The sequence below is a fragment of the Gracilinanus agilis genome, chromosome 2 (genome assembly GCF_016433145.1).
Source record: "Gracilinanus agilis isolate LMUSP501 chromosome 2, AgileGrace, whole genome shotgun sequence".
In the NCBI taxonomy this organism is placed as follows: Eukaryota; Metazoa; Chordata; class Mammalia; order Didelphimorphia; family Didelphidae; genus Gracilinanus; species Gracilinanus agilis.
Window position 1 is genome coordinate 253,633,271 of NC_058131.1, and position 72,089 is coordinate 253,705,359.

General features: G+C 37.3%; 1 protein-coding gene across 1 annotated transcript; it reads left to right on the forward strand.

Moving 5' to 3' along the window:
• Nucleotides 1–2,635: 2,635 nt before the first annotated feature.
• Nucleotides 2,636–31,426, forward strand: RAE1 (ribonucleic acid export 1). The gene is made up of 12 exons (XM_044663837.1): nt 2,636–2,745; nt 13,198–13,294; nt 14,045–14,149; nt 16,519–16,611; nt 19,180–19,266; nt 23,650–23,736; nt 23,837–23,908; nt 24,719–24,826; nt 26,956–27,062; nt 27,183–27,258; nt 30,403–30,597; nt 30,965–31,426. Exons 2-12 carry the CDS (start codon nt 13,205–13,207, stop codon nt 31,049–31,051), a joined length of 1,107 nt encoding a protein of 368 aa, XP_044519772.1. The 5' UTR covers nt 2,636–2,745; nt 13,198–13,204; the 3' UTR covers nt 31,052–31,426.
• The last annotated feature ends 40,663 nt before the right edge of the window (nt 31,427–72,089 follow it).

A 72,089-nucleotide genomic window follows, 5' to 3' on the forward strand; every position in this document is an offset into this window, starting at 1 on the left:
TCTATGGTTCCATATAGGTGAGTACTTATGAGGGCATCCCAATGTTTCAGGGACATAAGGTAAGATTGCTAAGACTATATGCTCTAAACCAAGGAAGATTCCTGGAGGAGATCGATCAGCAAGGCTCCATAGGCCATATCTTATATAAAAAAAATTCCATTCATTTCCACAAACATTTATTAAATCACTACTATATACTTGGGAATGTATAAAGTGCTGGGGATATAAAGGCAAAAACAGCAGTCTGTTATAAAGAGGAAAAATTTTCAAGGAAAAATATGAACACAGAAAATTAAATACAAAATAATTTCTTGGGGGAGAACATTAGCATTTGAAAATACATTTCTTCTAAGAGCCAGAACTTGAGTTGAGACCAAGAAAGAAGCTAGGTGTTCTATGAGGAAAGAATAGAACACCTAGCTTCTTTCTTGGACTCCAAGGAAAGAGAGGGAGATGGAAGTTTTGGACAGTATGGAGGGAATGTAGAATGAGTAAATAGCAATAACTCTGGAAAAGCTGACTAGAGTCAGATTTGTGAATAAATTCCAAATATAGAAGGATTGGTTTGTGTTTTATTCCAAGGGTATAGGACAGGGGTCGGCAATGTATGGCTCTTTCTGCAGGAGCCAGAAAGTCAAATTTTTTTTCAGGCGCTGTTACAGGAGCGTGCACTGTTACAGGAGCACGCACTGTGAACACTGTATGGCTCTCACAAAATTACATTTTATAAAATGTGGCGTTTATGGCTCTCACGGCCAAAAAAGTTGCCAAACTCTGGTATAGGATATAGGTATAGGGATCTTTAAGTCTATTGGCTCCTGGACAAATTTCAGAGTCCATGAATGTGGATGAGAAAAGAAGTGAATATTTATTTTCACTAACCTCTAACTGAAATGTATCATTTCCTTAAATTAATTAAAAACATTTCTTCTGAGAAGAGGTTCATAGGTTTTACTAGATTGCTACAGGGGCCCACTGAATATCCTCCTTCCCCCCAAAAAAAGGTGGGAGGGTATACTGGAGTGCTTTTGGTTTTCAGAATGAAATTTCCTGAGCAGTGGAGTACCTTAAGAATTAAGTCTTGAGGACAGCTAAGTGGCTCAGGGAATTAAAAGCCAGGTCTAGAGATGGGATGTCCTGGATTTAAATCTGTCCTCAAATGTTTCCTACCTTGTTATCTTTTCTGGCAAATCATTTAACTCCCATTGCCTAGCCCTTATCGCTGCTCTGCTTTGGAATCAACTCACAGTTTTGATTCTAAAATGGCAGATAAGGTTAAAAAAAAAAAGAATTAAATCTTAACAGTATTTTTTTTTTTTTTTACTTTTTACCTCAGGCACCTGTGATTTTATTGGTGTAAGGGAACTCACATTGGGGAAACTCTTTTTATTAGTGAGAATAAGTGCTGGCTTGGAGGCTTGGTCTAAGAGCAGGGACTCAACTTATGGTCCCATGAACTTGATTTTTAAAGAATATTTTTGATAGCTGTATTTCAATATACGTAATTGATTTCCTCCTTAATCTTATGTACCTTATTGTATGCATTTGAAAACACTATTTTGGGACAAGGTCCATAGCCTTTCTCAGACTCTCCAAAAAAGTACATGAAGTGGCTTGCAAGTAACTCAAAAAGGCTTATGACAAAGAATGTTATCCACTTGCAGAGAAAGAACTGTTATAGATGCAGATCAAAACAAACTATTTTCCACATTAATTTATTTATTGTTTTATTTGGGGGTTTTGGTTTAAAATAAGTATTCTCTACAACAATGACCAATATGGAAGTAGGTTTTGCATGAAAACACATTTATAACCCAGATCAATTTGCTTACCATCTCCGAGAGGTGGGAATTCGGAAAGGGAGGGAAATAATAATAGAACTTATAATTTCGGAAAATGTATGTCGAAAATTATTACATGTAATTTGGAAAATAAAATAACTTTGAATAAAGGGGGGAGAGGAAGGCTCCTGTGATCCGATTATTAAAATTTCAATTTGAGCATCCATACCTAGGAAATCAGCAAATATTACAATTCAGGGATTGGTTTGTTATTCCATTTGTTAGTCCAGGCATTAAACAATAATAGAGAAAATGTTGCTGTTACAAATTAAACTTTAAAAGTGTGTCACTCACGCCTCCCTTCCCCCACCTCGGCCTTCCTGAGAATCGGTCATTAAAGATTTCTCAGATGACTGTGTGGGATGGAGTGATCCAAGATCCAAAAAAGGTTAAGAATCTGCTTTCTGTGAGCGTTCTTCAAGGGCACCAAGATTCGGTGTCAGTGGCAGTTCTTGCACTCCTCACTCTGAGACCAACTCCCTATCCGCCACGAAGCGCTGCAGCAAGACATCTGACAAAAATTCCTTTGAAAGGGAATGTTGATTTCTATAAATTGTCTTTACTTGAGACTTTCCTCCTTACGTTTTTCCCCTTTTGACAACTATCAATCCACAGGTCCTACAACTTCCGTTCAGCGTCGGCAGGAATCCTGCGCATGTGCGAAATCAGCCTATCTCCTTTTCTCTAACTTTTCCCCTTTTTCCGGGAATGAGGCACTCGGCTTCCGGAGCGCATGCGCGGTTAACGGCTCTGGAGTCGGGAGGATTCCTGTATTTTCGGAGGCCTGAGAATCCTAGGACGTAGTACTCATTTCGACTTCCTATCTCTGGTTTCCTTCGCGTCAGGCGCGGGGGCGAGGTTCTCCCCGTTCTTCCTGCTGCCCGGGCACGGCCCCGGCTCTCAGGTAGGCCGCACGCGGTGCCCTCAGAGGAGACTTCCCGCAGCCCGGCCCTTGGCGTGGGTAAAACGGCCCTTGGCCCAGGGTCTCGCGGCCTAGGAGCGCCCCCTCCCCCTTCCCTTCCCACGCCGCTCCAGGCTTAGTCCCTGCTCCCCCGACCCCGCATTGTGCAGAGACCCTCTCCTCGACTCCCAACTTCCCTATTCCTCCTCTGTGCCAGGCCTCTTCTCCCGCCCCTCCCCTTTTCTCGGGAAGCTCCCTGGACTTCCTTGCTCATGCCACAGCTGTGCTTCGCCCACCGCATCTCCGCAAGTGTGTCCATTCCCGTTTTGCATAGGGAAATTGAGGCCCCAAAGAAGTGAAGAGACTGGCCCGCGGACATTACTGAAAAGAGTATGAACCTTGGGCTCGACCGGGCCCTCTTGACTCCAGGTCTTTCCCTTGAGCTTGGAAGAAACATTTATTATAGCCAACATGTACATAGCATCCACTGTGTGTCTGGCACTGTGCTAAACGCTTTATGGTCATTTGCTCATTTGATCCTCACAACAATCCTGGGAGGTGGTGCTATTATTATCCCCATTTTGCAGATGAGGGAATTGAGGTAAATAGCAGGTAGGTGGTTTGCCCAGGGTCACACAGCTAGTAAGTGTCTGAGGTTGGATTGGACTCGGATCCTCCTGACATGAGTCTAGTGCTCTTTCTCTTATGCCCCCATGCACACAGTTTGGGAGAATGGTTCATTCTGTTGATCCCCATAAACAGCCTTCCAAGTAATATTAAGACATTGGGGGTAGGGGGGAAATGATAAAACCATAATCAAAAGAAGTAATTGGAGTGAGAGGTCATAATTTTCCCCTAATCTCACAGTTCACAGATGGGAGAAACTGGGACCAAAGAAATTGTCACTTGTCTTAAGGAACTTACAAAGTTAGAAGCAGAATTACAATTCAAACTTGGGATCTACTGACCAAATTTGGCTCTATGCACTATACCAAAGCTTCTAGTTCTTAGGAAGGCTCTACTCTACAGGGCCTTTTGCTAGAAATTGGAGAACAGTACCAAGATAGAAAATTACAACCACCATCACTTGCATTTCTCTTGACCCTACGGTTTGAAAAGAGCATCTTTTTACAGATGAGACTAAGGCTCAGATAACTCCACCAGGGTTAATGTTTAGACTAGGGATCTGAAATTAGACCTGATACCATAATCAGAGAATATTCGTTGCCCTGCACAGGTCTGAAGCACCTAGTATTGCTATCAGCTTCCTTTGCACTCTGGGACTCCCATCTGAATTTAGATTCTCATCACCTCTACCTCCACACTGCCCATTCTCGTCTTTCCTTCATATCTGCTAAAGGAATCTTTTTTATATGTAGGTGTGACCATAAATAGCTGACATTTGCCTAGCACCTTAAGATTTACAAAGTTGTACTTTATGTTTCATATGATCCTCACAATAATCCTGTGAGATAAATACTGCAATATTATTAACTCACTTTTTACTGAGGAAAAACAGATATTAGAGAGGTAACTTGCCCATCAAGTGTCAGGGTCTGAACTTGAGCATGTCTCTTCTTGATTTCAACTCTAGCACACTGTCATATTGTCCTCCTGTTCCATATCACTTACAGTACTTCCTAGCCCTCTTAAAAGTTTTCAGTGGCACATTTTTGCCATTCAGATAAGACAAAAACTCATCTTAGTATTTAAATCACTTGTGCAGGCTCCTACCTACCTATGTTGTAAGTCTGCTTTCCCATTACTTTCCTCTATATCTTACCATTCATATAGCCCTTTAATGTTTGCAAAGTGCTCTGCCTGCCATATCTTTTGATCCTTAGCCATATTGCACCACTAGGCGTTTCTGATCTTCTCTTAACCACTCCCATGTTTGTGTGAGCCATCCCTCACTTTCCTCATCTCTGCCTGTTGAAATTCTTAAAGCAACTAGTGTGCCATCTTTATGAAGCTTTGTCAGATGTCCTTTTCCTCTACCCCAGCTAAAAGTAATCTCTCCCACATTGTCCTATAGAGTTATCTACATCTCTTCTTTGCCCTATTACTCTCTCCTTCAGACACACTTCTTGTATGACCTTAGACAAGTTACTTGCTTCTGTTTCCTTCAGTTTCCTCATCTGTAAACAGGGATAATAAGAACATCTACCTTCCAGAGTTGTTGTGAGGACCAAATGAGATTTCAAAGTACATAGCACAGTGCTAGGCACATGCAAGCTCTATATAAGTGTTAGCTATTATTCTTTATAATATTAATTTTAGTCTTCTTGTCCCTTATACTCTAGCAGAGCATGGGCAGGGACCATTTTTTTCTTCTCCTTTTCATATCCCCTACACCTAGGGTATTGATCTTTAACACCACAGGTACTTAAATAGCATTACTTGAATTAAAGGGAGAGAAGTTTGAGAAGAATGAACATTTTCACTTGGTATGAATGTTGTAGACATTAGGGATAGTTTTCTTAGATAAGGTGGAACTTGAGTTGGGCTTTGAAGGAAAGGCAAAGGCTTTTAAGAGCTAGAGCTGAGTCAGAATAGAAAGGTAGAGGAGGAATAAAAGTGATATAGCTATCAGGGGTGGTGTAAACAAACATGGAGACAGAGGGCAGGGCAAGAAGAAGAGATAGAGAATAGTCTGGTTAAGAATTGTTGGACATGTAAAAGGGAGATGGTTTTTTTTGTTTTGTTTTTAAACCTTTCTATCTTAGTAACAGTTCTTAAGACTGAAGGGCAAGGGGTAAGCAGGTGGGGTTAAGTGACTTGCCCAGAGTTACACAGCTAGGAAGTGTCTGAGGCCATTTTTGAACCAGATTCTCTCAACTCCAGGCCTGGCATGGCATCCACTCACTGCCACTTAGCTTGTCCCAATGGGGAGCTTCTCTTTTAGAAAGCTGACTATTAGAGCCAAATTATGAGACTTACCCATCTATATTATTCAACAGAGTAGCTATACCAGTGATTCCTAAAGTGGGCACTACTGCCCCCGGTGGGTGCTGCAGCGATCCAGGGCAGTGAGGTGATGGCCACACTTTTTATGTATTACATTCTATTCTGAGTTCAATAAATAGTTTCATAATTTCCAGGGGGCGCTGGAAAGGGGGCGATAGGCCAAAAAAGTTTAGGAACCACTGATCTATACCATTAACATATTAGATCTTTCAGAGTATCTGAGAGGAAATAATAAAATTCTGTGTAATGGAAAATGTACTGATATGAATTGAGGCCCCAGATCTTCAACCTATTCACTCTAAGACCTTCGACAAGTCGTTTTCCTTTTCAAAGCATCAATTTCCTTCTCTTTAAAATTTGTACTAGATAATTTCGTAGGTCACTATAGCTTTGACATTCCAGTAACTACAGCTTATGTTTTTATAGCACTTGGTAAAATGTTTCTTCATAACAACCCAGTGAAATAAATAGGATAGTAATTATCTTGCTCATGTAGATGTGAAATCTGAGTAATAAAATAAAAGTGGATTACCTATGGTTATAGGACCAGTGTTTGATTTGGAAATGGATCTTAAATCTTCTGACTAAATCCATTGCACTTTTCATTATGTAATACTACTTATGGAAAAATTGGCAAATCTTGATTAGTTCCTCTTGTGGATCCAGCCCTGTAATAGGTGTTTATGAGAGGAAGACAGAAATTGGGATAATGTATGATTCCTTCCCTGAAAGAGCTTACAGTCTGTTAGGAGAGATAAAAATGACACATGTGAAACAACTACTTAGTATAAAATTTAAATTGTGTGATACAATCTATAAATTCTATTTCTGGGCCCAGGTGGGGAATTTTTTCATCTTAGTTTTAAAGAAAGAGAATAGATTTTTAAGCATCTTAGACCCCAAAAGATCATTACATTTAGCCTACTTTTGTTATTTTTAAAAAAATTTATTATAATCTTAGCATTCAGCATATACAAAAAGATTATAAAAATGAACCTCAAATAAAACCAGAAATTCCAAGCTATTTTTATTTTTACTTTCAAAGGAGAGAAAAAACTATATAAACTTTAGCAAAGTATTAATAATTTCTATTGTCTCTTATAAGTTTTCATCTGTGTATCTGTAAGGTTTTGTTATTTTCATGAGGTTGTAGTTATTAATATATATGTTGCTATAATTCTGATATCTTCACTTTGAGTTACTTAGTTTCAGTATTTCTTTGTATTCTTTTTTCTTACAGTATTCTTTTGCATTGCTATATATACCACAATTTATTTGATTATTTCCCAGTTGTTGTACATAATTTTGTTTGCACTGTATGTTTGTTTGCTTTTTGCTATTATTACAAACAATGTGGCCTCCTAGATAAAGAGCTGACCTCAGAAGACTTCAGGTCAAGTCTGTTCTTGATACATAATAGCTGTGCGATTCTGCACTTAATCTCTCAGTGGGCTTCCTATCCTTCTGCCTTCCTAGCAAGAGTTTCTTCACCTGAGAGTTCTCTTTGCCATTGAAATCACATGTCTAGTGCCTATCAATTGATAAAAGAAGAAGCATTTATGAATCCACTACTGTATACCAGGCACTTCTAGGCTCTAAAGATACAAATATAATGAATAAAATTCCACTAACAAATAGCTTATAGTCTAACAAGAAGCAACTGGATAGATAAAGAGATAGGCTAAATAAATATAAAGACAATACATACAAATATAAAATGCTTTAAATACATGTAGTTTGAGGAGCTGGGGACACTAGCATTTTGGGAGGTCCAGAGAAGCTTCTTTTAGAAGATTTTTTGTTTAATCCTTACCTTTTATCTATTTATTTCTGTGATTATGTTTTCTTTTCTGGATGTTTTCTGAAATTATCTGATCCAAATTGTCTCCCTCCCCCCTCCCAGAGCTGCAAGCAATTTGATCTGGGTTTTACTTTTTTTTATCATGCAAAATATATTTCTATATTGTTCCTTTTTGTAAGAGAATACTCATATAAAACCAAAATCCCAAAATAAAAACCCAAATAAACCAAAGTGAAAAATCATATTCTTTGATGTGCATTCTGATTCCAACTTTCTTTCTCTGGAGGTAGATAGCAGTCTTTGTCTTAAGTCCCTTGGAATTGTTGTGGTTCATTGTATTGCTAAAAGGAGTTAATTCTTTCACAGTTGATCGTCATACAGTATTGCTATTATACGTACAATGTTCTCCTTGTTCTGCTTATTTTACTCTGCATTGGTTTATGTAGGACTTTTCAGCTCTTTCTGAAATCATCCTGTTTATCATTTCTTACAGCACATATTCCATCACCATCATATATACAATTTGTTCAGCCATTACCTAATTGATGAACATCCTCTCAATTTCCAGTTCTTTGCCACTACAAAAAGGCTGCCATAAATATTTTTGAATAAAAGAATTATTCCTTTTTTAAAAAATCTCTTTGGGATACTCTCCATTTTAGAATCAATACTAAGCATTGGTTCCAGAGCCTAAGGGCTAGGCAAGTGGGATTAAGTGATGTGCCTAGGGCAGTGATGGGCAAACTATTCCCCTCAGCCAGATCTTAAGCAATTCCCTAATCACTATGCCCCCACATCCAGATGTAGTGATTAGGGAATTGCTTAAGGCAGTGATGGGCAAACTATGGCCTGGATCTGGCCTGCTGGGAATAGTTTGCCCATCATTGGCTTAGGGTCACACAGAAGTGTCTGGCGCCAGATTTGAACCCAGGATCTCCCTTGTCCAGGCCTGGCTTTCTATCCAATGAACCATCTAGTTGTCCCTAGAAGGTAGTTCTTAAGCTCAATCTTGATGGAAGAGAGGATTCTACATGGCAGAGATAAGAACATATATTCTAGATATGTCTGGCTAGTAAAAAGGTCTAAAGACAGGACTATTTCTGTGAGGAACAGAAAGAAGGGCAATTTGGTTGGATCCAAGAGTGGGAGGGAGCAGAATGTACAAAGAGTCCAGATAAATAAGTTGGAGCCAGATTATGAAGGCATTCTGAAGCAAATGGAGTTTATTTTTGATTCTGGTCATTTGGAAGACATTGGAGTTCATCAAATTGGGAAGTATCATGGTTCATACCTGTGCATAAAGAAATTCACTTTGGTAATAAAATGGAGCATGGAATACTGACGGGAAAAGCTTAAGACAGGAAGACCCGTTTGGAAGCTGTTAATGGTAATCCCGGGAGAAGTGAAAATGGCCTGAACTAGAATGATAATTATGTGAATAAAGACAGATGGTTAGATTCAAGAAATATATGGAGTGTGAACTGGAATGACCTCCAGGAATTGATGCAGAGTGAAAGGAGCAGAACCAGGAGAACATTGTACACAGAGATTGATATACTGTGGTACAATCGAACATAACGGACTTCTCTACTAGCAGCAATGCAAGGATCCAGAGCAAGGCTGAGGGACTTATGAGAAAGAAAACTAGCCACATTCTGAGGAAGAACTGTGGGAGGAGAAATACAGAAGAAAAACAACTGCTTGAACACATGGGTTGATGGGGTTATTATTGGGGATGTAGCTACTAAATGATAACTCTAGTCCAACTATCAATAATATGGAATTAGGTCTTGATCAATGATACATGTAAAACCTGGTGGAATTATGCGTTGGCTAAGGGGGGTTAAGAGGGCTTGGAGGAGAGGAAAGAACATGAAATATGTAAGTAGGGGAAAATATTCAAAATAAAAACTTAAAAAAAAAGAAAGAAAAAAGAAATATGTGGAGGTAGAAACAGTAGGATTTGGCAACTAATTTGATATGTGCAGTAAGGGGAAAGTGAGAAATTGGAAGATAATGTCACAATTAGGAATCTGAAGTCTAGAAGAATGGTGATTCCTTCAATAGAAATAAGTTTGAGAGAAGGATGGGTTTGCAGGGAAAGATAGTGAGTTCTGTTTTGGACAAGTTGAATTTGACATATCTGAGGCATCTAATTTAAAATGTTCAGTAGGTAGTTACTAATGCAAGATTGATGCTATCCCTATCCAATGAATATTTTTGAACAAATAAATGCCTTTTAATGTATATAAAATAAAGTCCTAATAAAGGGAATATTGCATCTTCCTCTTTTACAAAGCAAACTGAGACATGCTACCACTAGTGAATGCTGCAGAGTTGTGACCTAGGTTTTCTTGTGTCTTTGAATGTCTTCTTATCTTATGACATTATTTTCCCACTTTCTATTCTGTTTATTTTTTTAATTACATATAGAAAAGATTTTTTAACAATTGCTTTTTGACCTTTTGCAATCTAAGTTCTCTCCCTTCCTTCCTCCTCAATATTCCCCAGATGGTGAACAATCTGATATGGGTTATTTCAGTGTTGTCATTAATTTACGGCCCTTTGGAAGTGGTTCCAAATTGCTCTCCAGAAGGGTTTTATTAGTTTACAGCTCCATTTTATATTAGTGTTCCAATTTTCCCACATCCCTTCCAACATTTATCTTTTTCCTTTTTTGTCATATTATCCAATAGTGGGTTTAAATTGGTATCTCAGAATTGTTTTATATGTTTATATATATATATGTGTCTTATATTTATATATATATGTCTTATTTATATTTACATATATATATACACATATATATATATATGNTTGCAATCTAAGTTCTCTCCCTTCCTTCCTCCTCAATATTCCCCAGATGGTGAACAATCTGATATGGGTTATTTCAGTGTTGTCATTAATTTACGGCCCTTTGGAAGTGGTTCCAAATTGCTCTCCAGAAGGGTTTTATTAGTTTACAGCTCCATTTTATATTAGTGTTCCAATTTTCCCACATCCCTTCCAACATTTATCTTTTTCCTTTTTTGTCATATTATCCAATAGTGGGTTTAAATTGGTATCTCAGAATTGTTTTATATGTTTATATATATATATGTGTCTTATATTTATATATATATGTCTTATTTATATTTACATATATATATACACATATATATATATGCATCTCTCCAACCCAGTAGTGATTTGAAGCATTTTTCATGACTAGAGATGCTTTTGTTTCTTTATTTGAGAACTACCCATTCATATTCTTTGACCATTTATCAATTGGGAAATGACTTGTATTCTTATAATTTGCCTCAGTTCTCTATATATTTGAGAAAAGAGGCCTTTGTCAGAAATACTTGCTGTGAAATTTTTTCCTGTTATTTGTTTCCCTCTTGGTAGCATTGGTTTTGTTTGTACAAACCCCTTTTAATTTAATGTAATCAAAATTATCCATTTTATTTCTCATAATATTGTCTTCTTTTATCACAAATTCTTCCCTTATCCATCAACCTGACAGGTAAACTATTCTGTATTCTCCTAAATTGTTTATGGTATCATCCTTTGTTTCAAGAGACCTAGGTTTTCTGATTCCTTGTGTATTATCCTCTTTGTGGAACTCAACTCTGATCATTTAAATTTTCCCTCATAAGGCTAAGGGACCATGGAGGATATTCAGAACATATCCTTTACCCTTTGAAGGCAAAAGGTTGTTTATTGTTAACCATCAAAAATTTTTGCTTGTGGACATTTCTAATCTATTTATCCTTTAGGAAGATATGAAACCAAGAAACTCATTCTTTCTTTAATCTCTTACATATATTTAATCCTTTTTGAAAACATTCTCTTATTTGATTGCAGTAATTAGCATGTTATTCAGTTGTTGTTCTTACAGAGACTGCAGTAGAGGACACCCAGTAGTGATAGATTTGGGAAGGGAATTGAGTAGTATTTTAAGAGAATAACCAGATTTATCCTCATAAAATTTCTGTTGGAAATACAGTATCAAACAATGTAGGTTCTTCTCCCCACTCTCACTGGAAAAAAATCATTGTTAATCCAAAATCTTGGTAGACAAACAAAGCATTTTTTTAAAAGTTTATCTTTAAAGTCTGAAATGGTACCTGGATTAGTGGTTTACTTTATTCTTCCATTCACTACCAGAAGATGATAAACATGCATTGATTACAGGCAGGTGCAGACATTTCTTATAATTACTTTTTTTCAGTTAGCGAAAATCTGTCATTTCTTACCCACCTCCCACCACTGTTTAAAAAAAAAAGGAAACAAAATTCTTATAGCATAGTCAAATAAAACAAATTCCTATCTTGACCATGACAAAAAAAAAATATATATATATATATGCCACAATTGCATTCACAATCCATAGCATCTGGGGGCAGCTGGGTAGCTCAGTGGATTGAGAGCCAGGCCTAGAGATGGGAGGTCTTAGGTTCAAATCTGGCCTCAGACACTTCCCAGCTGTGTGACCCTGGGCAAGTCACTTGACCCCCATTGCCTACCCTTATCACTCTTCTGCCTTGGAGCCAATACACAGTATTGACTCCAAGATGGAAGGTAAGGGTTTTAAAAAAAAAGAAGAAGAAGAAGAAGAATCCATGGCATCTCTGTCAGGAGGTGGGTAGCATGGTTCATCATGGGTTCTCTAATTATAGTTAGTCAATGTGTCGATCAGAATTCTTAAAATTTGTTTGTCTTTCAGTTTGTCTTCACAGAGTTATTATATAAATTGTTCTGGTTCTGCTCATGACACTCTGCTTTAGATCAAAATGTATCTGTCTACTTTTCTTTGAAACCATTAGCTTCATCATTTCTTATAGCACAGTAGTATTCCATTATATTCATATACTATTCCCGAATTGATTGACACCTTTTTAGTTTACAATTTTTTGCTGCCACATAAAGAGATATAAAAATTTTTGTATATATGGAACTTTTTCTTTTATTTCTTTGAGCTACACTTCAGTGGGATATGGCAAGGTCAAAAAATATGCATAGTTTAATGACTTTTTTGAGCATAGTTCCAAATTATACAATGGTTGGATTTATTCATAGCTCTACCAACAGTGCATTGCCCATTTTCCAGCATGTCCAGCAACATTTTGTCATTTTTCTTTTTTTTGTCAGTTTTGCCAATCTTATGAGAGTGGAGTAGAACTCCAAGAGCTGCTTTAATTTACATTTCTCTCATTATTAGAAATTTGGACATTTTTCTATGTCAAATTCATAGATTGGATTTCTTCCTTCGGATACTGCTTATTTATATGTTTTGATGATTTATCAACTAGAATTTGAATAAAACTTTCCTCTTTGTGTTTTTTTTACTGTTAATTGTTATTTTAAATTATATATTTAAAAACCTTAAAACAAATAAATTTGTTAAATTGAACAATCTTTTAGACTATTGTTATGAACAAATTCTACTCTCTGAGATAGACTATTCTCTTTGTTAAATGTAAGTGCCAGTCATGCCCAGGGATGGGATGACAAGAAAGGGTTCCTACTGTTCCCCAGAAGGAGTGTTATAGGACAGGTGCAAATGACTATAATACAGAACAGAGCATGATAAAACAATATAAAATGCTATGTGATTTCACTACTTCCATTTGCCTCTCAGAGTTATCTGTTACTAAAAAAAAGCCTGTCATTAATACTCCTCCCTCCCCCTTTTTTTTAAGGACCAAAATGAGCCTGTTTGGGACAACCTCGGGTTTTGGAACTGGTGGGACAAGCATGTTTGGTAGCACAGCAACAGATAATCACAATCCTATGAAGGTAATGAACATAACCTTTTTCTTTAACCAGCATTCATATTGAAGAAAATAGATATTTGGGTGACAGAGACTGCACAATAATTTTACTATCATATACAATGTATTTGCTGGTACTTAAACAAAGGAACATTGTTATATCCCTTATAGCAGAAATGAAATTAGCACTTGTGCAGTATTTCAGCCAGAGGATCTCTAAAGTTTAGGGACACAAGGTAAATACTCAGTTAAACTGACAAAATTAATTAACACTTACTAAAGCACTTTCTGTGTGTAGGTAGGAATAGCTAGGTGGTACAGTGAATAGAGGACATGGCCCAGAGTTAAAAGACAAATTTTCCTGAGTTGCAGTCTAGCCTCAGACAGTTACTGATTGTGAATCTGGGCAAATCACTTCACCCCATTTGCCTCAGTTCTATAAAATGAGCTGGAGAAGGAAATAACAAACCACTGTAGTATCTTTGCCAAGAAAATCCCAAGTGAGGTCATGAAGAGTTGGACTTAACTGAAACAACTGAATAATAGAACAAGTTGCTTGGGTTACAAAAAGAAAATGGTTCCTAACCTCAGGGAGCTTATTTCATATTCGATTAAACATGTACATGCAAGTTTATGCAAAAAAATATACAAAATAAATACAAGAGAATTTTGGAAGGGAGAGAGATACTATCAGCTTGGAGACCAAGAAAGGCCTCATATAGCAATTGGTGCTTAAGGTTAACTTTAACATAATATTCACAAATTGTCTTTACAGGATATTGAAGTTACATCCTCTCCTGATGACAGTATTGGATGTCTTTCTTTTAGCCCACCTACATTGCCAGGGAACTTTCTTATTGCAGGATCCTGGGCCAATGATGTAAGTGTTACTTGGATACAAGTTATTTAAATGACTTCTTTTTACCTGGATCATTATAATTGACTGTTGTGTTTTGATTTGGGCATGTTAGCTATGGTATTTTGCTATAGCTAATAAAATAATACTTGATGAGAAAAGAAAGAAATCTTTATGCAAAATCTTTGACTAATTTTAAATCTATAAACCTGTCATATAGTAAGATATTACCTGTTTTGGTTTTGCTTATTAGCAGAATAAAGTATAATGGTGCAACCTTATAGATAGATCCTTTAAACCATTTGATATTGTATGTATATACTATATGGCTGTGTATTCCTAAATCAGGTCTCTGGTCATTGATCATTCCATTGTTTGAGCCTGAAATTATCATATAACTGAACAGAGACCTAGATAGCCAATTTTGTACTCTTTGAAGTGGATAGTTTCCATCCATCTGTTGTAAGATTTTTTCAATTCCAAATATACCACTGACATGATGAGTACATTTGTTGTACTTAATCAGGGTACAAAAAATTCTGAGAGGAAGTGTAAAATTTGTCACTGTGGCCAGATTCTCCTTATCCCCTTGGATAAATGATACACTGCTTCATTTTCCAGAAATTAAAGTATCTCAAAGGGTATAGTAGAAGGAAACAAAACATTTGTGCACTTAATATCAGAAAAATACTAAATTTGTCTTCTCTATAAACCATATGTACTTATTATTATATAAGCCTTTCTCCTCTTCTATCTTAACATTTGTATCTTTAAGTTTGTTCTGTCAATCTAGGTATATAACTAAATTATAAACTGTTAATACTTAAATGCTTCAGTGGATCCATGATCTTCTTTGAGGTAGATCCTTGATGTTTTATAGAGTACAAATTGCAACCTACTCATGCCTTCTGATTATATGCGATTCTTTTCCTTGTCCTCCCATAAATCTCCCACCAAAGACCTAGCCTATTGCCTAGAGCACCTTAACTTAGAACTTTTAACATTCTGTGGGAACCAGCCATTATTCTTGGTTTTTGAACATCCTACCTCATTTTTTCAGTAAATATTTCCTGAATGAGATCTTACATACCAGTGCCTGTGTCAGTCATTGATAATATGTAAGCCAACTTACCCATAACCATTGCCTTTTGACCTTTAGCTTACTTACAACTAATTTTAATTCCTTAGAGATTCTGATGTTTGATGACTTGCAGCTGTATTAGCATCACTAAAAAACTATCCACTTGGAATAATAATAATAATAAGCAGTGTTCAATCTCCCAAATTTAATCCATCCTTCTCTCTTACACGATTCTAGACAATCTGTAATTCCTGTCCCAGATATGTGCACTAATAGATTAACTCATTGGTTTGCCCATCCAACTAAATGTCATAGTCTGGACAGTAGACATTCTTTATCATTTTGGCTTTTCCTATGTGGATTGTTAGGCCTGTCTCTCTTGAGTGATAATGGATCTCATTGAGGAGACTATAGTATTCTGGAACTTGATGCAGTCAACACTGTCATCTACAAATAGCATCTGGAAGACCATACCATCTATGGAAAATCCCCCTTCTATTTGGATTCTGTATAGAACATCCTCTGTGACTTTTTGGTGAGCAAGCATGCATATGACTGTATTCTGCCTTGTTTGCTATTGATAATCAAAGAATCATTGAACAGAGATAACTCTCTAATGCCCCTAAAAGTCTTATATGCATTAGGGACACCTTGCTAGTTGGAGAGGCTTTGGGAGCTGTTTTGTTTTAAGTGGTCAAATTTTTTTTTTTTTGTAATCAACAATAAAAACCAAAGCAGGATATTGTATCCTCTCCATCTTCTAGTCAGTTGTGTGACTATGAAGATGTAGTCTACTGTAGAAAATAATTTAGGAAAGCATGTCTGTTCCCTTATATTTTTATCAAAATATCATCAATATATTTGCAGGCCATTTTTTAAAGTTATCGAAGTGTTTTGTTTGTTTTATATCACCTTTTCCAAACATAACCCTCCTTTCTTCTCCACCCAGAGAAACATCCCCTATAAAAAGGATAAAAAAAGAAATTTTAGAAAACAATTGAGTAAAATCAATGTCAACTTAATATAGATGGGTATGCAATGTTCTATATCCATAGTCCCTCTCTTCTGCAAAGAGGGGAAGAAAGTACATTTTGTCACCTCTTCTTTGGGATTAAACTTAAATGTTCAGATCATTTCCATAATGAAAAAGATGAGAAAATAGACATAAGGTCCATAGTTGTTGATGATCATTTTTGTAAAAAGGGTAATGGTCCCCTCTTTTGGTAGAAATAATACTGTCCTATTCATTGTCAAACATAATTTAATATAATACGAGTTGCTCTGGCAATATTAATTATTCTTATTAATACAGGTTCGATGTTGGGAAGTTCAAGATAATGGACAGACTATTCCAAAAGCTCAGCAGATGCACACAGGGCCTGTACTTGATGTCTGTTGGAGTGATGTATGTTTCTATCAATTTCTTTTTTTTTCTTACAATTGAAGTATATTGTTATTCATAACCATTAATGACTTGAAATAGGTAAACATTGAATGATTTCCTCCTCTCCTCATTATATACACATCCAAGGAATTCTTAGTTTCTCAGTATGTTTGGTGTTTTATTGTGCCACTTGAACTTTTCTGAGGTTTGATAGTTCGTTATTGATACTTCCTTGCTCTAGGATGCAAAGCACCTTTCCTAAATAATATATATCTCATAAAGTGAAAGATGTACTTTATGTAAAAAAAATTCCAGATAGCATACAAGCTTTTCTACCTAAAGATATGAGTAAATTTTTTTCTTTTAAAATTTACACTGCTCAGAACACATTTTTCTCCTAAAATAACAATTGTTAAAAATGCCATTATTTTATTCATTTATTTTTGATGAAATCCTATTTTCAATTTCTGGGTCAATTCAGTGTCAATTGAATTTTTTTTAAGTGAGCCCAGTTTCTCAGGAAAAATAATCATAACTTAGTAAACCATGCCTTCATGCTTTTATTTGTTTTATGTAAGAATGAAAATTCTGCTTTTATACTTTAAAATATAAATATAATTCATATGGGACAAAATTTAGATAATCTGGGTAACAATCCAAAATAGAGCATTAAGAAATAATGACTTTTTGTGAGTTACTGTTCCTCACCTACTCTACTCATAGTCATAAGGTTATTGTAAGAACAAGTACTAGAAATGAACACTAAAAATAAAGAGATTTATTAAAACGTCATTTATTGGTTATATATGTAAACAATTCACTTTATTCCTGCAACCATTTTCTAAGCACATTAAATATGAACATGTTTTTTATTTAAATATTGAAAGAAATAATAAGAAAATTAAGGCATGGTTTCTGCCTTGTGGAGCTTCATAATGTAGCAGGGATGCACAATGTTGTATAATGACTATTGTGCAGAGTAGAACTTTTTGGGGTGGGACTTCTAATTTTATTCAGGGAATTCCTGGTGAGAAAAATCCCTTCAGTAATGCACATTAGCAATGTTACAGTTTTAGAGAATTGTATGGGACACTGAGAGGTAAAGTGACTTGCCCAGAACCACAAAGTCATTATGTGAAGGAAGAATCACAGTGTATAGTTGGAAAATCTTGAACCCCTGAAACTACATAGGGCCTTGGATAGCATCCCCTAAGAGATAATAGAAATCATAAGATTATAGATGTAGAACTGGAAGAGACCTCCAAATACCAGCTAGTCTGACCTTCTCATTTTACCAGTGAAATTGAAAAGGACCTTTGTTCTCCAGAGGAAGAAATATGAAGCATGGCTTTGTTATGTTGCTATGATGAATTCATTCTTGTGGCATAGACCAACCCTATGGAATGTTGTCTCTTTTTGTGATAATTTTTAGTGATAATTGGTATGAAGATTGGGACTAGTTATTCTGCAGTGATGATAAAAAAAAATAGTTACAGAAAAAGCATTAAAGACAATGAGCATCCTTCTCCCTGGGATGAAATCTATATTGCTTATGTCTTCATACTGCTATGTTCTTTACTCCTTTTCTCTTCCTCATAACAGGTGACCTACCTTTCCTACCACCTTTCCAAATAGGTCCCACTCATTTTCTTGCTGAACCTTATGACTTTGATCCCCCAAAGTACAGAAGCCCTCCTTTACCTTAAAAATGGTAGACCTAAAGGAATGGCTTTGAAGGACAGACCACCTCATTCTCAGAGGTGTTGACAACAAAATTAAGAATGGCTGCATTTTGAGCTAAGCAACCAGAAATAATGAATGCTCAGAGAACATTTTGAAAGATTACATTTTTTCCTGTGATATCTCTGTGGACATATAAAGAATTAACCTTGTAACTTTATAAACATGGAAGGGAACATATTGTTAAGTGTTACAGATGGAGTATTAGAGATACAGGACAAAAAAGGGGGAGATATGGTGGTAAATTTCTGTTGGAATCATTGACAAAAGTCCCTTTACTAAGTTATGGCTCTTCATGTATTTTTGACCCAGTTTATACACAAAATTTCACACAATTTATCTATAGTTCTGAAAATGATTTGCTGAACTAACATTTGGTGTTTACATGTACTTTACAGTTCAGGTAGGACTTTATTCCATTTTAATGAGATTTTTGTACATGTCCTGGGAACTTTAAAACTAGGGTTATAGAAGGCAAAAAGAAAATAAGTAGTAATAATTCAATTGAATGAAGTATGATGTGATGGAGTCTAATTTTGGATTCAGAAGACCTGGGTTTGAATTCTCACCCTGCTCCCTTATTATTTGTGTGACCTTGAACAAGACTTTAATTTCTAGGTAGGTTTCAATTTCCTCATCTTTAAGATAAGAGGGTTAAATGATCTCTAAGGACCTTTCCAGTTCTAAGCTGTTGTTCCTATGATTCTACAGTCATGTAATTTTTAGTACTTCAATTCTGAAGTATTTAATCAATTTGGCTTTTTTTTTTTAAGCAAAATTAATTGTTAACTTAGTTGAGTTGGTTTTGTTATAATAAGAATGATAGCTTCCTTGCCTTTTCCTTTTTAGGATGGGAGTAAAGTATTTACAGCATCCTGTGATAAAACTGCTAAAATGTGGGACCTCAACAGTAACCAAGCTATACAGATTGCACAGGTAATAGAAACTTAGTCTCTGCTTAGAGTAAAAGGGAGGGAAATATCCATAAGTAGTTTTAGTTCTTTGTAATAAAAGCTCTCTTAAGCTGATGGATTGAAACTTTTTTTGGAGTGCAGCATTAGTGGAATGGGACAAGACATGGCCCACGCAGGAATTTGTTTTGTTTAACTGTGTTTGTATAGGGTTTTGTTTTTCTTGCTTTGGGAGGGAATAGAAAGAGGTCAGGAAAGAATGCACACCTGAAAATAAAGTTGAGTTTTTAAAAATGTAAGGCTCTGTTAAGTGGTACATCATCATAATACTTTGTAGTTTTCATTTTCATTGGAATGCTATTTGGCTTATACTGTTTAGCTTTGTGCTTTTAAATATAATATACACCTGTTACAGTACTCAAGATCAGAATGTTCCTTGCTGTATTTACCATAAGTTGCTATACTTCAGGTCTTGTCCTCTGTGTGATGATATATATGTAATAACAGAATATTAACTGTAGATAAATTGGCTTTATAAGGACATTTTAATTGTATATAAGGTATTGCTTTTTAAATTTAATTTAATTTAAAAAATTTTTCCCCATGGTTATATGATTTTTGTTGTCTCCCTCCCTTGTTCCTTCCCTCTAGCAATTCCACTGGGTTATACATATATTATCACTTAAAACCTATTTCTATATTATTCTTTTTTGTAATAGAGTAATCTTTTAAAGTAAGGTGTTGCTTTTAAACTGCTCTATAATCAAAGTACTATCTATAATTTAGAGGAAGTATTTTTGTCTCATATCCTTATTATCTTAGAAAATATATGAAATTATTGTCAGGCTGTCTTTTTTTTTTCCTCTAAAAACACTACTAAGCTAGCTAGCTCCCAGTATACAGTACAGTTTAGAAACACTTGAATATAGCCATAATTTTATTGGCATTGCTTCTTCTCCCTGTATAGACAGTAAGTCTTATCTATCTATACTTCAGGAAATAGAGTAGAACTCTGAATGGTGGATTTAAGAGTATATAGATTCAAATCCTGATTCTGCTTATTATAGCTGTGTAATTTCGGGCAAGTCATTTTTCTTTTCTGAGCCCTAAGACTTATCTGTAAAACAAGAGGGTTAGATTAGATTGACTTTTAAGGTCTTAGCTAGATCTGAATCTACAATCTTATAATCTCTGATCCTTGTTATCTTATGTAATCCTCATCCATGTTCTTTTATAAATCCTCTGTAGAGGAGCTTACCAATATAATAGAGGCTTTCCTATGGTTCCTTTAATTTCTTATGATTAACTATTGACCTTCACACTCACTACATAGCCTATCTACCTCCCTTTCAGGTCATGTATGTCTTTTGTACGTAGATATACATATAAATATATATATACACATACATATCATCAGGGACAATTCTGTAAATGTTTAATTTGATGTTCACAGCCAGTCAACAAGCATTTATTAATTCTTTCCTTTTGTTAAACACTGTACTTAACCCTAATAATACCAAGAAAAAGTGAAAACTACCCCAACTTTCAAGACCTTTACAGTCTAATGGAAGAAACAACATTTACTTAAATGGATTTATACAAGATAATAGAGACTAAATTCAAGATAACTTTATAGAGGGGAAGGTACTTGGAGCTGTGGAGGACTAGGAAAGACCTCTTGGCAAAGATGACATTTGAGCTGAGTCTTGAAGGAAATAGAGGATTTTGAGATGGAGATGAGAGGAGCAAGCATTTTAGGAATGGGGGACAGCCATGAGAGGTGGAGCCTTGTAAAGAGAAGAGCAAATAGTCTAGTGTCACTGGACTGTAAAGTACTTAGGGAGGAATAATGGGTAAGCTAGATAGAGGCCTCATTGTAAAGAGCCTTAAATACCAAACAGTTTATAAGTATGATTATATTTACATGCCAGGTAAATGCCAAATATTTAACTCTAGAGCTAATAGGAGAGCTACTGGAATTTTTTGAGTAAGTAATGGCATGATCAGGCCTGTACTTTAGGAAAATCGTTTTTGCAACTGTATGAAAAATGGATTGGAAAGGGAAGAGATTTGGTACAGAGAAAACAATTGAGGCTATTCATAACATTTTTAATTGTTGTTTTTTGTCACACTTCACATTTTTTCCATACTGTATTATGAGGGGAAATGATTTTTTGCCCCAAATGATCAAGTTTTCTTTCCTCTTAACACAATTCAATTCATAACTACAATTTTGGAAACACCAGTCCAGAGGCCTAGCCTTTTCCTACTTGTATAAACTGCCTACAGAAAGTCTTAGAAAAGGAGACTGTAAACTTCATAGGAATAGAAACTATTCAGTTTTTTTGCCTTGATATCTCTGACACCTAGCACATTCCCTTCCCCTTAAAAATGGTTTGTTAACTTGAACAAAATTGAGGAACACCCATGCACTTTTTAGAATTATTGGCAGCAAGTTTTAACCTCCTTGTTCCAGCAGCTCAGCTGAAAATGACACAAGCAAAGGCACTGAATCAAAAGATGCCTGAATGAGAATATAGAGGTTCCAGTTTGGCTGGACCACACAGCTCATAAAGGAGAACAGTATGATATGTCCAAAAAAAATAGATTGGATCCAATTGTGGAGGACCTTGATTCAGGATCTTGAGTTTATTTTTCATTTTGCAGGCTGAAGCTAGTGACTATTTTTGGGCATCAGAATAATGAAATAATAGTGGAGTATTAGGAAGATTCCTTGCGTATCTATCTTAAAGATTCATTAGATAGAGGATAGACTTAAGGCTATAGTTTGAGCTTAAAAGAGATGAGGGCCTATCCTAGGGACATTTCAATTGATCGTGTAAAGAAGAGCACATTTGAGAGAACTGTCAATAGGACTGAATTTTTGAATGTTAAGAATAGAATGACTAAATCAGTAAATTTAATGAATGCAGTATTAAGCATTTACTATGTGTAGAGCACTGTGCTAAGTGCTGGGGATACAAAGAGAAAACCCATTGTTAAGAATGTTATATGGAAGATTTCGGTTGTAAGTCAAATGGAAAAGTCCCATGGTCTGTAGGGTGTATGCCCTCTTCATTATGCCATTATGCCATTCTACTAATGAAATGATGTGCTTTTCTGATGCCAACAGTGCCAAGGACTTTGATGATATGAACTTTCTTTTCTAGCTCTTCAATATATGTAGATTTACTTCCTTTAAGAGTTGTTACTAGGGTGGCAGCTGGGTAGCTCAGTGGGTTGAGAGTCAGGCCTAGAGACAGGAGGTCCTAGGTTCAAATCTGGCCTCAGTCACTTCCCGGCTGTGTGACCCTGGGCAAGTCACTTGACCCCCGTTGCCTACCCTTACCACTCTTCTGCCTTGGAGCCAATACACAGTATTGACTCCAGGACGGAAGGTAAGGGTTTAAAAAAAAAAAAAGAGTTGTTTCTAGGCTGCATTCCATAAAGGTTGCTTCTCAGGATAAATGGTTTCAAACACTTAGAGTAATAGTGTTGCTATTCCAAAAACTCTTGGGCTTAGGGTATGAAGAGAGAAGGTGATGGTAGTGGTTTGCCTTGATGCCTCCAAGGGTCCCCTTCAGGGTACCCTCCTACTTCATTCAACTAGTCTAGAATCCTTGCCTTGTGAGTGGTAGTTGGTTAATAGTTGGTGGGGATAGCTGACCCTTTTTTCAATATGAGTCTACTCCCCAGATAATAGCTATGAGGACTGGCCTGGATAGGATGACAAGAATCAAAAATTACTCATAGATTGTGAATCAGAGTGATTAGGAAAGCACTGATGCCATCATACAGAATTTGAAAGTGGGTATGAAGGAAGATTGATGATGAGTTTAGGTTTCTGTTGAAATATTCAAATGAAGATGCCTAGCAGGTAGTCAAAGTGTGATATTACAGCTCTGGGGTAAGTCAGATGTAGGTATATAGTTTTAGGAGATTAGGACGAAAACCATCAGAATGGACGGAGATCACTAAGGAAAAGAATGATGAGATGAGAAAAGATACAATGATAGAACCTTGAGATCCAGAATGACAGAACAATTGTGGCAGCATAGTGAAGTATAAAGTACATTAGTTTTGAATGAGAGGCTTGAGTTTAGATCTTAATTCTAGCCTTTACTACTACTTTCTCTAGGCCTAAGCTTCCCTGTCTGTAGAAAGAGGGCATTGGACTAGCTGATCCTTTTCCCAGCTTTAAATGCTTTTTAATATTTTCATGAAAATTATCATGGCAGGTGGGTGATGTAGAGAAAGGGGGTTGCTAAAAACTGAATGTATGAGCCTTCATTGTTCTTTATGTTAACCTGAATATTCAATTGAAAAAGTTTTTCACTCAATCTTAAAAATATGTAGCACTCATTACCAGCTTTATTTTTCTAATCACTGTTTTGTTTTTTATGAAAAGCATGATGCTCCTGTGAAAACTGTGCATTGGATCAAAGCACCAAACTATAGCTGTGTGATGACGGGAAGCTGGGATAAAACACTAAAGGTATAGCACACTGGGAAGATATTGTCCATGTAGCCTAATAGATACAGCAAGATTTATATCAGTTCTGATTAACCAAAGTCTTATTGTTTACTTTATTTAGTTTTGGGACACTCGGTCACCAAGTCCTATGATGACATTGCAGTTACCTGAAAGATGTTACTGTGCTGATGTGGTGAGCCATTTCATGCTAAACTTCTAATTTATCTAAACAATATGCAAGCCATAACATTTAATAATAAATTTGAAGGATATATCATGATGAATAGAGCCTCTGTGAATGATCATAAAGGCATAAGGATTTCTCCCAAATGATTTACCCTTCAGATTATATTAATGATATGGAATAGTTAAATTCTCACTGAAAATAATCATAATGTCCAGATTGTAATTTTAGGACTGAATAGCATTGTTTCTAATATTTGGCTATAGAAAGCACATTCCTTCACTTTATAAGAAATAAATGGCCACTTGACCCCCATTGCCCACCCTTACCAATCTTCCACCTATGAGACAATACACCAAAGTACAAGGGTTTAAAAAAAAAAGAAGAAATAAATGGATATGAAAGTATAGATTTAAAATATGGTTTTAAAAGATTTATTGGTAGCCATTAGAAAAATGAAGCCACATGCCATGCTGAGAGTCATTTTAAAAGACCCGCGTCCTGTTACCTCCCTTCCCCATCCTCCTCTATTCCAACTCACCAAAGAGGAAGTTCCAATCCAACCACTCACTATTTATCCTTCTACCTACATTATTATGTTTCCTGTCCACGTGATTATGCAAGAGAGGAAGCCAGTTGGCTCTTGGGAAATGTAGTTTGAAAGAGCCCTAAATGTCCACAGGAAGTTTAGATCAGGGAACTCAAAATTAGTTCAAGGACCCCCAAATTTCCAGTACCACAGTTTGAAAGGCTAAGAGAGTATATTCAGATCCTTATGTTGACTATACATTTTCATCTTTTCCTTGTCTCTGGCTTTAGGTCTACCCCATGGCAGCTGTAGCTACTGCTGAGAGAGGATTGATAGTTTATCAGTTAGAGAATCAGCCTTCTGAATTCAGAAGAATAGAATCTCCTCTTAAGCATCAGGTAAATAACAGCACATCAAATCAACGAATACTTACCAACAGTCTCTTATGTGAAAATACTTGTAAGTAATGTACTAGAGAAAGTCTGCTGCTAAAGAGGGGCTGGGAAGTGTTATCTAAACTGGTATTAAATTAGGTAATGATATAATTAAATATTTTATATTCAAGCTTGAGCATATTGTAGTTACATAAACCTGTATTAGAAATAAAAACGTAATTTTTTAGGTAACTAAAAACCTGTTGCTTGAGTTAGGGAACAATATTGAAAAAACCTGAGTGATTAAATATAATGATTTAGATCCTCATGTAGTCATTTGTTCTTTTTTTTTCCCTCCAAATTTTATAATTCATATTCGTAGAAAAGAGTGCCTTATGGCATGGATACAGCCCTGGATTCTCAAACACTATACTAGAAGATCATAAGATCTGATAGATTCTACCATTCCATCCCTGGTGGTGGAACTATATGCCTTTTGTATGAGGACTTACTTGTAGATGCAAGTGATGATGACATGAGATGCTTACATATAGACAATCTCCTTTACGGTTGAAGTCTCTTAGTGGAAAGAATACCTGGGCAGGTGAAATCCTGGATCCTTAAAATATTGAAGAAATATTTGTTTCCCAACAAGTTTGTCTTTTTGGATCATAGTTTCTTCTTAAGTAGTTTATAGTACACTGGGATACTGTCAGAAAATGAAAGAAAAATTGAAATGGCCTATATAATTGGATTTATGAAATGACATAGGTTGATATAAAAGTTTACCTCTGAGATTCACTTTCCTCATCCTTAAAATGAGGAAACTAGACTGAATGATCTCTGACAACTTTTCTAGCTTTAAGACCTAAAATATCAATTAAAAGGTATGAATGACTACTTTAGTATATATGCAATAGTTTAGAAATGTACAGTTATCTCTTTGGAGTAAGAAGACCCCAGTTTGAGTCCTGGTTCTGCCACTTATTGTTTGGGTGTCTGGTGAGTAAGTCATTTTATTTTTCTGAGTCTCATTTAACTCATCTGTCATGTAAGGATACTGATACTTGTAGCACTTCTCACATCATTATGAAAAAAGCATTATTAAAATAAAGTTTAAATGAATCACATTGTTTTACATATTTTTGTAAATCTTTTTAATATATGGCTTACTAGAAGACAGCTGGGATTCTCTTACCTTCTTTTACATTCATTTTGTTGCATTATGTTTTTTTGAAGTGTGAAGAAAATCTGGCTTCACATAGATATGTAATTGTAAAGAGGTGGAATATTTTAATAAGCAAAAACAATCTCAGTAATACTGTGAAAATAATTTTGACCTCTTGGACCCTCTGAAAAGATCTCTAGGATCCCATAGGATCTATGGATTACACTTTAGGAATCACTCTTCTAATCCAATCCTCTCATTTTGTAGTTGAGGAAAATGAGGCTATACTGTTGGTATAGCTATGAATTAGTAGAACTATTTTTGAAAACCATTTGAAATTATTTGATGGCAGTGAATGAAACATCAATACTATTTGATACATAGATCTCACTGCTAGGCATATATCCTAAAGAAAACCAGTGATAAAAAGGCTCTATGTATATAAAAAATATACCCAGCACTTTTGTAGTAGTAGCAGTGAACTGGAAATAAAGTAGTTGCCCTTCTACAGGAGAGTGTATGTGAATGGACTAGATTATCATTGTCCTTAGAACAGCTGAGTATAAAGGAAATGGGGAAGACTTAAAATGATCTGAAACAAAGTAAAAGGGAGCTGAACCAGAACAATATACACAATGATTACACCAATGTAAATGGAAAGAAAGAAAAACAAAACCAAATTTGAAAGTAGAGTGGCAAAAGTTGGCCCCAAAGAAGAGATATAAGTCTCCTTTCTTTGCATAGGTTATGAGACTATGAATACACTATGAAAACATTGATTATTTAGTTGTTGTTTTTTAATTTTTAGAAGAGATGGCCTTTTAGGGGAGTAGCAATATTGAAAAATGTAAATTATGTACAAACAAAATATATCAATAAAAATTTTTAAATATATATTCCAGAGAAATTACAGATTTAATTGGTTCCATGTTATGATAAAAAATGAAGTTAAATAATGAACTTTTTTGATTCATTGCATCTTTAGCATCGCTGTGTTGCCATTTTTAAAGACAAACAGAATAAGCCTACTGGTTTTGCTCTGGGAAGTATTGAAGGAAGAGTTGCTATTCATTATATTAATCCACCAAATCCGTAAGTGCAGTTGCATTGATTTTGCTACTTTTTTCTTTGAGTTTTTTCCCTTTAATATAATTTTATTTTTTAAATATTTTTTCATGGTTACATGAATGTTAAAATAATATTCTCTTTCAGTGCCAAAGATAACTTCACCTTTAAGTGTCATCGTTCTAATGGAACTAATACTTCAGCTCCTCAAGATATCTATGCTGTAAGTATTTAGAGAAAATGACTAGTTTTTAAAGTGTAATAGTTCCCCCAACAGTTTCTCTTCCTACAGTCTTAGAGGAGTGGAGGTGAGACAAAGGCCTCCTCTCTCTCTGCATTGCCTACTGCTAAAGAGAGTGCAGTTCTTTTGCCTTCACTTGGAGAGGTGTTTTTTTTTTTTTTTGATGGGGATGGGGATGGGCAGGGAGGTCGTGAAACATCAAGGGAAGAGGCAGGAAAGGAGAGAGAGACAGAGAGTTAGAGCACATTACTATACAGAAAAGTTAACAGATGTTAAAAGTTAAAATGAGAACTGACTCAATACTATCCTCAATTTCAGGCATCCCCTGAGGTTCTTGGAACATATCCCTACACACAAGCTTTTTTAAAAAATCATTTATTTGAAAAACACGACAACTGCTCAATTTCTTCTGTATTTAAAATGAACATTTTTTTCCAGTTTTCTTTGTATTAATTAAAGTTATAGAGTTAAACAGTAATTCTTTTCCTTCCCATTTCTGCATGTCTAAATTAGAGTCAGTAAAACTGTGAGTAAATTAAGTTTAAATAATTCCTGCCTACTTTCTGGATATTAGCAACAATTTACTTTTATCCTTAGAATAAAGAAGTTATTGTTTTTTGCACTTAAGTAGTAGTTTTCAACTTAAATGTATAGATAAAATTGTCTTCTGTTACCTTTAGCCCTTCGTCCATACTAATGCTAGATGATTCATTGGCTGGGTCCCCTTTAAATTTATGTCATCTAATTTCACCTAGGTCCTTACTACCAAAGACAATCTTTTTAATCTTCCTTATATCCCACTCCCAGTAGCCATACATACCTTCTCTCATTAAGTCTTCCATACCACTCCATCTTCCTCTTAGCAGAGAATTTCATCTCAGACCTTATGGAGAAAATAAAGCTCATTTACCTTGAGCTTTCTCTTCTTCCCTACTCCACATATAAAAAACCCTTGACATCCCCATTCTCTTTTCCTTTACTTCTGAGAAAGAGATAGTCCTTCTTGCCAAAGCCAACCCCTCTCCTTCTGTGATCTCATCTTTTGTTTCTTCTGACAGATTGACTCTGCCATCATTACCCTCTATTCTCTGCTTATCTACTTGCTCTTTCCCTACAACTCACAAACATGCTTGTCTTCCCTATTGTTAAAAAACTTTCACTTCAAGTTCTTTCACAACCAAGGAAAGAAGATTTAAAAGTTAAAAGTATCCTCCTTTTTTTCCCTTTTATTTACTTCCTCACCTTTTACAGTGTGACTTCTGACCTCAACATTCACCTGAAACTCCTCTCTCCAAAGATTCCAAAGATCTCTCTCCCTTTTTTTTTTAACCCCTATTTTCTGTTTTAGAATTGATACAAGTATTGGTTCTAAGGCAGTAAGGGCTAGGTAATTGGGGTTAAGTGACTTGCCCAGAGTCATTCAGCCAGGAACTATCTGAGGCTATCTTTGAATAGTGATCTCTTAATTGACAGATCTGATGGTCTCTTCTCCATTTTTGTCCTCCTTGATATCCCTGTAGTATTTGACACTGTCTCTTCCTGAATCCTCTCAGGTTTTTGTAATAATGTTCTCCCAAGATTCTCCTCCTATCTGACTACTCCTTAGCCTCTTTTGTTGGTTCATCATCTATATCTTATCCTCTCCTCTCTGCCTTGCAGTGTCTTCTCTCCCTCTCTAGGTGACCTGGGTTTAATTATTCTTTCTATTCAAATTGCTCTTAGATTTTAGCTCCATTCTCTAATCACCAGTTGACTATTGGATATGTAGAATTAGATGTCTTTTTGACATCTCAGACTTAACATTATCCAAAGTAGAACTCATCCTTATCATCCTACTTTTTTCTTAACTTATTTCTCCTGATATTTATTTATTTTCTTTCTTTTTTTAAAATTTTTATTCCCAATGCCTAGCACAAGCCCAGGCACTCAAACCTTTTTTGATCAATTGAAGATACCACCATCACTCCATTTGACCACTTGACACTTTGGGTTCACTCTCTGTTAAGTCTTATTGATCCTACTTCACAATATCTCTTGCCTCTCTATCCTTCTTTTCATTCCTATGGCCACCATCCTATGTCAGGCATCACTTCTTAGCTAGACTAATACAATAATCTCCTTACTCCCTTTTCTTATTGATTCACTCCATCACTTGTTGCACTGATATTTCTAAAGCACTATTCTCACCAATGCTGGTCACCTGCTCAAGAAGCATAATTTCCCTGTTACCTTCATGATACAATACTAACTACAGTTAGTCATTTAAAAGTCCTTCAGACATGTATAATTTATATGAAATCGCCTGTCTCTTCTCAAAGAGGAAGGGAGGGAAGGAAACTTGGAACTCAAAAGTTTTTTAAAAGAATGTTAAAAATTGTTTTTACATTTAATTGAGAAAAAATAAAAATAATTTTTTAAAAACCCTTCAGAGTCTGGCTCTAGCCTACTTTTTCAGTTTTATCATACATGACTCCCCTTCATATCCTCTTCCATCTCTACTGGCCTAGGTGCTATTTCTTAGGCACAGCATTCTTTCTTCCATGAAGCTTTGTTCAGATATCTCCTATTCCTGCAGCACATTCCCTCCTTTCTTAAACTAGTCCTGGTTTTCTACCAAAGCTCAAATCAAGCATCTCTGTTAGGAGACCTTTTCTGATCTCTTTATCTGTTAGAGCTTCCCTCCATCCCCAAAATTAAATATGCATATTTTTATTTACTTGGGTACTCCAATAGAATGCAAGTTTCTTGACGGCAGGTATAATCTTATTTTATCTTTCATTCCCTGGGTGGCTAACACTAGAAAAATAATGGTCTTTTAATTGGTACTATTTTTTTTAACCCTTCTGCCTTGGAATTCCAAGGCTAGGCAGTGGGGATTACGTGACTTGCCCAGAGTCATACAGCTAGGAAATGTCTGAGGCCATATTTGAACCTAGGACCTCTCATCTCTAGGCCTAGCTCTCAATCTACTGAGCCATCTAGCTCCCCTGTAGTAGGTACTTTTAAATATTCGGTTTTTTTCTCCTTTTCTTTATAGTTTAAGCATGAGAGTGTGTGCCACATATATTGAAAATGCTCACTATTACTCTGCCTTCTCTTCCTAATGATATGTACAATTCTTTTCAGGTGAATGGGATAGCATTTCATCCTGTTCATGGAACTCTTGCAACTGTAGGATCTGATGGTAGATTCAGTTTTTGGGACAAAGATGCAAGGACAAAACTAAAAACTTCAGAACAATTAGATCAGCCAATTTCAGCTTGTTGTTTCAATCACAATGGAAACATATTTGCATATGCTTCCAGCTACGACTGGTCAAAGGTAAGGGTTTGTAGTCACACTTTATCTAAGGAGGTTTTCAGTACATACATTTTTTAAAACTTAGTTTGTAGATGTTTGCATAAATTTCATGAAAACCAGTTAACTTTCACCTTATTCTATAACACCAAGAAAATTTATGATGGAATTTGAAATGTTTTGAAGATTTTCTAACTCTGAAGCAAGTAGCTCAGACCTTTGTCTTCAATTCAATATATCATACCTCTAACTAGAAAAGAAAACGGCAATAAGCTGTTCATGTAGGTGAACATTTATTCTTACTAAACTGAATGTTCACTTGTTTGTTTAAAGATCAAGTTCTTAAAGTGTAACTTTTTTCTAATATAACTGATTTTTCTTCCATTTTTAGGGACATGAATTTTATAATCCCCAAAAGAAAAATTACATTTTTCTGCGTAATGCAGCAGAAGAGTTAAAGCCCAGAAATAAGAAGTAACAAGTATAGAATTCAGATGTTGACCTGGATTGTTCTTCCTTGCCCCAGTCTGGTTTTGATCACTAAAATATGGTGGATTCTCCAACATCTACACAATGCATTGTTCAGATCCACTGGAGAAAATCATTTGAATCATGCTACCTGCAAGAATGCCAGATGTTCACAAAATGACCTGCCTGTTTCTTCTCCACTATAATACTGCCTGACAAACTGCTCTAAATTTGAGAGGATTGAAAGTACTGTACAGCTTAGATTTGTATGGGCATTTGCATAGTTATTTTACAGTCTTCAAGGTATGAGTAACAGGAGATTGAAACACAATCTATAAATACAATATCATATTTTGTAATAAACTATTTTGAAAATTGCCTAAAAGTTGTTTTTTCCTTAAACCTCCCAAGTATTTATCCTCTATAATGTACTATTGGGCTTTGTTTAATTTGCCATTTTGGGAATATCCTATTTGGAAAATCAAAACTCTTTGTCATAGTGGAGAAGAATCCTGTGGTGTAATTGTTCATAAAATGGAGAAGAGATCAAGATCCTGTGGACTGCTGATGAGCAGTTTGAGTTTAGTTATTTTGCTTCCTTTTTTTTCTCTTGCCACAATTTTAATAATAAGTCCTAGACAGGAAATGTCCTTTGTGCCAAACTATGTTTAGTCTTGTGGGTAAACCTTCCAAAGACTACAGTGGATAATGTAACTTATAGCCTTCAAGTTATAGCCCAGGTCCCTTGCCTATGAAGTGCTCTTAACTCTCTACTGTTAATATCTATACAGTTTTTTAATTGTACTTTCATTTCATGTTGTTACAAACCCCAGTAAGTATTATAAATGGAACAAACTTAAAATTTAAATCTAAGTATTGTACATCTAATGTACTTTAAATCCTTGAAATTCCTCATCATTTGGGGCTAGTATATGACCTAAAGGCCTGTTCATTATAAACGCCTGTTACCTATATGTTGTAAGATGTTTTTGCCTATGCATAGCTAAACATTTTAAGTAAAATTCTTATGATTCACTAAAGCAATTTAGTTTGAAAATTGTTTTCCAAAAATAAAACACTGAGAGGGGGAGACAATTTAGGTCATGTAATTTAGGAAAACTTATGTGGAAATTTGTTATTATATGTAATTGGCAAAAAATAAAATGAAATCCTTCCCCCCCCCCAAAAAAAAGAAAGCACTAGTAGATAAAGGGGGAAAGGAGGAATGAAAAATTATTTCATTATGAATCATCCCTGTGCTTGGGAATTCTAAACTTTAAAAATAATATCTTAAGCCATTCTATAGAAATACTTAGTATTCATCTCAGTCATTATTAAGTGCCACTTGATGTAAGTAAATTGTCATCAGCTTTCATTCACCTGTACTATTACTTTAAAAAAATTTTTTTTCAAGTCAGCTATAGAATTCATGATTGAAAAATAACCACAAAGTAAGTTTGCCAAATCATGGTCTAGATTGCTCTTTAGAGTATTTCCCCCCACCCCCCAAGATTAGACTTCAACAGTATTGTGTTAGCATTTCTATAATTTGCACACTTGAAACATTTGCTACTAGATGTGGAATTAAGTTTCTAGGTAAAACAGATTCTTTGTTGTCCCAAATAAGGAGACATCAAGACAGAATTTCCATTTTCTTTTCTTTTTTTATATCATGACTCTGAAGAAGGCAAATCAGATAGTTTAGTTGCTGTTTACTTTTACCTGTGTGTTCCTTATCTGCCCAGCTTGGTTGATTACAAGTCCTTTGAGGGCAGCTTTAAGCATCTTTCTAGGGGAAAAATTCACCTCTATATGGAATTAAATTTACAAGGTACATTCCCACAATGCCATAAGATGTTTGGTGATGAAAGTATTCTTATTTCAGGCAAGCAAACAGTCATCAAGAAAGATATTCAGTGATTACATGTATTCACACTATAAGTGCCAGATTTGGAACTTGAACTAATGTTGAGACAAAGCTAGTGCTTTTTACTTTCTTTCAGCAAATATTTGTAGAAACGAAAGGGTTAAAAGCAATCTGTTTTAAATACATAAGCTTGACTGTGGGTGTGATATTTAGTTATTTGAGTACTAAAAAGAATTGAACTTTTGGTCCTTCTAGGACAGATATTCTGTCCAGTGATGCAGAGTGGAGTCGTTTCTGTATGTCCTCCCAGGGTTTAGTCCAGGGAATCTTCTCAACGTGCAAGAGGCCTTCCTCGAGTTCTCTCAACATAATGATACAAGCGAAGCACATTGTTGATAATGTACGTGGATTATTCCTCACCACATAACCAGCCCAGGCTTTCTCTGCATATGCATTTCTTTAACATCATTTACCCTCCTGTACTTATTCCTTATTAGGTTCTCTTCAGCTTGGATTCTGCAGACAGAAGTGTACTACGAAAGCCAATATACCATCACTAGAAGAAAATAGGTATTAAAAAGATAGGCCTGGAGCTACAAAGTAGTCCAGTAGTTAAAGGCGCCAGACCTAGTAACAGGAAATCCCAAGGCCAAACCTCATCTCAGACACTTGTAGCTGTATGACCCTGGGCAATTATCCCCAGTTGCCTAACCCTTATTGCTCTTTTGCCCTACAACTGATACCGAGTACCAATTCTAAGACAGTAGGAAAGAGTTTTTTAAAAGCTAGCCCTTTGCTTCAGAGAGAAGTTTGGGATTATTAAGATAATTTTGCAATTTACTAAAGGCAATCCAACCTATTTATATCTTCCTGTTATATATGTATATAAAAATACAAGATACGTGTGCTGACAACACACTACAATTCAATAAACAAGGATTTTCTATGTGCTACACACAGTGTTACTATAAATTTGTGTTGTACAGTCTCAAAGAGGTCTTTACTCCTGCAAGGCGGTCCTTTTACACCTCCTAATTGATTCACTAACAACTAATCAATGTTTATTAAACTTCTAATCACTAGAGATACAAAAAAGAGGCTAAAACAGTCCTTTGCTCTCAAGGAGCTTACAATCTAATAGGAGAGACAACATATAAAGACATCTGTACAAAGCAAACTATATATATAGGATAATAGGAATTAATTAACCCTGGGAGGCTTGAAAATTAAAAGGGTCTGGAGAAATCTTCCTGTAGAAGGGAGATTTTAGTTGAGATTTAAGGGAAGCCAGGGAGATCCTGTGTGAAGGGAACCCCCTACCCCAGAAATCACATACTGGGATCGTACCTGCGTCTCTTAATTGCCAAATGTAATGAGTTTTTCTCATTCCTTATCATTCTCAATCTCTCTGCAGCCTTTGACACTGTTGATCGTCAGGCTCTTCTCTGGTAATCGCTAGGTTTTTATGACACTGCTCTCCTGGGGTTCTCCCCGTCTGCTAAATGCTCCTCAGACTTCTTTTCTGGATCCTCATCCATGCTCACCAACTGTATTTGTCCTCCAAGGCTCTAATGTATTTCATTTGATGATCTCTTCTGCTCCTATTGATTATTATCTCTATGCAAATGATTCTCAGATCTATATGTCCAGTCCTTACCTCTCTCCTGACCTCTAGTATCATGTAGCCAACCGCCTATTGGACATCTAGAACTGAATATACAATAGATATCTTAAACTCAACATGTCTAAACTAAATCATTATCTCCTTCCACTAACCTCTCCCCTAACTTTCCTCACTCTCAATACCGAAACTATTATAAGTCTTGTCAGTTGTATATCACAAGATGTATATATATCAGGAACTGCATTGTGTGAAGATGGCTAAGATCATGAAGCTTCTTCACCCTAATACCCTCTATAAACTTAACTCCACAGAATAAATGTTTAAAATGGCAAAAACAGACAGGATTCAGGAGTGGTGATAAATAGCTAGGGATCACTAGGCAGAAAGGTTTTGGACTTCCTTGATCTCAGCCCTACCACCACAGTCCCTGGGGCAGGAACAGAGCAAATAGTGAAATCCACAAGAGAGCCCTTGGGGACAGGATTGGCAACTTCACTGAGCCCTGGTTCTTGCATCCTGGAGGATACCACTGGAATTTGCAGGCTGAGGGCATTGGGAGCAATTGGCCTCAGCTCCAGAGGCCCCCACTTGCCCACAGCTGGGGATTGAAGGAGTGGATCCCACAGAGTCCACAGGTTTCAGGCCCTGAGGGTAGGAACACAAACCTTACTGGTAACAAAGGAATTCTGGAGGTACCAGGAATACAGCCTAGACTGAAGCAGTAAGAGAAGTAGTGAGGAAGGAAGGAGCATCTGTAAGTATATGGTTGCTAAGGGACTGGGACTTCCATCAGCTGGTCACTTCTAGGAGAGTGAAGTCCCTGCCTGCTGCCACAGGGGGAGGTGGACTGGCTGCTTATAGTTGTGGTGATAAAACTGCCTGTTGTAAGGATGGAATTTGTGCAAGGGGAGGGAATAGAAGGAGCCAAAGAAGGAGTGACTGATGGTTGGTGACAGTTGGTGACAGTTGAGACCAGAGAGGATTCTGGGTAATTCTCAGGAGGAGGAAGAAGGGGAAGGAACTTCTGGCAAAGGACTGAGAGAGGGAGGAGGAGAATATCTCGGCTTGAATCCAGTCCTGAGGGCTTCCTGAGGATCTTTCTTTGGACATTGAAACCCTGATTCCCTGGTCAAAAGTATCCCATAGCTTCTCACCCATCAAGACTTCAAATAACAAGTTAGTTAAGTTTTGGAACTCCATTTTGGGAACGATCTCTTAGGCTCCTTCTCCCATTACCCAACCTTGCTAAGAGACCTTTTCCCGTCTAACTTGCAATTATAGAGAAGACTAGAAATAGAAACAGAAGGAGAAGGGGCGGGAGATGCTTAGGAGTGGGAACACCAAAGGTTCCCTCCCAAGTGATAGACCTCCATAGAAATAGAGAAGAGGGCACCCCAAAATCCCTCTGCCCTTCACCCCTTTCCCCAATCCCTATATTGATATTAATAAAAGACATTTATTAGTCAGATAGCATTCTAGAGTGCCTGAGAGAGGAGGGGGAGGGGAATCATAGCTTGGTCTGGCTGCCTCCATCTTGAAGCCAGACCACCAGTTGTGAAGTTGACTGACCTCAGGGGAGGCTTGCGTGAACCCCGCCCTCATTCAGAATCAGATTGGGGTACCCAATACCTCATCTTATAGAGAAGTCTTGTCCCCAACTTCTGTGGGGTGGCACAACCATCCAGGTCACCTAGTTTCAGGGTGACACCCCCTCAAAGTCTCTGTAGTGTATAATTGGCAAGGAGGGGAGAGCTAGAAGAGAGCCTCATTTCATAGACTTTCTCTGTCTCTCCTCCATCCCTAACATTGGTACCTGGCTCTCTTTATTCTTATACTGTGGGCTCTGGATGGAGCACCTGAGGTCAATCATAGACTGGCATTTGAGTGGGTGACTGGGAGTATATCTGACCCTGGACTATAAAAATTGGAAAAACTAAATAGGACCCAGGAAAAAACCAACAAAAAATCCTAACACCTGAGATAACATATCCTAACACACTAGGAACTGGGACTCCAGCAAAAAGCTGATAATTAAGTCTAATGGCCTGGCTACTATATATATATATATATTTTTAATGAGTAAGGAAAGGAGAAAGAACCCAACTATTGATAACTATTATTAGTTATTATATATTATATATATTATATTATATAATAATAGATAACTATTATTAGAATATTATTATTATTCTCTGGCAACAGAGAAGACCTTAGTTCAAACTCAGAGGATAGTTGTTGGAAGCAATTAAGAGAAACAGAGTCTCTAATAGATATCTTTATATCTATTAGATCCATACTTTTTCTTATTGGAAAGCATTATAATCTAGTTTTTTAGGAAAGATTTAAGTTCTTAGTAAGCCAGAAGTTAGGGAGTTAACGGTTTCTCTCTAAAAGGCAGAGAAATTAAGCTGCGAGGCCATGAGTTCTCTCCTAGACAAGTCAAGGTCAAAATCAGGCAAGCTAGACAGTTAAACATTTTGCCAGGTGCATTCCTCCCAATAAAGTTAAAGACCCATTCATTAAGGATATCTTTAAAATATAGTAACTTTTCCCAGAAATAACTTTCAGATAATGATGAGGCTCATTCTCAGCCTTGAATCTTGTTTCATTCTGAGCTTAATCTTTTCTTTTTTTTTTTTTAATAATATTTTATTTTTTAGAAAAATTTTCCATGGTTACATGATTCATATTTTTACTTTCCCCTTCACCTCCCCTTTTACCCCCCCTCCCCTCATAGACAACACACATTTCTACTGGTTTTAACATGTGTCATCAATCAAGACTTATTTCCATATTATTGATAGTTGCTTTGGTGTGGTCATTTTGAGTCTACATCCCCAATCATGTCCGCCTCAACCCATGTGTTCAAGCAGTTGTTTTTCTTCTGTGTTTCCACTCCTGTAGTTCTTCCTCTGGATGTGGGTAGTGTTTTTTACCATAAATCCCTCAGAATTGTTCTGGGTCAGAAGTCCATTGCATTCAATTTTACCACAGTGTGTCTGTGTCTGTGTACAATGTTCTTCTGGCTCTGCTCCTTTCACTCTGCATCAATTCCTGGAGGTCTTTCCAGTTCACATGGAATTCCTCCAGTGTATTATTCCTTTAAGCACAATAGTATTCCATCACCAGCATATACCACAATTTGTTCAGCCATTCCCCAATTGAAGGGCATACCCTTGTTTTCCAGTTTTTTGCCACTACAAAAAGCGTGGCTATAAATATTTTTGTACATATCTTTTTCCCTATGATCTCTTTGGGGGTACAAACCCAGCAATGCTATGGCTGGATTGAAGAGCAGGCAATCTTTTAGAGCTCTTTGAGCATAATTCCAAATTACCATCCAGAATGGTTGGATCAATTCACAACTCTAACAGCAATGCATTAATGTCCCAATTTTGCCACATCCCCTACAACATTTATTACTCTCCCTTGCTATCATTTTAGCCAATCTGCTAGGTGTGAGGTGGTACCTCAGAGTTGTTTTGATTTGCATTTCTCTAAATATTAGAGATTTAGAACACTTTCTCATATGCTTATTGATACTTTTGATTTCTTTACCTGAAAATTGCCTACTCATGTCCCTTGCCCATTTATCAATTGGGGAATGGCTTGATTTTTTATACAATTGATTTAGCTCCTTGTATCTTTGAGTAATTAGACCTCTGTCAGAGTTTTTTGTTATAAAGATTTTTTCCCAGTTTGTTGCTTCCCTTCTGGTTTTGGTTGCATTGTTTTTGTTTGTAAAAAAACTTTTTTAATTTAATATAATCAAAATTATTTATTTTATATTTTGTAATTTTTTCTAACTCTTGCTTGGTTTTAAAATTTTCCCTTTCCCATAGATCTGACAAGTATACTATGTTCACTTAATTTACTTATAGTTTCCTTCCTTATATTCAAATCATTCACCCACTCTGAATTTATCTTGGTGTAGGGTGTGAGATGTTGATCTAAACCTAATCTCTCTCATATTGTTTTCCAATTTTCCCAACAGTTTTTGTCAAATAGTGGATTTTTATCCCAAAAGTTGGCTCTTTGGGTTTATCATACACTGTCTTGCTGACGTCACTTACTCCAAGTCAATTTCACTGATCCTCTCTTCTGTCTCTTAGCCAGTACCATATTGTTTTGATGACCATTGCTTTATAGTATAGTTTAATATCTGGTACTGCTAGGCCACCTTCCTTCATGTTTTTTTTTTCATTATTTCCCTTGATATTCTTGATCTTTTGTTCTTCCAAATGAACTTTGTTATAGTTTTTTTCTAGTTTAGTAAAAAAGTTTTTTGGTAATTTGATAGGTATGGCACTAAATAGGTAAATTAATTTGGGTAGAATGGTCATTTTTATTATGTTGGCTTGTCCTACCCATGAGCAATCAATGTTTTTCTAATTGTTTAGGTCTAGTTTTAATTGTTTGGAAAGTATTTTGTAGTTGTGTTCATATAACTCCTGTGTTTGTTTTGGTAGATAGATTCCTAAGTATTTTATATTGTCTAGGGTGATTTTAAATGGTGTTTCTCTTTCTACCTCTTGCTGCTCTAATGTGTTGGAAATATATAGGAATGCTGATGATTTATGTGCATTTATTTTGTATCCTGCAACTTTGCTAAAGTTGTTGATTATTTCTACTACCTTTTTAGTTGATTCTCTAGGGTTTTTTAAGTAGACTATCATATCATCTGCAAAGAGTGATAACTTAGTCTCCTCATTGCCTATTTTAATACCTTCAATTTCTTTTTCTTCTCTAATTGCTACTGCTAGTGTTTCTAGTACAATGTTAAATAATAGAGGTGATAATGGGCATCCTTGTTTCATGCCTGATCTTATTGGGAAAACTTGGGCCTAATCTTTTGAGGTAATTCTTGAGCTACTGTACAACTATGATTCTTTTGTGCTTTGTAAAGTCATATGTCAATCATGACTTAATTCTGTAACCTCAGCATACCTGCACAGCTGCAAAACTTCTCTGTACTTTTGTGTGAAATGGGTTTTGAATTCTGTATATATTAAACTTAAAGCTCCATGGCAAGGGGAAGCAGCCATGAGCTAATGACAGCCCCCACTATCAGATTCTTTCTCATCTAAACCGTCACCTCCCAGACCCCTGGAGCTGTTGGATAGCTTTCAACAGACAATGAAGTAAAAATACTTCTAAAACATCAAAGAAATAAAATAGCCAGAAGCTCAAAAAAGAACATTTAGTAGAACTTTAAAAAGACCTCAAAAACCAAATGAAAGAGGTTGAGGTAAAATCAGAGGGAAAAGAATTAAGAGCAATGCAAGAAAATCAAGAAAATGATGGAAGAATGGTCACTCACATAGAAAAAAAGAAACCTAAAAACTTGTGGAAGAAATAATGCATTAAGAACTAGAATTGCAAAAGGGGAGGTTATGTTATGTAAAGGATGGCAGCATGAAATCCCTGCAAAATATAGGGTCAGCCTCACCCAAAGTGAGCAATTTCCTAAGACAACAAGAAATAAAGAATGAAATCAAAAGAATGAAATAACAGGAAAAAATGAAACATCACAAAAAACAACTGAGCTGAAAAATAAATTAAGGAGAAACAGTATAAGAAATATTGGACTCCTGGAAATTTATCTTCAAAAAAAGTTTAGATACTCCAAGAAGTCATCAAGGAAAGCTGCCCAGAAATTCTAGAATCAGAGGATGAAATAGAAATTGAAAGAATCCGCTGATCACCACTTCAAAGAGATCCAAAGATGAAGACGCACAGGAACATCATTGTTAAATTCTGTAACTCACAGGTTAAGGAGAATATACTACAAGCAACAAGAAAAAATTGTTTTTTATTACTGTGGAGATATAGTCAGAATAACACAAGACTTTTGTGTAATTAGAGTCTGTTACCTCAAAAAACTACAATTCCCAGCACTCCACTTGCCTCATGTTATGTGCTGACATAGGGAGGATGTAAATTTGATGTAGCCCTGCCTCTCCCTCTCTGGTCTTCCTGTTGGGCTTTGTTGGAATGGGCTTTTTAAACAGGCAAAGAGAACCTAGTCAGATGGTTTTAATTTTGTTAAATAATTAGTTTTTTTACTTTTATTTCCTTTTTATTCCTTCTACTTTAAGGGATTATTAATAAACTGTATAAAATGTAATTCTTGGAGTATGGGGAATTAATTTAAACTGTACGTTTATGGCAACCAGAAGTGGGGTTTAGAATCCTTAATTCTCTCTGAGTAAATTAGTTTGAAAAGAAACTGCATTTCTCCTGCCATGGCTTTTTAGCCTTTCCCCTCTGGGGAGCAGTGGCATCTCCACCTGTCTGCCTTGCTTCCCACTGCTGTTGTTGCTGCCACCTGCTGCTGCCATTCCTGCTTCCCTCACTTACTGCGTGGATGGTCCTGCCCGCCATTGCAACCTCTGCTGCTGCTGCTGCTGCTGCTGCTGCTGCTGCTGCTGTGGCATTAAACCCTTGTTCCCTTACATTGCTAAACCTGAATGCAAAGCCTGGATGTTTCTTTTAGGCAACAGCCTCCTAACAGGCTTTTACCTTAGGGCAGTGATGGACAAACTTTTTAAAGAGGGGGCCAAAGGAAAGGAAATGCTTATCTGTCAGTCTGTTTCCAAGGCAACTCTTTTGAAGTTTCATTGTATTGTATCTAAACATTGTATTTGTCAGATTAGGAATAATGTTGTGTGGCCAGATAGAACATTTCAGGGGGCCACATCTGGCCCGTGGGCCGTAGTTTGCCCATCACTGCCTTAGGAGATGCTTTTGCCCTCTTAACTCCCTGTTCAGGTGGCAGTGGAAGTAAGTGGCTCCCTGGTGTTTTTTCCTCCTAGGTGGGAAGGGAAGGAAGGTTACTCCTCCAAACAGGAAGTAGATTTTCAACCTATTTAATAAGTAGAATTGCAAGCATGGCCCAGTTTCCTGCCTGTCTCAAACAGCTTCCATTCTGGGAGAGGATTATAGTGCTCGCACAGCTCAAAGTTTTGGGGTATCTTCTCTTACTACTGTTCCTCGGTGTACTGGTCCTTGTTATTAGCTTGAGTAATGCTGAGATTCAGGGGGGAGATTCATTTATATACACCTCCTTGCCATTTTGACCTGCCCCATATCTACAACACATCCAATATGGCAGGGGTCGGCAACCTTTTTGGATTGTGAAAGCCATAAATGCCACATATTTTAAAATGTAATTTCATGAGAGCTGTACAGTGCTCACAGTGCACGCTCCTATAACAGCACCTGAAAAAAAATTGACTTTATGACTCCTGCAGAAAGAGCCATATCTGGCCCTCAAAAGAACCAGATATGGCTCGAGAGCCATACGTTGGCGACCCCTGCAATGTGGGATTCATCCACACTATGCTCAGTGTGGGTATGGGGAACCCCAGAGGTATGACCAAAGGAATCTAGATCAATGATGATACTGGAAAGGGGAAGGAACCTTACAGAGTCTAGAGGTGAATTTTTAAGCCTTTTAAGACTCCATTGTTAATTCCCAGTTTTGTTCCCCTCCAAATAGTGAAGAAGTCTCTATAATGCAGCCATCAGAATTGGGAGGAAAAAAAAGGACTCTTGAATCCAGTGCCTGTATCCTATCGCTTATATTGTATTTGCTGATTATTTTAAGATTTAATTTTGTTTTTTTAAGTTCACATATTAATCTAATCTAATATATTTCTTTTTTTTCCCTTAACTTCTGTCTATTGGTTCATAGGTGAAAGATTGGTAAGAGTGGGCAATGGGGGTCAAGTGACTTGCCCAGGGTCACACAGCTGGGAAGTGTCTGAGGCTGGATTTGAACCTAGGACCTTCCATCTCTAGGCCTGGCTCTCAATCCACTGAGCTACCCAGCTGCCCCCTAATATATTTCTGTTACTATGTTTTGGCCGTTAGCTATATGTGCTATTACGTTGTCTTTATTTGTACCTCCTCTATGACTGGACTGGAGAAAATACCATTATAAAAGTCCATAAACAACTCGTGCAAACACTTTTCCATGGAAAAACCATAGGTCCTTATAGATGCTGGGTTTGTTACCAGATCCATCAAGGTCACGTGTTGCCTAAACAGCCTTTTGTCCCTTTTTGCCTTTATTAATTGTCACATAGATGATGATGGATAGACTCCATCAAACTGATTACAACCTGTATACAACTTTTAGAGAATTTAATGAGCAAAAAAATCTCCATTGATTTTAAGGGGTCTTCAGAAGTGATTTTCAGATATCTAGGAGCACCACTACCTCTAACTGATCATTTGCCTACCTTTGAGTGGTGAGTAACAAGAGTAAGAGTCCATTCAGTAGCGGAAGTGAAATGCTGTAGCACTATTATATTCCCCACCTCTGCATTTATAAAAATGTAATGGATGAGATGTCTGAAGTGATTTACACTATTGTAGTCCTTGTCTCCACATTGCAATGGATGGGACATATAAAGACATGCCTTTTATGGCTGTTACAGTCTCATGCCAGGGGAGGGAGGTTCATTGGGAGGTGGTAAAGTTTTTTTTTGGGGGGGTACCCCTGAATGGCTCATGAGAGGGAGCATTTCGCATGAAGTCTAGTAGCTTCTGAATGGTTTTTTATATTTATAACTCTTCAGCTTACTCTACCCTTTCCCCAGAATGATCTAAATTCATGGTCACATTTTGAACCCAAAAGGTTTTCATCAGCAGTACAGAGGTTTGTGTTTTTTCTGGGCCCTTCTACCAAAGTTTGGAATGATGGCAGTAATAGATTTTGTTAAAAATATCTCAGCCAAGGTTGAGATTTGCTAGATTTGGAGAACTTGTGACAAGTATCCATAAGCTTCAGTGGCTATAAAGACTCATGTGAATCCTAATGAAAGCAAGTTTGTTGCTATTGTCATTTAAATGTGCTGTTATGATTTTGGGGATTCTGGCACTTCTTGAATATGCATTAACTGCTATACTACATTTCTTTTAATAAAGCTGTTTTCTTAATGAAAATTATGTACACTCACACTGTGAATCATAGCTAAGTTAAAAAGGAAATGGATCTCATTTTTGAGTGAGAAACTTGCATTCTGCCTCTCCTTGGGCAACAAAGAAACTTGCATTCTGCCTCTCCTTGGGCAAACATAGCATGTCACTATTTTGAACTATATATTTAAATTTTTTTTTAATTTTTATTATTGTTTTTTCCTTGTATGTGCAATAGAGTATTTGAGCTTTCTTTTTTTCTCTCTCAATTTTTGTACTTGGAGCACATGTTGCCAGTATTAATGTTTTTTTTTTAAATTTTGCACTAATATAAGTTTAAAATATCCATTTGCTCTAACATTAATGCATACCCAAAAGCTTTAGACTATGGAAATCTGCCACTGATTGTTAAATATTACGGGGCTTTGATTAATGATTGTGTCTTATTCCAGGACAAGGGATCACAAAAGAGCCATTATACAGTGCCAAGGAAGCACAAAGTTAATCTACATAGTGCCTATGAGCACAAGATCAAAGATACCAACCAATACTGGTGAGGTAGATGAGAATCTGTGCCAAGACAGAGGACTTGTTTTGTGGTTCTAGGAAGTGGCTGTTTGACAATGTTGGACGCAGGATTTCCCCATGCTGTGTTGTAAAAAGTACCTCCGTTTGGATAGAATATTGACTTCCCTTTCCCTGAGAGCAAAGGTAAAATCAGACCAGGGAATGCAATTTCCCACCTGCTACAAAAATATAATCCCTTTCCTGTCTTTCATATGTGTGGCAATTTTCTGTAGTCCTGGCTGCTGATTGAGTAAGTGCATATTGCTGCAATGGTCCTACAGGCTTGTGGGACATAAATCACTTTAATTGGGCCCTGATTCAAGGACCTGTTATATGTTTGTTCTTCTTTACTTAGAAATTTTACACATAAGACTTTGATATTTTATATTTCATTCAGAAGTTACTTTTTCTCATTTATTTGGGGTTTTTTTGATGTTTTTAAATTTTCTTTTGACAACTGATTCATATACCTCATAATTCAGACATGTATTCCTGGGTGATCCATTTGTTTGTCAACACACTCCTCAGGGGGGATTGTATAATTTTCATAAAATTTAGTTTCATAAAAAATTTTCTTGTTTGAGAGTAATTTTAGGATAAGAAACCTGCTACCTGCCTGAATCAAGACAGTGAACTGCTTGGAGAAGGCACCATAAAGATTCCTGCAGAAACCACACACTGGATGAAAAGATCCAAAATGAACTTTGGGATGTAGTGAAATTGAACTGTGGGGGATTGAATGCATTTATTTTGAATGTAAACTCATGCCAAAAGAGACTGCCCCCTAATTGGCTTTTTGTCAATGTGCCTAGCAAACATTGGTTTTGCTCTCTCTCTACTAGTTCCTTCTTATCTCTAACTATTATAGTTTCCTCTTAGAAAGTGCAATAATGTACACACCTTTAGTTAGAAGATCTTTAGAGGTATAAGATAGTTATGTTTAAATGGGGAGACTTGTCTCCCAAAGGATGACAGCGGGGATTATGTAATTAGAATCTGTTACCCTAAAAACTACAATTCCCAGCACCCCACTCTCCTCACATTATGTGCTGACATAGGGAGGATATAAATTTGGTATAGACCCACCTCTCACTCTTTGATCTTCCTGTTGGAGCTTTGGTGGAGCAGACTTTTCAAACAGGCAAGGAGAACTTAGTCATGTGGAATTAATTTTGTAAAATAATTAGGTTTTTTTTACTTCTTTTTCCTTTTTATTCCTTCTACTTCAAGTGATTATTAATAAGCTTTATAAAATACAATTTTTGGAGTATTGGAATTTAATTTAAATTGCACACTTAGCAGCTACAACATTAAAGGAACAGAACATGGAACATAACATTTTATAGAGCAAAAGAATTAGGCTTACAATAAAAAATAACATATCAAGCAAAGTTGAACATAAGTAAAAAGGTAAAAAAAATGTATTTTTAATGAACTAAAGGAGTTTCAACTCTTCCTGGGGAAAAACTCAGAACTCAACAGAAAATTTGATCTATAAGAAGCATACTGTAAGGAGGGAAGAAAAGAAATGGGTTGCAGCATGTGAAAGAGAGAAATTTTGCAAAGAGAGAGGTTTGTTTGACCCAGCTGTATGCCAGGAACTAATGATGCTGGATTCTGGAACACAGAAAGGAAATAAAGAGTGAACACCAATGGTCCCTGGGGCTCTTAGACTTCCTGCCCTTGGGGCTGTTTGGAGTTGGAACTTCCTTATTCACTAAAACTGAGGAGATTTGGTTTCCTATCCCCTGGAGTTGAGTATCTTTACCTGTGTTGTTTTGGGCTGGAGAAGACCTATTTCATCCTACAAAGTAATCTGGGAGGATTAATTAGTGCCAGGTTAGCCAGTCATCCAATCGGATTTAGTCAAACAGTTAGGGCCTAGGGAGCTTGGGAGAAAAAGAAGCAATCTCTGTGAGGAGATTTTAGGTGGTAGGAGGCTAGTGAGAACCCCTTAGAATTAGAGAACTCTAGTCCTTAATCCTCCCCTTCAAACTACTTTGTTTCAAAATAAATCCCTGTCCTGTTTTTAAAACCCTGTCTCAGAGATTTACAAGTGCACTGGTCAAGTGAGGGAAGCTCTCAGGTTTTCTTCACTGAGGATTACTGAGAAATCCAATCAACCTCAGTATCCCACTAACGTTAACACCATCCTTTTTAGGATCAGTTTTTCAATACAAAGGTAATTAAAGTCATACAAAGGTAATGAAATGATTATAAGCAACCTAAAAAGTAAAACTGTTTGATTTGTACAGAAGAAAATGTCATCTAATGCCCCTGGGAATGGCATCATTGCCTGGGTATTTTGAAGGTATGTATGTATGTATGACTCTTCTCAAGGTGAATGTAATGGAAAAAGATGAAACCGGTATGGAATAGATTAGAAGAATGTAAGGTGGAATGGCTATTTCATATGGAGGATTTAATGAGTGGAGGAATGCCACAGAGAAGGGGAAGACGGAGTAGAAGACTGAAAATACTAAAACCCTAGTCTCATCAGACTTGGGATAGAGAACAACATACACAAATAGAAGGGTAAAAATCTTCTTAACATACAAAAAAAGGAGGAAAGGGGGATGGGATAAGGGAGGAACATGGAGTCTCCTAGGGGGACCAAGAGAATAAGAGAAGGAAAGATGAGCTAAGTGGAAGGAGGGCAAAGGGATAGGTAAAGAGAGGGAAGGAAGGGTAATTTAGAGGGGAGTGCATATCAAGAAGCAGAGAGTGAGAAGTAAGGTGAAGGGATAAGGAAGGGACTCCTAGGACAAAATAGAAGAGAAATTTTTTTAGAATCAAACTCAAACCAAGAAGTATAGAGGGCACAGTTGGGGGGTTGGATAAGGAAGGGATTTTTGGAAAGTGGTTAAAATAAGAATTAAAAAGTAAGAGGAGAGGGGCAGCTAGGTGACTCAGTAGAATGAGAGCCAGGCCTAGAGGTGGGAGGTCCTAGGTTCAAATCTGGCCTCAGACACTTCCTAGCTGTCTCTCCCTGGGCAAGTCACTTAACCCCCATTGCCTAGCCCTTACCACTCTTCTGCCTTGGAGCCAATACATGGTATTGATTCTAAGATGGAAGGTAAGGGTTTAATTAAAAAACATTTTTTTAATTAAAAAATAAGTAAGGGGGAAGGAATAAAAGAGGGACCTAAAAAAAAAAGGTGGACCAATTTGGAACCAGGAAGATAAGAGAAGTGGATAAGAGAAGATTTTGGGGGAGGGGAATGAATTAGAGAGGTATTGGTCAATGGAAATTGGACATCTGAAGAGGTTTACAGCAGAAAGAAAAGAAGAGAGGGACAAACAGTGAGGAGGAACTGACCATTTGTCAATTGGGGAATGACTTGTATTCTTATAAATTTGATTTAATTCCTTATATATTTGAAACATGAGACCTTTATCAGAGAAATACATTATGAATATTTTCCCAGTTTATTTCCCTTCTAATTGTGGTTGCATTGGTTTTGTTTGTACACAACCTTTTAAATTTAATATAATCAAAATAATTCATTTTTCATCTTGTAATGTTCTCTACCTCTTGTTTGGTTAAAAAATGGCTCATAATCCCAGAGAGCATTTCACAATGGATTTGTTTAGCATTGTTCCTGGGTATAATTATAATAACAGGATACATTGCAGTCTATCTATCTCTATTTAAAAGAAGACTGATAAATAGCCTAAGTAACCTAGATATTCAAATAAGAGATTCATCGCAGCCTCATCCTGTATGATATATTTCTCATTCTGTCCAATGTATTTCCTATCCAATCCAACCAATATCTCCTACCACTCAACCAATCTTGACCTCAAAGCTGAACTAAAAACTTACCTTGACAGATGACTGGAAAATATGGAGGAGAGTTTGGAGGAGCTCAAGGCTTACATAAAAAGCTCAAGAAACCCCCAGAGTAAAAAGAGAGATTTAACTCTCAAAACTCCATCATTATCAAAATAGATTCAGTCTCTATCCCATCCTGCCCTATGCAATCCTGTTCCCCCCATGTCAACTCGTCCCTCCCATCACCATCCCTGATCCATCTCTCTCCATTTCCTCACCATATAATCATACTCAGCCTCCTTGTTCTTGCCATAATCATTACCCCTCCCCCTACATCCCATCCTTCCTCCTCTGCTCCAGTCCCCCTCCCCCTGCCCAACCCATCCTTTCCCCTGCCCCTACCTCTCATCCCTCTGCCCAAACTTTTTTTAATTTCTGGTTTTTCTGGAAGACCAATTATTCTCAAATTGTCTCTTCTAGACCGGTTTTCTTGGTCTGTCACTCTCTCATTGAGATATTTCATGTTTCCTTCTATTTTTTCAGTCTTTTGGCTTTGTTTTATTTGTTCTTGTTGTCTTGAGAGATCATTAGTTTCTACTTCCTCAATTCTAGCCTTTAGGGATTGATTTTCGGCTATAATCTTTCGGGTTTTGGCCATAATCTTCTGGTTTTCGGCCATAATCTTCTGGTTTTTGGCCATAATCTTCTGGTATTCCTTTTCAATCTGGTCATTTCTGGTGTTCAATTTCTGAGCCTCACTTTCCAATTGCATGATTCTACCTTTTAAACAGTTATTTCTTGCCAGATCTCTTCCATTTTCCTCAAAATCTCAGTTTTGAACTCTTCCATAGCTTGTGAGGAGTTTTCCTTATTTGAGGAGGGTCCGGATGCTTGTTTGTTCTCCTCCTCTCTTTGCTCGGTTGTCTGGATTTTCTCTGTGTAAAAGCTGTCGAGTGTTAAAGACTTCTTTTTCTTGTTGTTATTCTTTCTCTTCTGAACTTCCTGAGGCTAAGTAGCCATTGTTACCCCAGCAGCTTCTCAGATTTATCCTCGCGCTCAGGGTCTGTCCGCGATCTATTGGCTCCTGAGGTCTGAGTTCTGGTTTTTTCCAAGGTCAAGCCCCCTGGTGGACCCCCTTGCTTGATCCTCTGCAGGAGGTTCCTTTACAAGTCTCAGGGCGCTGCTTCCACAGTCGTATACCCGTCCACACTGGTTCCCCACTTAGGCTTTAGTTCCTGGCTGTGTCTGCCTCCACCCACGCCTCCGCAGTGCCTGCGCTCTCAGCCTGCGCTCTGCGCCCAGCGTCCTGCTCCCGCGCTCAGATTTTGCCTGCGTTTTTTGGCTTAATGGGGTCCTAAGTCTTGCTGCTCTCAGGAACAGGCCCTGGAGCTGCCAATGACTCGATGGGTGCCCCAAACTTGCTCTATTTCTTTTTAGCTGGCTTCGGAGCTATAGATGTTGTGTGTGGAGGGGGTGGGGGTGGGGTGATTGCTCAGCCCGCAATTTCGTGAGGGCTGTTTCACCCCTTTATAGCATGGAAATGCCTTGATTCCACGTACCTTCCACACTGTGCCCTGTTGTGGGGGTTCCTCTGTTTGTCTGGACTTGTTTTTATGTCCCCTTGAGGAGTTTTGTGTGTTTCAGTCAGGATAGGTTAAGAGCTGCTTCTTACTCTGCCGCCATCTTAACCCGGAACCCTCTGCCCAAACTTTTTTAACAGAAAGAGAGAAAAATAAAATCATCTCTCTTGTTAATCAGGCCCAAGGAAGGAGAGCAATTCATTGACCACATGATGACCCAAAATGGAACCCTAACAATGAACAGGATTACACAAAACTATGCCAAGAGAGGCATTATTAACAACAATGAGAGCTTGTTCTGACAGACCTGGTACATGGACGAAGTTTGAGAGTCCAAAACAAAAAAAAAAACAATGAAAATCCTTCCAAATTTATGGACAGACTTATTGAGCTGGGAAGTAGATATATAGACCTGCATCTTTCCAGAGAAAAGGATGCCAGGCAGATTAGAAGGCAGTTTGTAGAAAACTATTGTAAAGTGGTAAAAAATTATTTTAAAACCCACTGCCAAAATTGGTCTGGAAGAATTGAGAAAAGTAGCTGTATATGTATTTAACAGCCACTAGAGGAAAGATGAAGATGATAGTGAATCAGTAGAGGAATTAAAGAAAGAAAATAAAATTTTAAGAGAAAAACTGGAAAAAGCAAATCAATCATTGATGTGTTACTTCTGTGGGAAAAGGGGTCACATAATGATGGTCTGTAAGAAGTGGAACCAGGCAAATAGGAATACTAACAACTTTAGAAATAAAAATAATTATAGATATGACAATAATCGTAATCACAATCAAAATGATTACAGAATTAATACTCCAAATGAGGCAAATGATAATACACAAAAAAATATCCAACAACAATATATCCAAAGTGGAGCTCACCACGCTATATTCAGAGTGGAAATTCCCCTCAAAGAGGGGAACCCTAGAGAAATGGCCAATGACCTTTATGAAGGTCTGAGAGGGGAGAAAGACTCTGGAATTGGAGAGTGAAACCTTTGATTTCCCAGATCCTGATATGTTAACACCAGTTATCCCAGCCCATTCTTCCTCACATAGTAATGAACCTCATGTAACTCTAAAAGTTGGGAACACATGTTATGATTGTCAACTAGATACTGTGTAGAGAGCCATAAATAAACAGTTTAATCTGTAAATCCTATCAGATCCAACTATAGCTGATGATTATAAATAATTGATGACTCCTTTCATTATTAAAAGTTTTCCTATGTAATAAATCATTTTAATTTAAAGAAAAGTAGGAAATATGTGGGAAGCCAATAAGAAAATAGATAAAAATCTGAGACTCCTCTTTTGACCCCTTTTGTGATCCTTGTGATTTCTTGTTGAAAAGTATTGTGACCTTATTGAAAAGCTTTAAGTTCCTAGCAAACCTGCATTTAAAAGGTTAACACTTTTTCCCTTTGACTAGGAATGCAGCTGCCTGGTAAAGCCAAGGCCAAAACCTTAGCAGGGGCAATTCAACCCTGAGAAAATATTCCCCAACTTGGCTTTCTGATAAGAACCCAGTCAAAATTCAGCCTTGGCCTTGTTCTATTCTGAAACCAATGAGACCTTTTGTGTTTTTATATGACATAATTTGTAACTTCTGCGCATCTTCAAAGTTTCAGGGGGGTTCCTTTGTGTGAAATGAGTCTTGAAATAAATATATAATAAACATGCTCCTAGAGACAGAGCTGGAAGCATGAGCTAAAAAATCATCTCCCGTGTCTCATTATTTCCTTATCAACTAAGTTGTCCTTATCAGATTATCAGATATGATAAATAGATCTCAAGAATACTGGAGCTTCCAGATCAGTTTTGGTGAGTAAACCAGATGCTGAATGCAATTCTATTGGTTTTCTAAATGTAGTAGGTGTATCAGGAACACCTCAAAAGGTCCCAACACTTTTCCCTCAAATGGTATCTGTGTAGACCATTCTAAAACAAAGTAGACCATTCTTTTCTTTTAATGCCTTGTTTTCCTATAAATTTGTTAGGAAGAGACCTATTATGTAAACTTAGAGCCACAATAACATGCTTTCAAGATGTCGCTATGACACTAGAACTGCCTGAGGAACCTCTAAATTTGCTCCCTGTACTTCTCTCAGACAGACATTAGGAGAAAGAGCTTCCCACCTTTTAAATATCAGCTGAGCTACCTGAATCTCTCTGGGCCACATCTTCTTCCAATGTAGGCCTACTTAAATCAGTGGTTCCTGTACAAATTAAGACCAAAAGTGGCCTACCTCCTTCTATTCCTCAGTAACCCCTATCAAAAGAGGCAATTGAGGGAATTATCCCAGTAGTAAATTCGTTAATTGAGCAAGGAATAACAATTCCATGCAAATTTGATTATAGTACACCTATTTTACCAGTTAAAAAGTCAAAATTAGGCCCAGATGGAAAATATGTATATAGATTTGTACAAGATTTAAGGGTTGTAAATAACCATGTCATAAAAAGACATCCTATTGTTCCAAAACCAAACACAATTATCTCCTCTATTCCTAACCCAGCCACATACTTTACTGTAATAGACTTGTGCTCAGCATTTTTCTTAATACCAATTAATGAGAATTCCAGGAATATATTTGCTTTCACCTGGAAAGGTTCCCATGGACCTGGTGCCAACTGCCACAAGAGTTCGTGGACAGTCCTAAATTGTTCTCACAAATTTTGAGTCAAGATACAGATAATATTGAATTTAAGAATAGCCATTTAATTCAATACATGGATAATTTGCTCTTGGCCTCACCAAATGCTACAGCATGCCTAGAAGATAGAAAGTATCTTATTTTAGAGCTACATAAGAGAGGACACAAGCTCTCAAAGGCAAAAGTTCAATGGTGTCTCCCCAAAGTGGACTATTTAGGGTTCACTTTAACTGCTGGTGCCCATTCTATTGCTCCTAATCACATTGAAGATATTCAAAAATTGAATATTTTTGAATTGAATATTACACCCACCACTAAGAAACAGTTGAGAACAATTTTAGGAGCAACCGGATTTTGTAGACAATGAATTCCTTGCTATTGGGAAATTACTAAACCCCTTATAGCACTAACAAAAGATTCATTTTCTGAACTCTTGAGATCCATTTATCATCTCCAGATAATCTGATAAGGATGGATTAATTGATAAGAAAGAAACAGGACACGTTTTTCTGACAGCTCATGTTTCCAGCTCTCCTTCTGGCAGCATGGAATTTATTATATATACTCATTTCACACAAAATAACCCCCCCAAAACTTTGCAGTTGCACAGAAGTTACAAATTATGTCATATCAAAACACAAAAAATCTCATTTGACTTCAGAATAGAACAAGGCCAAGGCTGAATTTTGGCTGGGTTATTATCAGTAAGACAAATCTGGCAATATTTTCTCAGGGGAGAATAGTCCCCACTGGAGGGGGTTGTGTCTAGTTTTTGTCCAGTTTTGACCTTAACTGTCTAGAAACTCAGAGCCCAGGCAACTTTTTGCTTAATTTCTGTCTTTAGTCTTGGAGAGAAATTGTTAACCTCTTAACTGTTGGTTTGCTAGGAACTTAAAACTTTCCAATAAGGCTATAATACTTTTTGATAAGTAAAGGTGTGGATCATAAATGGAGTCAAAAGAGGAGTCTCAGATTTTTATCTATTTGAGACTCTGATTCTCTTATTGGCCTCCCACACTGAACCACTTAGATTAGAGGTGGAGCACCTGTCAGCTCTGTCAAATTTCAAACAGACTATCCTGTCTGCCCCTGCTCTAGGCATTCCAGATTACAAAAAGTAATTTACTTTGTATGTACACGAACAGAGATGGGTGGCTTCAGGTGTTTTAACCCAAACTTTGGGACCAGCTCAGCATCCAGTTACTTATTATTCAGCCCAGCTGGACCCAGTAGCTTCAGAAGCACCACCGTGTCTTAGAGGCATAGCTGCCACAACTTTCTTAGTAACTAAAGCTGCTGATTTAGTATTGGGATGCCCATTAACAATAATGTGCCCATATGAAATTGAAGCATTGTTGCTAAGGCATAGAACACGGCATTTTCTGACCAAACACTTACAAGATATGAAGTCACATCGTTGGGCAACAAGAATATTATTTTAAAACATTGTACAACTCTTAACTCTGCCACCTTGCTTCCAGATTTACTAGTTCCAGGAGAACCACTACACAGTTGTCAATCTTTAGTGTCCATGGCTGAAAAGCCTCAAGACAATCTCCTGGACACTTCCTTTAGACAACACAGATCTAGTCTTATTCACTAATGGTTCTTCTTTCATGAGGGATGGCATACATTATACTGGAGCTGCTTTAGTCACAGAATTGTCACTGTGTGGTCAACTTCATTTTCCTCAAATATAAATGCTCAAGGTGCAGAACTTATACCCCTAAAACATTCCTGTAAAACATGCCAAAGTCAAAAAGGCAACAATTTATACGGATTACAGGTACACATTTGGAATTTCTCATGCAGTGAGTATGTTATGGCTTCAAAGGGGATTTTTAACATCAGCTGGAAAATCTACAGCAAATGCAGAAATAATGAAGTTCCTTCTGCTCTCCAGCTACCTGAAGCCCTAGCCATAGTTCATTTTTCTGCTCATACAGGTGGAACTGGCCCTGTTTTTTGGAGGAGGCTTCGTGGATTGAACCCTTGTTTAATTCACCACCAAGTCCTCTGTCTGAGGAGTTAATGTGCTCTGCCTGGGTTGAGCCAGGATGGAGCAACATTTAGTGTGATAAGCTAGACTTCTTACTCTACCCTCTTTTACATTTCTCTACTTTCACTCTTTTCCACCTCTTTATAAATAAAGCTACTGAAAGTCAATTTGACTTGACCTATAATATTTTTTTTAAATCGGTTACCACAGTACTATCTTAGAATTCTCATATATTTAGCCAAACCCTTAATTTAAATTCCCTACCTATGAATACTAGATTTTGAGTCAAAGGCTTTTTGGCTTGGGAAGTTTTTTCATTGGATCATAGATTAGAGCTAGACAGAATCTTTGGGTTGTTTTTCAGTCAGTGTTAGTTGTGCCTGACTCTTCATGATCCTATGTGGGGTTTTCTTGGCAAAGATACTAGAGTAGTTTGCCATATCCTTCTCTAATCTCATTTGACAGATGAAAAAACTAAAGCAAACAAGGTTAAGTGACTCACCTAGGGCAACCCAGCCAGTAAGTGTCTGAGGCCATATCTGAACTCAAGAAGATGAGTCCTTCTCACTTAAAGCCTGGCAATCAATCCACTGGGCTACCTAGCTCTCCTGGACTCCAACACTTCCTAGTTGAGTGACCTTGGGCAAATCACTTAACTCCCATTGCCTACCCCTTACGACTCTTCTGCCTTGGAACCAATACTTAGTATTGATTCTAAGACAGAAGGTAAGGGTTTAAAAATAAAAATAAGATAAAAACTTTCTGCCTTAGAAGGGCATGAATTAATTTTAATTTTGACAATGTGTAATGAATCAAATTTATCACTTTCATATAATGAAAAGGAAGTGGGAAAATGGGAATATCTATGTGACCTTGGACGAGTCATATATTGCCTATTTGCTTCTGTGTCCTCATCTGGAAAATGGGGATAATAATAACACCTACCTCTCAGGGTAATTTTGAGGATCTAATGAGATATTACTTAGCAGAGCACGTGGCACATAACCATTGTTAAAGAAATATTAGCTGTTACTATTTGTTGTAGACAAGTGACCACACCTCTCCCAGAATAACACTATCTTGGAAGCACAGAAAATTTGTTGTGTTATCTTGGACCGTAAGATCATTCATCATTCATGAGCCTCAGTTTCCTCATCTGTAGGCAAGAGGGTGTCAGATTTTTAGCAGGTTGGTGGGAAGATGTTAGTTGTCGATTAGCTCACTTTGCTTTAACACTGGGGCATTTCTCCCTCTGCACCATCACATGAGAGGAAGGACAAGAGTCTCCTCAGAACATCCATCTTTGGGCTTTCATCCACCATCAGAAAGACAAAGGAGGGATGGAGAGCTGAAACCAAAAGAACATGCTTTTGCCCCAAGCAATGTCACATCATTCCATAAGGTGGCACCAGAGAATACCCAGAGTGGCCACAATGGGCTCAAAGTTTCCCATCCTGTTTTATGAGGCACCATTAAAAGTATGGTGTTTCCAGAAGAAAAACATATGATCAATCACGTGGTTCGATGGGGATATGATTGGGGTTTTGATGTTTAAAGATCACTCCACCCCAAATATGAATAGCCTGGAAATAGGTTTTAACAATGACAAGTGTATAACCCGGTGGAATTGCTTGTCAGTTGGGGGGGGGAGAGGGGGGGAGAGGAGAGGGGAGGAGGTGGGGAGAGGTAATCATGAATCTTGTAACTATGGAAAAATATTCTGAAGAAATAAACATTTTTTTTAAAGTATGGCATTTCCTCTGGAGTTGTCACGAAGCACTTAAAATAAAGGGAATCGAATTTGAAGCTTTTCTCTAATCTAGTGGGAAAACTTGCTGTGGAAATAAGCTTTTTCTTTTTGTGAGTTTGAAGGGAGAACATTATAGTTAGAGCCAGGTCTTTTCTCTATTTAAAACCTAAATTCCAGGTTTACTTTGAGTGAGTGAGTGTGTGAGCAAATATAAAAAGTTTGCCTATTTTTACACATTCTTGAACTCCAGAGAAGTACATGTCAAGCATGGACATAACAGGGGTCGGCACCGTATGGCTCTCAAGTCATATCTGGCTCCATCTCCCAACCGGCCAGTCCAGGCAGAGCCCCAGGATGTGCCCCAGGGGGCCCTTCAGCCCCCACCCCATATTCCAGCGCCTTCCGCCTCCATCCTCCTCCTTCTGCAGGCGTTTATGGCTCTCACTGCCAAAAAGGTTGCCGACTGTTGAACTGTCATATAAGGTCTGTAGTCTGCATTGATGCTTGGGCATCTGTCTCCTCACCTCAAGGGATTCCACTTTCCTGGGCTAGACTAGATGATCTTGAAGGTTTCTTCTTGGTTGAACAGGCAAACCAAAGCAGGGAGGAGGGCAAGGAAGAGGGGTGGTCCATTCTTGGAGACACCTGAAAGGTGGTAAAGCTGTGATGTAGAGGAAGGAAGGAAGGAAGGAAGGAAGGAAGGAAGGAAGGAAGGAAGGAAGGAAGGGGAAGGGGAAGGGGAAGGAGAAGGGGAAGGGGAAGGGGAAAGGGAAGGAAGGAGGGAGGGAAAAACATTTATTAAGCACTTAATGAATATCTCATTTGATCTTCACAACAACCCTGGGAGATAGATACGATTATGATCCCTATATTCCCATGAGCAAACTGAGACAGACAGAGGTGAAGTGGCTTGTCCAGGGTCACAAAGCTAGTTAATATCTGAAGGTTGATTTGAACTCAAGCCTTCTTCACTCCAGGTCTAGGGTTCAATTCAAGATCCCTAGTCTTAGGAGATTTATTTTTTAATATCAATTCTGCCACTTATCTGTTACTCCTATCATTTCACTAAACTTATCCGTGTGAGTACTTCCTGATTTACAAATGAGGATAGTAATACTTGTACTAATTATTTTCTTATCTATCAGATGAGAAAATGTCTAGAAAGCATTTTGAAAGTGATTAAGTACTTTGTAATAATAGATATTATTATCATAAGGCAACTCTATAATAATGAAAGGCAGTGTAATATGGTGGAAAGAACACTGAACTTGGAGTCAGTAGAGATCTGGATTCAAATTTAGGCTCTGACACTCATCAGGCATTAAACAAAATCATTTTACCTTGCTGAGCCTCAGTTTCCTCATCTATAAAATGGGATTTTGTACTATTGATCTCATAGGGTGGATTCATTCTGTAAGACTTAAAATAGTAAGAAAAAGTGAACTATCATTATTCCTTTAGTGTTATTTCTTGGTCACATTTATTCTAGTTTGGTAGTGTTATTACTAGAAGGTCTATACTATTGCACTCACCCTTTAGAAAAACCAAAGGACAAAAGTATACAAGAAAAATGGGGCTTATCTGAGATCTTTGTTGCAAACTTTTAGAGAGAAAGACAAAATGCCAGGGCTAAATTGGCTTACTGCAATGAACAATATTTCAAAATTTATTCTAGAATTCACTTCCAAACCTACAATATCATGGGTTTCTAGAGCCAGTCTAAAGGGAAAGAAAGGTAACACCCTCAACAACCACCCCCAGAAATTTATAATGTTAAATCATTTAACATTTCCAAGTGTCATGTTCCCAATATTTCAATATCTCAGAGGTCTCACTAATATGATACTCCCTCCAACTGAAGATAAAAACTTAACCATGCCTGCTCTTATTGTGCAACTCTTGTCCATATCATCCCATAAATCCTACACTGCAGGTACAGCCAGTGTAAAGGACTTCCCTTTTGCTATCATAACATTAGATGAAACCAATGACATTTGAAGGCTTTTCAATCCTATATCTCTTCATCTAATGACATCCTGACTAGCACTTACCCCACATGATTCTTTATTTCTCCATTGCTATTTGGGGGGTGGGTTCTTAAACTCCAGCTCTTCAGAGCTACCATGACATACAGAATCAATGGAAAAATATTTGTTTTAGAAAGATAAGCTTTTGTTAAATCAACAATTAGAACAGTTAGTGTTATAACAGCACAATCAATCAATCAATCAACAAGTGTGACAACTAGCAGGTATGATAGGATCTAGTAAGGGTTTTTCAAGCATGGAGGAAACTTCTGCAACTGGGAAGAATCCAGCAGATAGGAAGTAAATGGATATTAGAGATAGTGAGAGAATAATAGTGGGGAAAGTCTGTTGGAGAAGTGGAGGGGATCAAGGATACATGTAGATGGATTGCCTGTGGCAAAGAGAAGTACCATCTTTTTTTCATCAAAGTTGAGTAAAAGAGGAGCTAGTTAGAGATTATGTCAAGGAACTATGAGATGAGAAAGGAAAAGAGGGAACTCAAAGCAAATAGTCTCAATTTTCTCAGAAAAATAAAATTTAAGGTCCTTAGCTAAGAGATCAGGAGAAGAGGTGAAGAGGAAGGGTAATGGAAAGAAGAGAAAGTGTGGAATAATTGATATAGTGACTGTGATAGGTAATCTGAGCATAGAGTCAGGAAGACTCATCTTCATAAGTTCAAATACGGTCCCAGAAACTTACTAGTTGTGTGACCCTGGGCAAGTCATTTAACCCTGTTTGATTCATTTCCTCATCTATAAAATGAACTAGAAAAGGAAATGACAAACCACTCTAGTATCTCTGCCAGGAAAACCCCATATAGGGTCACAAAAAGTTGACTAGATTGAACAAAAGCAACAATAAAAGATTGCCTTTCTGCAATCAGGGAGCAATTGAAATTAGATAGCAAAGTTTATAGTAGACCAGTAACCATAGTTACATGCCGAGAATATAGAGTGACAAGGACAAGAGGATCTAAGAGGCTAGTGATATAAAACAGATAAAAAAATCAGAAGATGGGAAAAAATTAAATTAATAACCTGTGACTTAAAACTCATGTTAGTGATAATACAGAATAACCCAGATCAAATTACTTGCCAGTTCCAGGAAGGGAAAGGGAAGGGAGAGACAAGTTCAATCATATAACTTCAGAAAATTTAGAAATTTGTTAATATATGTAATTAGCAACAAAAACAACAACAAAGTCACTAACAAAAAATAAAATAGGGGGCAGCTGGGTGGCTCAGTGGATTGAGAGCCAGGTCCAGAGATGGGAGGTCCCGGGTTCAAATTTGGCCTCAGACACTTCTTAGCAGGGTGACCCTGGACAAGTCACTTGACCCCTTGCCTAGCCCTTACCACTCTTCTGCCTTGGTTCCAAGACAGAAAGTAAGGGTTTTTAAAAAAAATAATTGAAGGGAAAAAAAACCTCATGTTAGCTTTTTTCTTTTTTTAAACCCTTACTTTCTTAGAATCAATACTGTGCATTGGTTCCAAGGCAGAAAAAAGCCAGTAAAGACTAGGGAATGGTGGCTAGGTGACTTCCCCAGGGCCACACAGCTGGGAAGTATCTAAGGCCATATTTGAACCCAGGACCTCCCTAAGCTCTCTAAGCTTGCCTTTTTATTCACTGAGTCACCTAGCTACCCCCAAATTCATATTCTTAAAAATGAATCTTATTTTTTTTAGGTCTGAGGAAGGTAAAGAAGGTAGATGTTAAGAGGGTAATCATGCAGGCAGGAAGAAGAGATATAAGCAAGAGTAAGAAATTGAAGGTGCACATCACGTCCAGCTTTCATACGAAAGGGGAGAAATGAATTCTCTGGTTCCTTAAGCCCACTTGACAATAGAGTAGGACCAGGCCAACAATTCATGAAACTACAATACTACACTGGCTCTTTCATGAATGAAGATCTCAAGGAATGAGATCCAGATAAGAAACAAAACTAAACCAACAAATAAATGTAGGGAGTGTGCATGCTCTGGCCTTTCTCTCCATGGGAGATTCTGGCTACTTCTCCTCTTCCAGAAGAGGGACTGAAGCCCCTCACCTTAAAGTATTGTTGCTCCCTGGATGCCATCTGGCAGGAAGTCAAACTAAAAGAAGACCAAACCAAGGGAGGAGAGGCTGGGGCTCTGATGGGTCAGACCTATTGAATTCCTCTCCAGTCAATCAAAAAAAGACTTAGCCTCACCATTTTAGCAAAGGAATCAGTTACAAAATGTCTCTACATATCCCAAAGTCTCCCCATTATATATCATCACAATTCTCCCAAAAGGCAGTTTCTAGCTTTTTCCACATAGAGGATCACATCAGCAATTACTCTTTGCATGCATATAACAGCAACATTCTTTGGCAAGTTTCCCATTAAACAAAAAGGAAGAGAAAGGGAAGAGTAGACACAATTTTGGTTGTCCTAAAAAATGAATAGTAAAGTGCATTAATGAAAGCTTTTACTTTCTAGAAGTTCTACCTTAAATGAGCTAGAGTATAAAGAAAGAACACTTTAAATGTATAGCCCATGAATGGGAGATTAACCTTTAGAGCAGGCTAGAAGGGATTAAGGAGAAAGAAAAATCAGTTAGCTGTTCTTGGGAAATGGTTCCTGAGATGAATGATGCTCAAGTTAGGAAGACAGATTGAAGTTTTGAAGAGTGGGACAGGAAAGAGTCTTGACCATTCTTTTATATACACTGGGAAAAATGGGAATTTAATAAATAAGAAGAGAAAATAAGTTAAATGATTTCAAGAAACTTGGAATAGCTTAGAGAAATAGGAGGAAGCAGGGAAGCCCATTGAAGGAACCTTCTTCATTTATTCACTTGTTCATTCATCTCAGGTCACTTTTACAAAAATTAATCATTTTAACAGAGGGATGGACCTGTTATTTCACATTAGAGATGCAATAAAAAGAATGATTAGAAACTACTTCATCAAATTTTATGACAAAAAAATAAAAATATTCTACAAACATAAAGGAAATTATTACCTACAAAATATAAAATACTCAAATGAACAAAATAAGAAATAGAAGTCAAATAACAGAAAATGAAATAAAATAAGCCATAAGTGAACTCGGGACTGGTAGGGGGCATAGTGGATAGAGTGTCAGGCTAACGTGAGAAAACTCATCTTCATGAGTTTAAATCTGGCTTCAGACATTAGCTGTGTGACTCTGGGCAAGTCACTTTACCCTTTTTGCCTTAGATCCCTCATCTGTTAAATGAGCTGGAGAAGGAAATGGCAAACCACTCCAGTATCTTTGTCAAGAAACCCCCAAATGGGGTCATGAAGAGTTAGAGAGAATCAAAATTAGCTGAACAATAATATCAAAAATAAGTCAACTGTGGGGCAGCTGGGTAGCTCAGTGGATTGAGAGCCAGGCCTAGAGACAGGAGGTCCTAGGTTCAAATCCGGCCTCAGACACTTCCCAGCTGTGTGACCCTGGGCAAGTCACTTGACCCCCATTGCCTACCCTTACCACTCTTCCACCTATAAGTCAATACACAGAAGTTAAGGGTTTAAAAAATAAAAATTAAAAAAAAAATAAGTCAACTACCAAAGGGGAAAGGGAGATGAATCCAGATGAATGCATAATAGCAACAATAACAGCTAACACTTACATCATTATCGCCATCATAGTAGCTAGTATTTACATACACTTAAAGGCATTTTAAATGTATTATTATGTTTGATACTCATAATAACCCTATGAGCTAGGTAATATTTTTGTCCCCATTTTCCAGATGAAGAAACTGAGATTGAAAGGTTAATGGTCTCCCACTCAGACTCATACAACTAGCAAGTATCTGAGATGAAATTTGAAACTAGGTTTTCTTGACTCCAAGTCTAGTACTTTATTGACTATATAACATTGTATTAGATATTCAAAGAATTCACACTTATATTTATAAATATATGAAAAAGGTCACTAATCTGTACATTTCATTTAACTTAGGAATCATTACTGGGCATAAAGAGGTACTAGCAGAATGGAAGGAATGGTCTATAACAGCATTTCTTCTGGGAGCAAGGAAAAAATAGAAATAAAATGGGTTACACATGTTAGAAAATGGCTGAAAAAATTGTGACATATGAATGAAAATCAACAAATATTACTACCCCATAAGAAATGGTGACTGTGAATAATCTAGAGCAGTGGTTCCCAAACTTTTTTGGCCTACCACCCCCTTTCCAGAAAAAATATTACTTAGCCCCCTGGAAATTAATTTTTTAAAAAATTTTAATAGCAATTAATAGGAAAGATAAATGCACCTGTGGCCATGTGGCCATCACCACCTTCCTGGATCGCTGCAGCACCCTCTAGGGGCGGTGGCGCCCACTTTGGGAATCACTGATCTAGAGAAATATGGGAAGATTTACCTGAAACGATGAGAAGTATAAAAAATAGAACCAAGAGAACAACACGTACAATGGTTATAGTAATGTAAATGACAGCAGTGCATTAAAAGAAATCAAGCTGATGATGATGGTCTTGGAATCAGAGAACTGATCATTAGAAGACAGGCTTCTTAGTTAAGAAATGGACTCCATATAGGTACAGAATTTGCCTGTACACTGTGAGAAAGGGTCACGGGCAACTGGCTTGCATTAGTTTTTTTTTTCTTTCTTAAGAGAAAGGGTTGGGGAGTAGTAGTAAAGGAAAATGTGGTATATAAATAAAAGGCAGAAATAAAACTTGTAAGAAAAAAAGTGCAAAGAAATAACAGTGCCATTGTGGATATCTCATTGGGGTGGGGGTGAGGGAGCATCCTTTAACTGACATTCTTCAGTATTGATCTAAATGGTGGATTTCTCCTTCTGCATATTGATATTGTTTTTAGCTTCTCTTTCTATTGTACTGTCAACATCACTCTAGATTACTTTGCAGGTTTAGTGTTAATGACATTTCACAAGGGTAAATGAGGATTCATAATCAGAGCAGTTATACTATATTAATTACAATTTGCAGTAAATGGTTACAGGAGCAGATTGTGTTTACAGTTTGAACTCTGTACCTGATACAGATCTTGAAAACAGAACTGTGTACCTCATTGAAGAGTATATTAAAAAATAATTTCTAGTACATTTGCTTATACGATGCTGGAATTTTTCTGGTTAAAATGATTAGAATGGCATCCCTAGTCTTCTCCATTGATATTTGGCACACCCTGGTGGGAATCTTTTCAAAAGAATGGAATTTTTCAAAGATAGTATACTTTTTATCTGCTCTCTTAATATATCTGTGTTTTGTTTTGTTTTGTTGTACTATTTCTTGAAAATCTACAATACCATCTCATAGTCTACATTCCCTTAGTTTCTAATCCTTATTTAAACTCACAATTTTTGCATACAAGGCAGTTACTGTAATGTGTGAATACTTGTGTGTGTTTAAAGCACCATCTCATTTGGGAGGGAGAAAGGTAGTATTGACACTGGCCCAATGAAGTGGACAACTGCCATGAAGATATTGTAAGGGACAAGAAGAGCTATTAACTAGCTTTCCATTTTTAACTAATTATTCTTACAAATGAGGTGCTAAACTTTATTGCTTCTGCTGCCTGAAGGATTGCTAGTGTTTTGCCCTGGGGCAAAGCCCTAGTGATAGCCTTTTGTTCTGTATTGCCCATCATTAAAAAAACATTATTTTATCAGTCTCTATGTCTTCTGTCAACCAACATAAGCCATAACCCCTCTGTTCTTTAGCTGACAATTTTCATGAATTTTGGCAAAAAAAAAATTCATTTCATTGCCAGTTCTCTGATGCTGAACTTGTCTAGGACTAGCTGAGCTGGTCCTTTGTGGGCAGGCACACAGGCCATCTCCAGGTCCACCTAGCAAACCTTTCCACCTTAGGATGATCTGTCAGAGTGTTCTGATAACCTCTGAGAACCTCTATGCCAATTAGGAGATCTCTGAGATGGGCTTAGTTTCAAATGTCTTCATGTAAGAGAAATCCATTCCTCCAACTCTATGAGAAAGAGGGTGTTGAGGAAGCAGAATAAAGTCATGAGGATTTAAGGACACAGAGTGGTATAGTAAAAAGAGAGCTGAACTTGGGGCTTGTGGCACTTGAGTCCATAGTCCTGACTCTACACTTACTATTTGTGTGATCCTAGGTAAGTCATGTCATCTCTGTGGAACCCAATTTCTTCATCTTCAAAATAATGGGGTTGAATTAGATCAGTGGTTCTAAACTTAACTAGAAATGATGGTAACCAAACCATTTCCAAGGATCCCTATAAGCCATATATTGGCTTAGAAAACTGCACATATTTATTAATACACACGGAAATCAGATAGAGCCACATTTTAATCTGGTTCAGTGTGGAAGGCCAATCAGAGAAATTGGGTCATGGATAGGGCCTGTTATTTGGATTCCCTACATGACCAATCCAGGCTGAGGCAGCCTTTGTGTTTGATCCTGGTAACCTGAGCCCTGAAAATCTGTGGTACCAGCAGGTTGGTTAATCCAATTTGACCCCTCTCTGAGGCTCATTTTATAATTGGAAGTCATTGAGAGAAAGAGATTCTGTAATAGATATTTCATCTGAACCCCATCAAAAGATCAATGCAGTCCAGCAAGGCCATGCATTGACCTTTCTACTCTGCATATCAGAGCCAAACAGTATGAGCTATGTAAGATAGAAATCTGAAACTCCTTTCTTTGATTCCTTTTATGATCTACACCTTTTATTATTCGAAAGCATTATAGTCTTATTGGAAAGTTTTAAGTTTTTAGCAAAGCAGCAGTTGAGAGGTTAACAGTTTCTCTCTAAGACAGAAATACAGAAAATTAAGCTGCCTGAGCTCAAAACTGCTTCTCTATAGACAGTCAAAGTCAAAATTAGACAAAGTTAGACAAGACTTCATCTATCCAGGTGCAGTCCTCCAGATAAAGTATAAGACTCAGCCTTGAAACTTTTTCTCATCTGGCATACCCTTTATGAGAAAATATTTTGTATAATATATGCCAAAAAGTGAGGTAATTTGATAACCATGATGTGTCTACTGTGATAATGAGATTAAATCTACCCTGCCCATATTTAGATTTAATCACCAAAGGTGAAAATATCTCCACTTAACTCATAAGTTGGGTGGTCTGTAACCATTGTGTGTTAGAATGAGTGACAAATCAGAACTTACTGACTATCTCCTGGGCAGCCCTAAGAAAAGAATCTGTTGTAATTGGACACGTAAACTAAGAGGAGGCCACAGGAAGTGACGCAAAAGAAGCCCCTTTAAAAAGAGACCTCAGTGAGCTGGGCTCTCTCTTCTGGTTCATGAATGGGACCTGAAGGAGGCTTCTAGGTTTGTGATCTAGACCTGGGACCCTGAGACCTTGGTGAGACTATTCTTAAATCTCTCAGAACTACACCTGGTGAGTGAAGAAGGTCAACTTCTTTAACTTCCCCAAAGGTACTAGCCTCTGGGAGGCTCCCTTGTTAATTGACTTTTAGACTTTGACTGGGCCTCTGGAGCCCTGCAGGAGTAAAGCCCAGACTTGAATACAAATCTCTTATTCTACCCTTTTCTCATGTCTCTACTTCCACTCTCTCCTATATTTTGTAAATAAATTTTCATAAAAGTCATTTTGACTTGAGGTTATTCTTAATTGAGGATTGATAATTATTCAATCCCCTGGAGACCAACCTTTTAATATTTACCCAATAAAAACCCCTTTTCACCCCTTATACTACGTAGCCACAAACTCTTTTGTGCTTTGTGTGAATTGGGTTTTTTGAATACTGTATAAATAAACTCCATACTCCTTGTCAGAAGCAGAAGGAGCCATGAGCTGACAGACAGCTGGTCTCCTGCTTCCTTCTTTCTCATCTAAACCATCCTTATCAGATTCCTGGAGCTGTTGGATAGCTTTCAACAGTTCAGGCAAGCACTTGGGAGTATGGTGTTTTTTATACTACTGGACTGTTCTTCAGTCATATCTGACTCTTCTTGACCCCGTTTGGAGTTTTCTTGGCAAATATACTGGAGTAGTTTGCCATTTTCTTCTCCAGCTCATTTGACAGATGACTGAGGCAAACCGTGTTAAGTGACTTGTCCAGGGTCATGTAGCTAGTAAGTGTCTGAGGCTGGATTTAAATTCAGGTCTTCCTTGCTTCAGAGTAAGTGCTCCATCTACTGTGCCACCTGCTGCATCTGACTAGGTGACCCCTAAGTACCTCTCAGTTTTAGATCTATGATCCTATGATTAAAACCAAAGCCAGTGAGTCAAGAAATGCTTATTTATTAAGTGCCAACTGTAATCAAGGCTCCATATCCCTTTAAAAGGTTGTTTATGATAAAAAAAATAAATTAGTGGTTTTGTTTTTTAATTGAACCATGAAATAATCTCATACTGGGAAAAAACTTGTTTTTTACAAGAAATAATGAAACAACCAGCTCCTAAAAGGACATGATCGGGGAGTTTATTTCACATGACAGTGTTTTGACTCATCCCAGGCCCCAGATCTTCTGCACCCTGCATGAAATGATTGAAATGTATTCAAGCTGAGCCCAATCATTCAGGATGAGAAAAAACTTGTCAAAAATATTGTTAAATTTGCCTTTCATATGCTTTTCCTTCATGGCTTTAGGAAGTGTTTCCATAGTAGCTGTGCATATTAACTACATGATATACAAGCAAATGTAGGCTGTTTTCAGTGAATCTCCTGACTAACCTATAAATGGCCCCCTGTCCTTTCACCTCAACCACCCCCAAAAAAGCATTTGATTTTGTATGTGTTGAATTTTTAAAAGTCACTGCGCTTTTTTTTTTTCCCATAACAAAATGTCAGAAACAAAGTAGATATTCATTGACCGGGGAATGGATGAACAAATTGTTGTATACTAATACAATGGAATAATACTGTGCTATAAGAAATAAGGAATCTGAGGAATATGAGAAGACTGCGAAGTCTGACATGAATTGACATAGGGAGGAGGAAGTACAGTCAGGAGGACAATATGTACAATCATCATAATAATATAAAAGAAAACACCATGAAAAGACCCCAGCATTCCGATGAATGCCACCATTAGTATAGATTACAGTAGACTAACAATGAAACATCTTTCTCATCTCAACAGTTGGTAAAGGGTGGATATGGTTTGCTGCTTACACCACCAGATACAGTTGATGTTTCAGTTTTGCTGCTCTGTTTCTCTTTCTTACAAGGGAGAGTTCTGGAGATGGGGGCCACTATTGATAAGCAATAGTGAAGTAACAAAAACAACCTCAAAGTACAAATGAAACCTTAAAAAACAAACACTGTGATATTTCCATTTGATAACTTCCTCCAGATGTTACAAGGGCTCTAATCAATCCAGAGTGAAATGTCAAACTTAACGAGATCCTCACAGCATGGTAGAGTGGAAAGAGTTAGATTTGGAATCAGGAGAGGCATAGTTTTGAAGCCTGATTAGAACAGACTCTCTTGTGATAGAATTGCTTTAGAGCAATGATTCCCAAAGTGGGCACTACCGCCCCCTGGTGGGTGCTATTATCAAGATGTAAATAAGGTAATCTGAGTCTGAGTGGGCCAACAAAGGCAATTTGGGTGTGAGGAAGGATAAAAGAGGATATTAGGAGATTATAAGGTAATTGGAGGAGGAATGAAGGTATGGGAAGGTATATATGAGATAAAGGAAATAGGGTATGTAGGAGAGGGCAGCTCAAACAGGTTTATTCCAAAAGGCCTGAGAGAGAGGATCCAGGGAGGAAACTAGGGCCAGTAAGAATGTTTAGGTTTGGCTGGAGAGTTTCTCTTGTTAGTTTCTCCAGTCTCTTGAGGGAGGAGCCGAGAGGGCCCCGCCCTGCCAGTCAAACTGATGGCTGGAGGAAGTCTTGAGGTAGGTACTTCCTGCCAAGATGGATGCCCCCAGCTCCCCTCAAGGAAAGAGAAGAAAAATGATTCTTCCCCTTGAGCCCTTGTCTTAATTTTTGACACAATGATTCACCAGAGGGTTTGAGTAGGTAACAAGGGGATTTATTAATACCAGGGTCAGTCAGAAGGGAGGGGGTTCAGGGTTTTCTAACTGCTGCTAGGGAGAGGGTGATGGTGGGGGATGGGTCACAGAGAGGTTTAGACAGAGAGAGTCTGGTTCTCCCAGCAGGAAGATTTGACTGCCTTTTAAGTAAAGTCTTTATCAAATCACTAAAACTAGAGGTAACTTATTTGAGGATACTCTCCTAGCCTATAGAAACTAAACCCACAATGTCTAATCACCAAGCCCTCCCTTCCACCAGGACCCAAAGGAAATTCAGGGAAGGGGAGGGATGGAGATGGGAGATCAGGGAGAGGTCCAGAGAAATGAGATAGGTTCAAATTTCCCCAAAACAAAATAAGCACAGACCAAGGCTGAAGCAGTTAGGCCAAAGCCAACAGGTTAAGCCAAAGCAAAAGCCTCCAGCCACAGCGAAAGCCAGAAGGCAAAAGCCCTGTCAGTTGGAACCTCTATTTATAGCTTTAAGTTCTAACTGACTTTCTGAAGATTCTAAGATATTTAACTGACTTTTTTGTGACTGTTTGAAATTACAGAAGCAAAAAGTTTCTTTTAGCCACCTTGCATTCCAGTGCTACAGCGGTGTATGGCCACCCTTTTTTTGTATTACATTCTATTCTGAGTTCAATAAATAGTTACATAATTTCCAGGGGGTGCTAAGTAATATTTTTTTCCGGAAAGGGGGTGGTAGGCCAAAAAAGTTTGGGAACCACTGCTTTAGAGGGAATTCCTGACTGGAAATTGGGAGTGCATGGGGTGTTCGTGGAGGATTAGCACCCTTTTCAGAGCTGCTTATCCTCCTTTGGTGTCCACCCTGCCATCTGGTTCTCAACTGTGGCTCCAAGAAGCTGTAGCATGTCTAGCAATCACATCCTGGTAAAACTGTCTCAGCAAACAGACTAAACCAGGTTGAGGATAACTTAAAGAATTCAAATCTGTTGTGAGTTAAGGAGAATGTCTACCCTAAGCATATGAAGACTTCCTCTGGCAAAAGAGGCAGATGAGAACAAGTTGTTCCAATGGCTGAAACAAGTGTACTTGGAGCTTGGTTAGACATTGAAGAAACCAAGACATTGCATCCTGAGCCATCCCTAGTCTTCCTGGCTTTTGTCTTGCCATTGGACTTGGATGATTCTGGAAAGAGAGAGGCTGACAACTTTGTGCAACTCTGCTTCACTCAAAACCAATTTATGCTCTAGTTAAAAAATATCACCTATGATGTAATTTTGGGTCCTCTTCTAGTGCAAAAGATAACAACTAACCAATCTGTAATGGAGGGCAAGTCTGTAAACCTTATTGTGACTCGGCTTACATGATAGTGCCTATAGAACAATTGCCTCTGGGATAAAAGACAAGTTCTCCAGAATGATGCTTAAAGTACCCTACAGCTTCTGACTTCAACCCCCATTTCCAGATTTGACCCATATTACTCTCCTTCATTCACTGCACAATGAAGGCAAAATGACTTAATTGATGTTTCCCAGACTCAACATTTAATTTCCCATCCTTTCAACAACTTTTGTGTAAGCTATTTCCTACATAGGAAATATACTTCCCTCTTAACTCTGGCTTTTAGAATCTAAGTTTCTTCAAGGCTTAGCTCAGGTGCCATTTCCTACAAGAAGCCTTTTTGAATGTGTCTATTTTTTAATGGTCACTCCGTCTTGAAATGAACTGATTTTGATTTATTTCAGCACATGTTGAATCTTCCTAATAACATGTAAGCTCATTGAAGGCAGATTTTTTTTAATGCATGCCTAGTACAGAGTCCAGCATAGACTAAACACTTAGTAAATGTTCACTGTGTTGAAATGAAAAGCGCCTACCTCAAAGAGTTATTCTCAGGATCAAATAAGATGATAAGTAAATTGCATATAAATTTAAGATGCCACATAAAATTTCAATTTTATCTTGAATTTAGACTTTTCTTTCTGTAAATTCCTTTAGGGCTGGGACTATCTTTTGTCTTTGATTGCAACCCTTTGCTTAGCACAGTGCCTAGCACATAGGTGAACTTTATAAATGATTTTTTTTACTTTTATGCAAATCAATTCAATAAGAATTGAATACTGCTGTGCTATAAGAGAATACTGCTGTACTAGAAGAAATTATGAGAAGGATGATTTAAGGAAGCTCTAGAAAGACCTACATGAACTGATGCGGAGTGAAGTGAGCAGAACCAGGAGAACATTCTACATGTTAACAGCAATATTATATAATGAACATTTATGAATGACTTAACTATTCCTAGTAATACAACGATCCAAGAAAATCCTCAAGGACTCATGATGAAAAATGCCATTTGCCTCCAGGTAAAGAACTGATGGAGTCTGAATGCAAACTGAGACATATTGTGTTTCATTTTATTTCTTCACTTTTCTTTCATTTGCTCAAGTTCTCTTTTATAAAAAGACTAATATGGAAAGGTATTTTATACCATTACACATATAAAATCTATTTCAGATTGCTTACTATCTCAAGGAGGTAGAAAAGGAGGGTGAAAATTTGTTTCATACATAAAGAAAATTAAGGTTAAAATAGTTTTTGCAAAAATAAAATATTAGTAAATTTTAAAAAACTCAATGAGGATTTATCATTATTTCAGAGGCTTTTATAGGAGTCAGAACCAGAAGAGATCTAAGAGATTATCTAATACAATTTCCTCATTATATTTATAGATGAAGAAATCAGGTCCAAACTGAGGAAGTGATTTATCTGAAGTTACATAGATAGTAAGTATGTAGTAGAGCTAGGATATAAGCCCAGATGCTCTGATTCCATATCTGATCCCCTTTTCTTGGGGCAAAATAAATAATCTTTCCCCCTCACAACCATCACCATGAACTCCATGATCAGGAGGCAGCTAGGTGACTCAGTGGATAGAGTCAGGCTTATAGATGGAAGGTTCTAAGTTCAAAAGAGACCTTGCATATTTCCTAATTGTGTGACTCTGGGCAAGTCACTTAACCCCCATTGCCTAGCCCTTACTGCTCTTCCAGCTTAGAACCAACACATAGTATTGATTCTAAAACTAAATGTAAGGAAATAAAGAGAGAGGGGGAAAGAGAAAAAGAGAGAGGGAGAGAAAATGAAAGGAAGGAAGGAAGGAAGGAAAGAAGGAAGGAAGGAAGGAAGGAAGGAAGGAAGGAAAGAAGCTATATGATCATAATCCAAGACAGATAAAAATGATTTTCCTAAAGCATACACTACATACACACACTCCATAAACTAGAGTGACTCCTGTAATGAATAAGGGGCTGTAGCTAGTAATAATGATTATAGAAGGAGGAGCTAGCTATAGAGAGGAAGGTATGGGCCAGTACCAGGGCTGGGCTTGAAACTGAATATAAATGAATCAAAGATCCAGCACTCAGGCTAGCAGAGAGATAGGAGAAACTCTCACTTGCTAGGCACCAAGCTCCTTTAAGATGAATATTCTACAGCCCCTATCCTGATGAGGAAGTGACTTCCTATTGGTGTATATAGAAGTTTGACAGGAAGGGAGTATGGCTCTTCCTGTCCAACAGTAATGGAGTTTATCCCTGCTGCAGCTTTTCAGAATCATCAGGTAGCTGTCCCTGCTTGGTCTTAGATGGGGTAGGCAATAACTACAAAGTTCTTAGATTAAAGCTAAGAGGTTTATTGATAAATGGAGTATAAGTGATATTGGAAAGAGGGTTAAGTAAAACTAAGTACTAAGGACAGATGATTTCTCAGACTTAAGATGCTGTAGGGTCTTTCCTGAATGCTCCTCTGCTGACCCAGGGTGGACAGCCCTGGGTCAGAATGATGTGGTCTCTTCGGTAATAAATAAAATTGTTCTTTGGCTAAAGGTTGGTTTGGTTTGCCAGATGTGATGTTAGTATTTGTCCCGCAGAATTGGTTTGACCCTATTCTAGCTTAAATCTACCCATGTTGCCTCTCTCGCCTCCCTGGATCCCAAAGAGGTAAAAAGGGCAAAGTGAGAAGTGAAGTAAGTCAGCGTCTACCAGCTCTTTTTATACCCTGGCTTCCAACTGCCAGGTGGCACCAGCCGCATGGCTCATGGCAGGTTCCACATTCTAACTAGGGCAAACTGCCAACTTTCCCCATGCAAATATGGTAGTATGATTTTTCCATATTACACTCCCTATTACCTCCAGGATCAGATATAAAGTCCTCTGCTTGATGTTTGAAGTCTTTCAATCTGGCCCTTTTCTACCAGAAGGTAGGAAAGTCTTATTATACTTGATACTCTATCCAGCAATACTTGACTTATGTCATATGTTTTTCCTTATA

Coding starts and splice junctions, on each gene's coding strand:
- RAE1 (XM_044663837.1), top strand. CDS start 13,205: ATGAGCCTGTTTGGGACAACCTCGGGTTTTGGAACTGGTGGGACAAGC. Junction 19,267..23,649: donor AAGCTATACAGATTGCACAG/GTAATAGAAACT, acceptor TTTTATGAAAAG/CATGATGCTCCTGTGAAAAC. Junction 23,737..23,836: donor GCTGGGATAAAACACTAAAG/GTATAGCACACT, acceptor TACTTTATTTAG/TTTTGGGACACTCGGTCACC.